General features: G+C 38.1%; 3 protein-coding genes across 7 annotated transcripts; all 3 read right to left on the bottom strand.

Moving 5' to 3' along the window:
* Positions 1 to 20,844: 20,844 nt before the first annotated feature.
* LOC311071462 (uncharacterized protein) lies at positions 20,845 to 25,121 on the bottom strand. The gene is made up of 3 exons (XM_084095871.1): positions 25,012 to 25,121; positions 23,772 to 23,984; positions 20,845 to 23,584 (listed from the first exon to the last, which is right to left on the bottom strand). The coding sequence occupies exons 2-3, from the start codon at positions 23,926 to 23,928 to the stop codon at positions 22,323 to 22,325; spliced, it is 1,419 nt and encodes a 472-aa protein (XP_083951997.1). The 5' UTR covers positions 23,929 to 23,984; positions 25,012 to 25,121; the 3' UTR covers positions 20,845 to 22,322.
* Positions 25,122 to 32,134: 7,013 nt separating this feature from the next.
* mogs (mannosyl-oligosaccharide glucosidase) lies at positions 32,135 to 40,269 on the bottom strand. 2 transcript variants are annotated; one of them, XM_084107054.1, is made up of 5 exons: positions 40,189 to 40,269; positions 39,398 to 39,802; positions 39,053 to 39,276; positions 35,016 to 35,209; positions 32,135 to 34,586 (listed from the first exon to the last, which is right to left on the bottom strand). In XM_084107054.1, the coding sequence occupies exons 2-5, from the start codon at positions 39,747 to 39,749 to the stop codon at positions 32,822 to 32,824; spliced, it is 2,535 nt and encodes an 844-aa protein (XP_083963180.1). In that variant the 5' UTR covers positions 39,750 to 39,802; positions 40,189 to 40,269; the 3' UTR covers positions 32,135 to 32,821. The 2 variants fall into 2 exon arrangements, with proteins under 2 accessions (XP_083963180.1, XP_083963181.1); XM_084107055.1 differs by having other exon boundaries at positions 32,141 to 34,586; positions 39,923 to 40,256.
* A 3,266-nt stretch (positions 40,270 to 43,535) lies between these two features.
* On the bottom strand, positions 43,536 to 52,410 carry LOC311078311 (uncharacterized protein). 4 transcript variants are annotated; one of them, XM_084107050.1, is made up of 8 exons: positions 52,029 to 52,410; positions 49,817 to 49,923; positions 48,133 to 48,235; positions 47,821 to 47,906; positions 47,622 to 47,733; positions 47,262 to 47,347; positions 45,475 to 45,559; positions 43,536 to 45,287 (listed from the first exon to the last, which is right to left on the bottom strand). In XM_084107050.1, the coding sequence occupies exons 1-8, from the start codon at positions 52,291 to 52,293 to the stop codon at positions 44,497 to 44,499; spliced, it is 1,635 nt and encodes a 544-aa protein (XP_083963176.1). In that variant the 5' UTR covers positions 52,294 to 52,410; the 3' UTR covers positions 43,536 to 44,496. The 4 variants fall into 4 exon arrangements, with proteins under 4 accessions (XP_083963176.1, XP_083963177.1, XP_083963178.1 ...); XM_084107051.1 differs by having other exon boundaries at positions 45,475 to 45,556; XM_084107052.1 differs by having other exon boundaries at positions 47,631 to 47,733.
* Positions 52,411 to 59,875: the final 7,465 nt, after the last annotated feature.

Raw genomic sequence — 59,875 nt, 5'->3', positions numbered from 1 at the left:
TAATAATCACTCTAATAATGATCCAATCATAGACTCTTAAGCATGTGTCTATTTATTTATTTTGGCTGGGCAGTGTAGTTTTGTGCTTTAAGACCTATTTATACTGTGTAAGGAAAATATTAAACGTGATATTAAAGACAAAAAATAAATATTGGCTTTTATATTGTCATTAAAGCCAAAGCAGATTATGAAAAAATATTATCAGGACAGTGTTATTGTAACATGCTGGAGAAAGCAGGCGAAGGCGAGGATCTATCTGCAGGGTTTTAATGAAATAACACATAGAACAAATAATAAAGAACTCCAGGGATAAAGAAACAAAACCACATGAATGACCGAACTAGAAGCAACCATACATGTCCAACAACTGACCCAGTAACAAGTGAAACACAAGGGCTATAAATACACAGGGGGAAACAAGCTTAACTAGGAAATGAGGAAACAAGATACACCTGAGGAGACTAATCAACATGAAAAACTACATAGGACTACAAGACTTAGCACAAGACAGGAAATGACAAAAGTACACACAAAACAAGTGGAACACAAGACAGGAATCATGACAGATCCCCCCCTTTAAGGAGTGGATTCCAGATATTCCACAAAAATAAAATAAAAATAAAAAGGTCAAGGAGGGTGGTGGAGCAGATGTGGAACGGGGGAGGGATGGAGGGCCAGGTCTGTGGAATGGAAGAGGACCTGGAGACTGCGGTGCAGTGCAGGCGACCGGGGCGGAGCAGGCAGTGCAGGCGACCAGGGCGGAGACGACCCTTCAGGCGGCCAGGGAGGGGACGACCCTTCAGGCGGCCAGGGTGGAGACGACCCTTCAGGCGGCCAGGGTGGAGACGACCCTTCAGGTGGCCAGGGAGGGGACGACCCTTCAGGCGGCCAGGGTGGAGACGACCCTTCAGGCGGCCAGGGTGGAGACGACCCTTCAGGCGGCCAGGGTGGAGACGACCCTTCAGGCGGCCAGGGAGGGGACGACCCTTCAGGTGGCCAGGGAGGGGACGACCCTTCAGGAGGCCAGGGAGGAGAGGACCCTTCAGGCGGCCAGGGCGGACCAGACGGTTCAGGAGACCATGGCGGCGCGGCGTCCATGGTCCTATCAAGGGACCTCCAAGGGACAGGAACAGACACCGGCTTTGCTGAGGGCTCAGGTTCAGGCGTGGTGGCGGCCATCTCTGCTGAGAGCTCAGGCGACGTGGCGGTGGCCATTTTTGCTGAGAGCTCAGGTTCAGGCGTGGCGGCGGCCATCTCTGCTGTGGGCTCAGGCGACGTGGCGTCGGCCATCTTGTCTGGAGACACTGGCTCGGCGGGGGCCATCTTGTCCGGAGACACTGGCTCGGCGGCGGCCATCTTGTCCGAAGACACTGGATCGGCAGACGTGACGTGAACAGTCTCTGTATCGGCAGATGGGACGTGAACAGTCTCTGGATCGCCAGACGGGACGTGAACAGTTTCTGGATCGCCAGACGGGACGTGGACAGTCTCTGGATCGCCAGACGGGACGTGAACAGTCTCTGGATCGCCAGACGGGACGTGGACAGTCTCTGGCTACATAGGACTACAAGACTTAGCACAAGACAGGAAATGACAAAAGTACACACAAAACAAGTGGAACACAAGACAGGAATCATGACAGTTATCTTATTTAAATATTATTTTATTTACTTTGTATTAAGTTGTCACTTGTCAGTGTATCTTTTTTTTACACACAACAGTAATGTTAGGCCTGCATGTAGGCTATAAACATAGCATTTTTTTTTTACAAAGAATAAATAGCATTACAATACACAGTGTGCCTATAGAAACTTTTTTAGCACAATACAGCATGGCGCTGGCAAATGCAATGATTCGTTTCCTGAAAAAAATAGGGAACAGATATGCTGATTAAAATAAAAAGTGATGCTAACTTCAAATGCACAGTAGAAGGTCGCTATGGACAAACCGTTTGCCAAATGTAACCATATGTGTAGTAGACAAGAAGACATTGCGGTAAATTTCAAGCTTTCTTTCTCGCCCAAGACATAAGGAAAAGGATAAAGTAAAGATTATCCTGAAATGAAGTCAAAAGGAGAGGAGAGATCTAATGTAAAGCAATACTTAGTTAAAGGGTTCCTATAATGCCCTTTTCACAAGATGTAAAATAAGTTGCTGATGTCCCCAGAGTGTGTATGTGAAGTTTAAGCTAAAAAAACGTATAGCATGTTAAAATTGTCACTTTTTGCGGGTGAGCAAAAACGGACTGGTTTTGTGTGTGTCCCTTTAAATACAAATGAGCTGCTGCTCCCGGCACAGAGGGCGGAGCTTTAAGAGCTTGTGTACTTTTACTTCACACAGACATGCACTGCCTCTCAATGTCCATACTATCCATCCTAAACAGTATGTGAGATTAGAATAAGTGTTTCCCAAAGCATGGGCCATTCTACAGAATTGGTTCAAAGCCAGAGTTGGAAACGTCTTGAAAAGAATTTGTATGTATGCAAATTCTATAATATCCAAGGTACACATTTCTAGTAATTGTGCACTTAATTATCATATTGTATTTTCAGAAAGTTTTGGAATATTTTTCCTCTCCCCAAATTTGTCACTGCCGAAACACAATAATAAATAATTTGATAAGGCGGCTTATATTGACCTATTAATATTTTGTTTTCATCTACCTTGTAAATATATTCTTTGCTATTTTTAAAAAATGTTTTCACAGTAAATAACAATTACAATTTTAACAATATTTCAAGTGTCATTTATAAGATTTGTAGTATTTTGAATCCAATCTTTCTTTGTAAAAGGCATTAAGTTAATCATACTGATTTCAAAGTTAAGGATTCATTAGTTTGAATATACATTGAACCAAACACTATAAATATAGCTGCGAGCAGCGATTACGGGCCCAAGCCGGTGGCACCGCAACCCCGGTGCCTTTAGTTACCTAAAGGCACCAGGGTGGCGGTGCCCCCGGCTTTGGCCCTTCATCGCTGCTCGCAGCTATATTTATATATATATATTTATATATATATATATATATATATATATATATATATATATATATATATCTTTAATGTATTTTTATCATGTTGAAAAAGTTTGGTGTGAATAAAATAAACCACTTAGGAGGAGTAGCTAAAAACTCAAGAGTCTGACATATCCAAAAAATCCACATTCAAACCAAAATATCTGACTTCCTGTTGCTCGGAGCTAATGACTGTAAATTAGAAAGTTGTCCGGCTCGATGAGACCAATATGCGTACTGATTTTTGTAACTGTGGGTAAAGGTAACCCCCCCACTTTTGTCAAAAGCATTTTGAAAGTGACACACTTCCTGCTACCAGTTGGTGGCGCTATAACTTTGACTCACAATAGTTACATCCATCTGACCGGCCTCTTACCACGAACACACTGCTGAAGTTTCATCAAGATCAGTTAATGTATGCAGAAGTTATAACACTTCGTGTTTCTCTTTTCTTGCCATAAATTCGTGTCCTCGCCATGGCCAAACCGTTTGAGATATCAAAAATCCGTCCGCAATTTAGAATCCTCAATGTCTTGACTTCATGCTGACCGAGCTTGGAGGCGAGTGGATGAATTCTGTAGGAGGAGTACATCAAATTCCACAGCATGCGTTTTTCAAACAACCCATAATAGCCGACTTCCTGTTGGGCGGAGCTAATAACTTAGAGTGCGGAAGTTGTTCAGCCCCATGAGATCTATATGTGTACCGAGTTTCATATTAATTCATGCAAGAGTTTTTGATATATGGACCAAGTTTTCAGACCGTGTTCAAGGGGGCGCTGTTGAGCCCCCCTGCCACGCCCGGGTACCAGCTTCAGCCCGGCCCTGATGACCGTGGGCTCTGACCTGTGTGCAAAGTTGCAAGAGTTTTTGAGCATGTTAAGGGCCCCAAAAGCCCCTGAAACCTTGAAAAATAAAGATTAAATGGAATAGACAAATCCCCCCCACCCCCTCCACACACACACACACACACACACAGAGACAGAGCGAGAGAGAGAAAATTCTCCAGAAAATCCACATTCAAACCAAAATATCTGACTTCCTGTGGGTCTGAGGTAATGACTGTAAATTAGAAAGGTGTCCTGCTTGATGAGAACAATACACCTACCAAGTTTTGTGATTCTAGGAAAAACTAAGCCCCCATTTTTGACTAAAGGTGGCGCTACTGAGCCATTCCACCACGCCCATTTCTGAAACTTTGCACATGTCTACTGTATAATAAATGTGATGTGTCTGTCGAGTTTCATGCATTTTCAAGCATGTGAAGAGTCTCAAAAGCATCCGAAAAGAATATTAAAGTTTGATGCGTTGCCACGGCAACAGTATCTAAGATATCAATAATCCTTTCACAGGTCTACATCTGCCGTGTGTCTACATTATACACATAAAGTTTTAAGCAAATCGGGTAAAAATAAGAAAGTGATTTCAAAGCATTTTGAAAGTGACACACTTCCTGTTGCCAGTTGGTGGCGCTATAACTTTGACTCACAAAGGTCACATCCATGTGATCGGCCTCTTACAACGAACACACTGCTGATGTTTCAGCAAGGTCAGATAATGTATGCAGAAGTTATAACACACTTCCTGTGTCCCATTATTCGCCATAAATTTGTTTCCTCGCCACGGCCAAACCGTTCGAGATATCAAGAATTCATCCTCAATGTCTTGACTTCATTCACACCGAGTTTGGCGGCGATCGGATGAATTCCCTAGGAGGAGTATTTCACATTCCATTGTATGCGTTTTCCAAACAACGTATAATAACCGACTTCCTGTTGGGCTTTTGTAAAACTTAGAGCACGAAAGTTGTGTGGCCCGATGAGATCTATATGTGTACTGAGTTTCATATTATTACATGCAAGCGTGTTTGATTTATGGACCAAGATTTCGGACCCCATTCCAGGGGGCGCTGTCGAGCCCCCCTGCCACGCCCGGGTACCAGCTTCAGTCCGGCCCTGATGGCCGTGGGTTCTGACCTGTGTGCAAAGTTTCAAGAGTTTTTGAGTATGTTAGGGGCCCCAAAAGTGGCAAAAAGGTGAAAAAAAAAAAATAATAATAATACATTACAGAATTTTAACTCACATACTAAAACACTGCTAAAACATACTAAGATACTAATGATTTCCATCACTATACTAAACTTTTGTTTATTTCCCCCAAATAGATGATTATGTATTCCCTTTTGTCACTACCAAAACAATGATGACATGTTTCGGTCATGACTGTTTCTGTAATGACAATTTTACATTTGAGCCTAGCTCAAAGATGCTAATCAGCACATGGTTAACTAGCACAGTTCTGAACAGTTGTACACAAACTAAATTTTATTGAATAACACTCAAAAAAACATGATGTCAAAACCGAAACTTCACCACATGTTTCAGTGGTGACAATTTTAAGATACATTTGAGTTCAAAGATGAAAACCCCCACATGGTAACCTTACCTAGCACAGTTCTGAACAGTTGTACACACATAAAAACTACATTTTATGGAATAACACCCAAAAAAGTTTGCTTAATTGCAGAAAAAAGGTGTTGTAAAGAGATTGTAAAACGAATCCATAATTGAGGGGTTTGGTCCAAATTTTCTGAAGAGACACGATCAATTTATACACTGAACAGATTGAATTTAAGCTTTTAACATTCATCAGTGCACACATCTGTCGTGGTAAACAGAAGCTTGAGCATGTTCGTTTGACGTGTGAGAACCAATGAGGTTCATTCTCATGTTACGCAGCACGTTTGAGCTTCGACAAGAACCAGTGAGATTTGTTCTCACGTGACAAGCAGGTTCGGTTGAGCTTCTGTTTATGTTAGCTGATCAATGTAAAGAATGTGATTAAAAGCCTATATTCAATCTGTTCAGAGTATAAAGTGATCGTGTCTCTTCAGAATATTTGGACTAAACCACTAAATTCTTATGGATTATTTTATGATCCCTTTATGAACTTTTTGAAGCGTCAAAGTGGTAGTTGCGTAGACTGGCAATGGAAGGACAGACATCTCTCAGATTTCATTAAATTATCTTCATTTGTGTTCCCGAAAATGAACGAAAGTCTTGATGGTTTGAAAAGACATGAAGGTGAGTAAATTATGACAGAATTTTCATTTTTGGGTCAACTAACCCTTTAACAACTGTTTTTTTTTTTGTCCAGCTGAATATAAAATCATGTTTCAAACATATCTAATCTTTGGTGTTCTAATCTTTTGCCTGTTGTCTCCCTAACAGAGTCCAGACTGAGACTGAGAAGCAACCTGACACTCTGAACCCTGAAACAAGAGCAGAGACATGGAGGACATCACTACAGTAAAACATTAGCGCCATCTTGTGGTTGCATTATAAATACGCACGAGGCACCCACTATCTATCTATCTATCTATCTATCTATCTATCTATCTATCTATCTATCTATCTATCTATCTATCTATCTATCTATCTATCTATCTATCTATCTGTCTGTCTGTCTGTCTGTCTGTCTGTCTGTCTGCACTGGTAGGCTACTTCAACCAAAGCCACTACAGTTTGATCCCATGAGCACTGTATGTAGACATGACCTACAGTAACATTTCATCAGACCTTCATCAGTTCCTTTAACCTCATCCATTCCTTGCAGATAACAATGTTCTATCTTGTTATCTGCAAGGGAATATTACATGGTTGTGTGCGTTCCGGTGTCCTTGAATAGCCTTTTTAATGAGACCAGTAATTCCTAAACACCTGCTGCAGATGAAACACTGTCATCTTCAGCACTGCTCAATTAAAGGAAGTGTTCTCCCCCTAACCTTACACACACACACACACACAGACACACACACACTCGCGAGTGCGCGCGTTCTCTCTACAGTCTTTTTAATTCAGACATTTCAAAAAGTGACAACCACACTATGGGCTAATTACTAGCCTGTCATCTACCTTTGTATTTTGATGGATTCCATTCATGATGTGCTGTGCTTTTCCTATAGCTTTTTAGCAATAAATGCTTACTGAGGATATTATTAGCTACTGTTTGCTTAGCAACGATAGCATGTGTCTGAAATGTGTCGTTTTTTTCGCTGTAATTTAAACACTGAGACATTAGAGACATGCAGGATTGGAGCAAAGCAAGAAATTAGAATGAAATCTAGCCTAAACTGAACATGACTGTGTATAAAATGGTATGTTCTGCATGATAATAAAATGTGCATTGCTTTAAAAGCCATTTTGAAATCAATGCACCTGCTGCAAACAATATGCATTTCTCACATCCTGTATTACAAGGGTACTATCAACAGGGGACAGCAAAAGATTGAGCTTCTCAAAGGGGGGCAAACAACTGCATGTTCCACAACCACAAAACAGCTGTTGCGTTAAGTTAATGAGATCATGGCAAAAAGAAATATGAATCTACACACAGTACAACTACTTCGATATTGTGTGCTAGTTTATAAACAACATAATTGTATTAATTGTCATTACCATTATATTAATTGCAGGAAATCACTTTTTTTTTAATACCCAGTAAATATAATTAAACATAAATGCAAAGTGTAAATATATTGTCTATTTTATTCTTAAAACATTACTGAAAAGAACAGGGATTTTTAGAAAGATGATAACTGCAATATTCACATCAGTATTTGTCATAGACTTATTTTTATTTATAAAATAAAATAAAACATTAAAAAAAAAATATATATATATATATATATATATATATATATATATATATTAGTGCTGTAAAATCGATTAATCAAGATTAATTGCATCTAACAAAAGTTTGTAAGTGTGTGTGTGCGTGTGCGTGCGTGTGCGTGTGTGTGTGTGTGTGCGTGCGTGTGTGTGTGCGCTAGATTTTATGTTAAATTAATGGATTTGACACTAATCATTCTTCGACTGTTAGATTCTCATATACACACACACATATAATCATATTATTATGCTCTCATTCTACTATATGTATGTATATATATATATATATATAGAGAGAGAGAGAGAGAGAGAGAGAGAGAGAGAGAGAGAGAGAGAGAGAGAGAGATTCTGAATTCACTTAAGAAGCTGCATTGAAAACACAGCAAACACTTAAAGTTTGTTTTCTCTGTGAAAAAATTGTGATCCAAACAATGAAAAGGCAAGTGTGCTAATAATACAACTCAAATGGCCATTGAGCATAATGAGAGGATAAAATGAACAAGCAAGACTTAAGAGAAGGGCATGATTTTAACCGGCATACAATATGCATATCAACCTAGATTAGGCACTAAATACACAAAACCAGATTTCGAAGATTGTTGGCTTACTGAAGACTTTGCAGATTTCACAGGCAAAATTTCACAGGCGAGCTTGTGCACAAAAAAGTCTAATAATCTTTATCTGTTAATGACACTGTGCAGATAAATGTGTGAAAATCACGTTCAGCAATGACAATAGTACAGACCTCTGCATTCTTAGCTTGAGCCACAGATGTTGCCATAGTAACAGAGTATATCTTATCAAGTATGGCTCTTGTGTGTGTGTGTGTGTGTGTGTGTGTGTGTGTGTGTGTGTGTGTGTGTGTGTGTGTGTGTGTGTGTGTGTGTGTGTGTGTGTGTGCGTGTGTGTGTGTGTGTGTTTCTGGAACTTATTTGGGCTTTCAGTGTAGGTATGACAACAGGCTGTTGAGTTGTTACACTGATTTGCATGTTAATAGATTTAACAGCTATGGTGTGTTTGTTTAACCTCTAGCAAGGGTTTGCATCCATTGAAGTTACATAGCCTGAATTAGGATCAATATGGGCTTTTATGTAAATGGTATAAGATAGCCTACTTGCAAACTAAAAATAGTTGCTTCAGATGGGAGCGAATCAATGACAATTTCAACATTAGGGTGGATATGGTTGCAAGTGGTATCAACTGTACATTGAGCCAGTACTTTACCAATTTTTTACACCTCATACACATCCGGTTTTTTAATGATTAAAATAAAGTGCCCGTTTGCATCCTGAGGGAACTGACAATCCCAGGAAGGGATGATTGACAGGTGAAACTGTTCCAATCCATGGCTTTGACGCTCATGCAATACGCTGTGAGCTGTAAGGCAACGTTCACCAATTTCCCCTTCTTACCCCTTAATTCAACAATCTCTGCATAAAACAAGATGGGTGGCCCTTGCATGTCCATAAAGACTAAATTGTTTGAACCTGTTACACTTTATAGCCCCCGCTCAGCTCAGGGAATCGCCTGGCGCACATCCCATTGTCAAATATAATGAGGGTGTTTGATGCGAAAGTACATAATGAGGTGCGCTGCTCTGAACACATAAAAGTACATCTGGCCTATGCTGGAACGCTGCAGGAGCCCTGGTGGCCTGAACAGAAGATTTGGATCCATTTTAATGGAGATCTGATTTGTAAACTAACGGATGTAGTTACTTATGTTGTATTGCATTTAGAGGAAAGCAACAACAGGTTAAAAAACACATTTGCATCTTTTCATATGGTGGATTGCATATCTCAGTATTAATAACACTTTCAGATACATGAATGGAATGTTAAAGGAATAGTTGGATTCTCAAAAGAAGATATTAAAGAAGAAAAGCTTTCGTGTGTAAAATGAATGTTACTGGGGTCCAAAACAACATTGAAGAATTGACTTTTTTTTATAGGTGCAAAAAGCACATGAGGGCATTCTTCAAAATATCTTTAATCTTTTGTTTTACAGAAAAAAAGAAAGTCATACAGGTTTGACAAAACTAGCCCTTTAATGTCAGAAGCAGTGTGCAAACATTCACTGTGAAATGTTTTTGTAATTTTTACAGATAATTCTACAGTAGTTAAGTAACTGTAAGTTAGCTTACATGGTTTAACATCACATTATATACACGTTTACTGTAAAATGGTTATGGTTTTTGGAAAACAACAAATTATCATATAATTTACAGTAAAACTGTAAATAAACTGTAAGTAAAATACCATTAACAGAAGTCCCTGCTTGTCACATTACATACTGAATGATTTTTTTGTATATATAATTTTGCTACTTATTATTTTTGCCATCAGTAATGTACATTAGGGATTTTTGTCTTATGTTATGTTCGTATATTATATAAAAATTACTTAAGTTTTTTAATTCATATCTACATTGTAAAACAAATTGCCTTAAATTTGTAAGTACAATCAACTTGGATGTTTAAGTCATTTCAACTTAAATGACATTAAACTGACTTTAAAAAACTAGTTGAATCTTTGTTGAAAATTGCGTAACTTAATTTGATGAGTTAAAGCAATGTAAAAACATATGTTGTCATAACTTATTGATCATATAATTTTTTACAGTGTACAGACACCAATATGCCATCCCGCAATGCTGGAAACATTGTCACCATTTTTTTTTTATGGTAAATTTCAGGCAACCATAGCTGTAAGTTTAAAGGGATATTTTTACAGTGTTTCTAGCATTATATCTATCAAAGCTCGGACAATATAGTATGATGTAGGAGTATGTATAGATCCATCACAGGCTGAAATGCAGATATCTATCACTGTAGAAATAAAGATGGACGACAGACATCATGCCTATGGAGATCTTTGACACAGTCAATTGTTAGACCGAGCCAACAGGATGCCCAAAAGTTTTACTACAGGCATCCTAATACAGTGTATTTGGTTAATATTTAACCTGTACATCCTGCCACCAGCCTGTTAGGCACAAAGAAGCAAACCGAGTAGATTAAGACTCTTAAGATGGTTTCCCTCACTCAAGTGATCGCTAATGACAGTAGGCTGACACTTCATGAATGCATTGAGCCATCAATCTAATCCGCTGTCAGCGCTCACTTAGAGAAGGACGAGGGAAACAGGATTGAGATCTGTCTCCCACTGACTTCTAAAAGATCTGAATAGCCAGCTAACTCTCAGAGGATGTAAACGGTGTCTAAACAAGCGGTGAACATCAAGAGATCAAAGGTGCTCCTGCTGGTTGATGTATGGCACCCTTGGAATATTTCAAGAATAGAAATAATGTCCAAAACTCTTTGATTTGTCAGCAAAACGAACTAGATTAAAATCAAAGTCGTGAAAAAATACCTTGAGTGTCCTTACTGTGAGAAAATATCACATTTACCTAGGTGAAGATTGTGTTGTGTCCGGGGAGTGACATTGTCTTAGCTGGGTATATATATATCCTAATGTAATTTTATACAGAGAATGAAAAAGCGAAATCTCTATCGGAAACACTTCCTCTCAGTAGTAAATGCTGATAATTACTGTAGAGAAAAGACCACATGTGTCTTCCCAGTGGTTCACAGGCATCTCACCTTATGTGGCCTCGTGAGGATAAGAAAACTAGGTTTTTAAAATAAAAAAAGCAGAGCAACTATTGTTTCCTGCTCTGCTATAAAAAGGTAATGTCCTATTTAATTTGCACATACACCAAACATCCAACCCATCTCATCTCAGTAATCAACATGCTTTTGATGAAGTCAAATAATTACACAATTTCTAATGGCCTGGTAATTAAGGGTATAATTGAAGGGTTTTTCTAAGTGCTCAAGCACTGTAGGATACCAGTGGAGGTCAGTTTCGTCTTCCTCCATGGTCTTGCCTAATGATCAAGTAAAGTCCTTAAAGAGCTACTGTATTTTCACAGCAAGGTCTCCAAAAAGACAGACCACCTCCCACATTTCATGGTCCCCCTTCACTCTCAGTGACAATCCATTTTCAGTAAAAAGCCACAGTGGGAGGGAGTGTACCACAATGTGAAGGAGAGGGGGTGGGGAGATGACAAGGCTTTTACAGTTTCTGCTCAAACAGAAGAAAAAAAAAATCTTAGTTTGTTTCACAATGCCTTGCATATATTCCCCAAAGACCAATAACAAACAACACAGCTTGAAAACAAGCCGAAAATGAAACAGATTAAACAAATAATTTAATATTCTAGGTCATCAGTGTGCACCAGAGACGGTTAATGAGGTTATAATGCTTAAACATCTCCCATATAATGTGTAACACAGATAATATTACTTTTGAAATATTTTACAGGTTTTCTTTTTAATTGCTTACACACTAAACGTGATACTTGAGGCCGACTCCATGCACTCATTTACTTAATTATCTGTTTATCTGCATTATCTGCTTTACATTCAGTTTGCAAAACACTAAACACACTTCTCTGCATTAGACACATCATTCAAAACTAACAGCTCTTGTGTTTCATTTGGAAAACACTGCCATTTAAATGCCACACTCATTTACAGATTACCTTCACAAAGACGGATCTGCCGTATTCCAGCCTCATCACCCCCAGATCATCATCAATCCTTCACCAAATTTAATAGTGAGTGCGAGGGTCTCTCCAGGTCTGGACCAGGTGTACTGGACTCATCGGAGAAGATCAGAATCAGGCAGATCCATCTTTGTGAAGGATGCATGACTCAAGGTTATCCTAGAAGAAAACTTGCTTTTTTCCACAGGACAATGCTCCATGCTACACAGCCAGGCCAATAAAGGTGGATGGAGGACAACAAGATCAAGACCTTGTCATGGCCACTTGGCCAGCCCAAACTCCTGACCTGAACCCCACTGAAAACCTCTGGAATGTGATCAAGAGGACACAAGGTCACAAGCTGTCAAACAAAGCCAAGCTGCTTGAATTTTTGTGCCAGGAGTGGCATAAAGTCACCCAACAGAAATGCGACTGACTGAAAGAGAGCATGTCAAGACACATATTGAAAAATCGAAAGCTGATTGGAAATCAGGGTTATTCCACCAAATATTGATTTCTGAACTCTTCTTATGTTAAAACATTAGCATATTGTTTAAAAATGTATATAAACTTTATTTTATTGTTTTGCATTATTCAAGGTCTGAAAACATGCATCTTTTTGTTATTCTGACCAGTTGTCATTTTGTGCATTTGATTAGACATTCAAAACGAACAGCTGTTGTGTTTCATTCGGAAAACACTGCCATTCAAATGTCACACTCATTTACCAAATACTTACACCCAATGATCATGTGTGAAAACCCTTAATTTGTTCACTTATAGAAATTAAAATATTTACCCCCTTGCATTTCCGTTTAAAGTGTAAATATATCTAATTTGATCACTTAGAAATGTTTCTCAATGTTTTGAGAATGAAATGCATTTTAAATGCATTTTAAATGCATTTCTGTTTATTTTGTAAAAATATTGAACATACAAGTCAAGTAACCTTTATTCCACAGTGCTTTATGCAATACAAACTGATTTAAAACAGCTTCACAATAGTAACAAATTCATATTCTTCTGTAACAAGCCAACAGTGTCATTACAGCTCAAGTCAGTTCAGTGTTGATTCAGTTCAGTTCAATAACTGTAAAGTTCATCAATTCTGCATACGTGTGAGTGCTATGTCAAACTCCTGTGCACTCCACTGCATACCAAACAAGCAAAAGATACAAAATAGTAGTGTTTTACTTTTTCACATGTAGTTTGGCATGTATATGGCTATTGATGATTTGTGTGTAGAGTTACTATGCAAAAACAAATTAATATGGCTTATGAATGAATGAACGAACGAACGAACGAACGAACGAACGAACGAACGAACGAACGAACGAACGAACGAATGAAGTTAACTGAAAACAGGTCCTTTTTTCTGAATATATTTTCACAATAATTAGAAACCAAGAAGTAAAGGAAAATCAACTAAATCAAACTAAACAAAGAAAAGCAAATTGACACTATTAAGAGCAAAGCTGTGGACTCAACAGCAGACAGGTGTCAATTTTATAATGTGACTTGTCAGAGAATGGTATTACAGCTTCTTGTTTTACACAGTAGACATTGTCAGGTAAACAGACCATCAACATTTTTTCTTTCCAAGTCAAACACAATGACTAACACAGTATAAAACTAAAACTATCCATTTTTTTAGATTGCCCAAACTATTTTAGAGATTGCATCCATATAAACATACACTACCATTCAAAAGTTTGGGGTTGATAAGATTTTTAATGTATTTTATGTTCAACATTTAAAATAATCGTTTTCTATTTTAATATATTTTAATGAATATAAAATATTTCAAATGAAATTTATTCCTGTAAAGGAATAAAGGATATCTCATCATCATTACTCCAGTCTTCAGTGTCACATGATCCTTCAGAAATCATTCAGTGTTGAAAACAGCTGTGTATTTATTCATATTTTCTTATTTGAAATAGAAATCTTTTGTAACATTGTACATTTACTGCACTTTACTGTCACTAACACTCTCGAGAAGGTTCTACCTGACCATAACATAACCCTTAAATAACCTGTTAAGAGCACACTGTCCTACATTCTTTTATCTTTGTGGTATTTTATGTGCAGGTCACTTTGCAGTGTTTTTAACACAAACTTGTCAATTCTCAGGCATCTACCTGTGTAAAAATGGCAACATAAAAAGCATGTCTGTTCAGACACAAATTATATATATGTGCATATACAGCTCATGCACATATAATGGCACCATGATTCACAGGCAGTGTTGAGGTATAGTACAGCAAGTGTACGTATAGACTACTCCTGCTGAGACCTGACAGTGTGAGTTAAGCACAGCCAACCCACTCATTTGCTAATGCCCTTTTGGAATAGGATTTCAACTATTACATTCTGATAGTGTGGGGGTGGTGGGGGTTGGGGGGTGGTATAAAAAAATGGATAAACATGCAGGAATATATGCCATATAGAAATCTAATCTACAAACAATATTAAGCAAAAAAAAAAAAAAAAAAAAAATTATATTAACTCAAAACACAGAGGCTGAAATAATAGGTTAAAAAATACCAAATATGTTGGAAATGATTGTAACGGCGCAACACTGGAGTCTGGTTCTGATAGTATTCCAGATGTGGTAAACTTCATTTGAGGTAACTGTTGCCTCACTGTGGCACTCAATCGTCTGACATGGCATGTGAAACCATTGGCAGCGGTTTGACTGTGACTGACCATATTGTTTTCTCTCTCTCTCTCTCTCTCTCGCTTAACAATCTCAATATCTCTCCATATCCCAAATACATGTCATGCTGTTTCTTTCTTTTTATCTTAGCCGATTTCATCCTCTCTTTTTCTTTCTTTACCTCTTTCTCTCTTTCTGACACACGCTGACATGGGTGGCCTAAAGTGACATAGCCGTTGCTGGCCAAGCCTCATTACCGCGGCACAAATGTCAGCCACACCACAATCACTGTCCTGCTGAGGACAGGGTAACGGCCTCTACTCAAGGCTTTTTTTGACTACAGAATTTGTGCAATGAATGGATGGGTATTTTTGCATTTTGGCTTAATGTGTTGAGTAACCTGGATGATTATCTTAATATTGGGTTTATTGCATATTATAACAAACTGGAGCAAATGTCAGGAAATTGATGCAGCCTATTTGGATTTGGACTAAAATGTTAATTGAAAGATGTTGATTGCAGAGGTTTCCCTCTCACACATTTATGTGTAATCTGAACTTCTTTTGAAATTAAATTTATTATTAATATGGATTACATGTCTGTCATCAGGAGGAACTTTTTTATATTTCCTACAACTATTGGCGGAAGTAACTGCTTTTTGATTTGTTCGCATCTCAGGAACTGGAAACGATTTTAGTTATAGGAACGCCTTTTGGGGGGGACTAAATTAACTCCTATACTTCAGAGTAGGGTCTTACCCAGCACAATAGGAACTATCAGTGATGCAAGTGTACATTGATTGGCCAAACGCATGCCATACACAACACAGGCAACCGCCATTTTTAAAAGCTGTGTAAATATACATTTTACATATACTTACTCCACAAACATAGATGGACCCAGGCTGAATCCAGGCACTTCTCAACCTTTATGCTACAGAGTTGTTGGTGTTGTTGAATGCCGCACTTAAATGACGTCGCTGTTGACTGGCTTACGTCACTTCAGAGTTCCTGCAACCAGGAAAATTGCCCTAGGGGAACATTTAGTTCTTAGAGAACCATCCTGGTGGCTAGTTCCTATAGGCTAACTGAGTTCCTATAGGCTAAATGAGTTCCTATAACTACCCATTGTGAAAGCCCCTAATGTAACAATGTGAGGAGATGACTCTCCAACTCCTGCAAGGACTTCAGATGATGCAAACTCTGAATCTACACGCACCAATGCTAGATTTTCTATATCATTATGTTCACAACTTGTAATAATTACTTCAATGAGCTCATTGTTGATGTTAGCTAACTGCGTCATTTGTACTTTTCTTAAATCCATTACTCGGACACAGTCACCTCTGATAACAGATCACTCTAAATTGCAATGTAGAGACGTGCATTTTCTGTAAAGCTGTTTTTAAACGATATTGTGAAAAGTGCTGTATTGAATTGAATTGAATTGAATTGAATTGAATTGAATTGAATTGAATTGAACAATGGAAGCCATTTGTCCTCACATCAGATGTAGGTCCAAAATTAAGGCTGAAATTTTGTTTAGTTCACTATTAGAAAGCTACACCTTCTAGATAACAAAAGCAAAGTCCTACCTCAAATTCAGTAGGTGGATTGCAGATTTCAAAAGTACTTTTTTTATTTTCCCTAAACTTTGTCATTGCTGACTGCAAACCTTACATTTGTGCATGTGCAGAGTGTCAGTACGCACTTAGCTTTTTACTTTGTTGACATCTAAAATTATGCTGGAAAACCGTGTCTTAGATTTTTTTCAGTCTTCTCCACCAAATATTTCTTTCCACTTGACGCCATGTATAATGTAAATAAACGTGGTTGTGCACAAGGTATTTTTGAATCAAGCATTGGTGATATATTTTCCTATCTTTACTGTTACACATTCCAGTTTTATAAAATATGAGATCTTTATAATAGTCATCATTTATAATGTAAAGAAAGAATCCAAGCTGTGGCCTTCCAGAGCATAAAAAATCAACAAAGTTCCGTTCCTTGGTGCTCGACACACTATCAAAACGAACACAAAACTCACACACCGACAAAAAGACATGCTTTAGTATTTGTTTGTATAAAAGCACCATTCTCCTGCTTCAAAGCTCACATTATTATACTGACAGCATTGCATTAACTCCAAACAGTTTTAAATGAACTGTTCTGGGGTCTAAAGGCTCTTTGCCTCCACCGCACCATCAAGGACAACTCTGGACTGTTCTACCATGTGATTGAATTGCTTTCAGGCAATTCATCTCACTCAAAATGTTCACCTCTCCATTCCGTTTTGGCGCACCGTGACGCTTAACCCTTGTTGCCATAGTGATGTTTCACCGTGGATAACAGCAGTAGCCCGGACAAGACTCCTTGACCCCTTGGATTAACTTGCCATTTAGTGCGGGATAAAAACACCTCGGCAAGTTCTCGAAATCCATCCACTAGTGTCTACCCTGACCAGTAATACTAATGAAGAAATTCGCTTTCGGAACAATGGTGAGAATCAAACACTTAAATGTTTGCATAACGAGCTCTTTTACCTCGCCACTTCTCCATCTTAATCATTCGCACTCTCCAAAACACCCACACCCTTCTTCAGGATCAGAGACAGGACCGTCGGGCCGGGGAGCCATCCGACGAATTAATCCGCTAAGGCTGATTGCCATCAGTAGCTTATGATTATGCACCCTGATTACGAAGCCCACCCGAGGACCATGCTACGCCGGTTACACTTCGTCAAGGTGGATATAAAATCACGCAATGATTGCACTGGGACGGATCAATCTAGCGGCCGCATCGTCTTTTAGCTTAGTCTGAAGTGCAACTATGATTAATAAGGTGTACTTGAGACCTATATAGCTAGTAACACTCAACGAGACCTCCGGCTTTTAAAAGTCGGGCCTTTACGCGTCATAAAACAAACACTTAATTTGACGGACATGGAGGATTTCACTGGCAGTGCACTGGAGGAGTTCGACGGACTTGGAACAGAATACATGTAGGCTCGGACTGCCTGTTAATAAGTCATTCATGGACTGAATTTAAGTACAAGAGACCACTTCACTGACATTTTGTTTTGCTGTAAATAAAGGAAAATGTAGCCTACATGGTGAAAAATAACAAGTAATTCTGCTCCTACAATGTAATGGCCCACATTACTTCTAATTTACAACCAGCTAGCAATGTAGGTATAGGCTAGATAGCCTATGCATATGATGATTTATTTCATCAGACTGGTTCCCTTGACAAAAACCCAATAGTTTTTTCATTGGTTTTTGGATTATTGCAGAAAATAAGCTCTGTGACCAACAAAAGTTTACGATTATATTTTGTTCACTATGATAGTCTTCACAAATGATCTAAATACAAATGCCAGAAGTAAAAAGCTACACATAGACTATAAATTGTCAGTTTAATGTCGCCATCACTAGTTTTTCAGTCTTTATTTAAAAAACGTATGAAGCTTTTATTTATAATGGTATTCTTAATGCTTTATAATACATGCATAATGCCTTATAAACAACTTTATAATGTGTATCATCTGATAAATAATCATAACAATAGTTACAATAAACTATAATACTTAACTATTTGTGGTTATAATTTCTAAGAGTACAATGCATTATAACACCAGATGAACCCTGCATTTATAATGCATCACAATGGTATTCTTAATGCATGCATAATGTCTTATAAACAACTTCATAATGTGTTGTATTATCTCATGTATAATCATAAAAACAGTAATAATACTTACCTACATATTAGATTTGGTAAAGCCTTATTATTTTACAGTTTTTATGAATAAAACATGATTTGCATTGTGAATGTATTGTTCCTTTGTACTTTTCCACACAACATTGATTTTACCTTTGGGGAAATGTCTTATAACCACTTCATGTTATTATATGGCTGTTCAAAATGACTTTTGTCTGTTCAAAGCAGACAAAGACCACTTATAAAATATTATGATCACATTATAGATATTTAAAAGAAGACTTTGTTTTTGTCACTTTACTGTAAGCAGTAAAAGACCACTCATAAGATGTAGTATGATACTGTGCAGATCTTAAGTAAACAATGTCATGATATGAGACTTGGAAAAGTAAAATATATGACACTATGGGATTTATGGAATGCATCATACTCTTAAAAGTTATAACCACAAATAGGTAAGTATTATAATGTATTGTAACTGTTATGATTATTGAGCAGATGATACACATTATAAGGTTGTTTGTAAGGCATTATGCATGTATTATAATGCATTTAAGAATACCCTTATAATGCATAATAAATACAAGCTTCATAAAAAGTGTTACCACGTGGTTATAAAAACACAATGCAGCTGCAAAAGCGGACTATATTGAGTAGATGAGTTTTCCTGCTTGGTGTGATGACATTTGTTGTCCCTGACAACCTCTTTAGTCTAATTTAGACACTTCTTAGCAACTGTCTTTTTCAAGGCAAGTAAATGCATAAAAAAAAATGGTTACACTTCATTTTAAAGTGATGTAGTTACATGTTACTACATGTACTTACTATAGTGATAACAGTTAATTGTGCATAATTACAAGTAACTAACCGTAAACCAAAACCTAGCCGTAACTCTATAGTACGTGTAGTTAAAATTACTCATTGCTTATTTGACGTCACATTAAAATAAAGTATAACCAAAAAAATCAGAAGGGGAATGTCACAGAATAAAATGTGAAAATACCTTGAGCTCTCATTGATCACAGACATTATTTCAAGAATTTAACCAAAAACCCATTGATTCAGGACGATGGAACCGGAACTGCTGAAATGCTAACACATTTCTAGTTTTTGGCCAACAAAAATACGTTATCCCTGCAGCACTCTATTACAATGAAGACTCTGAATTATTCTGAGACACCAATTATGTGGCTGTTGATATCTGTATAAGACATATGGCTGCCTAACGTAGGCTGTTGCTTTTTTAGTAACATGGAGCCACATCAACCCAAAGAGAAACTTTCAGCAAAGTTTGAGTTTTAATAGATTTTTTTTTCTACTAGTGAGGGGAGTAGAATGAGTTGAGCTAATGGAACGAGGGTTTCATTTTGATTTAAGCTTAACTCCTATTCTCAGATGTGGAAAATTGACACTATAGTGAGACTTGGTTCTATTTATAAAATATGACACTCTTAAAATAAGGTTCTTTATTGGTAACCATGAAGAACCTTTGCATGCATGGAATGTTTCTATTCCACAAAAGGTTCTTTATAGAAGAATAGGGTTCTTTAGAGTTTTAATACTCACTGAATGTTTTTTTTTTTTTTGATTGGGGAAAAAAAAATGTTTTTTCTATGGCATTGACTCCCCCCTATTTTGCAACCTACATGTTTAAGAGTGTATGTGTGGTTTCTGGTTTGAATATAGGCTTCCATCATTTCTCTTCCTTGTTGAAAATGGGAATGTCATTCATAGATGAAGTGCTGCACTATAACTATAGCCAGTACAGTACAAAAGCAGCACTTCAACACTCATCATCCAAGACACACCCTGTTCCAAAGAGGACAGTGATGGCATCAAATGCTACTTTCATTGAGATCTATGCCACAGTTTGATCAAATACATTATGGTGTAATGTACCGCTGTGCAGTCCATCGCATGCTGATCACTGACAGTAGATTAGTGTCAGGGAAGCAGCACAGGCTCTTACGCATTGGAGTGGGAGCCAGTGATGTACTGCCAGCGGGACGCGTCATGTGTACAGGGCAGCCTACATGCTGAGGAGTCCCTATCGCTGCTGCTTAGCACTTTGGCGACAGATTGCAAGATCTCAGAGCCAGTGTAGATGTCTCCATGAGACGGACTGGACAGATGGGAGGAGTGTATACAAAATAACATTTATAGCAAATGTTGCTTATACCCGTATCATCTGAATGACCATTCTCAGTGAAAAGCTTTCTTTTTAAACACCTCAAGAAAGTTTTATTCATAAATATTTGTCATAAAAATAACAAACATCAACGTTCATCCAAATTATTGCGTATAAACGTTCTTGATATGTACAAAATCATTTCTCCAGTATGATTATTATAACTTAAGGCAAGTTCACATTTTCTACATTTTCCCCATTACCTCTATTAATTAATTCAGCTAGTACAATACAAAAAGCTTTCAGACTGAAAGGCATGTCGAAACTGGTCTAGAATCATGTGAAAGAACTACTGAAAACCGTAGCAACGTATGCTTTTCTAATCACTCAACAGCACTGTCGAAACCTGTGCTATTCTAATTTTTTTTTTCTCATCACATCACAAAATAAAGGAGCCATGTGAACTAGATAATTCATAATTCATGAATTAGGGTCACAAGGTCACACAATAACACAAGTATCTGGTTAAAAAAAAAAAAAAAAAACTGTTATTGAAGATACCTAGGGTAGACAATGGTATTAAAACTGGCTTAATACATTCAAATATTCTATTATAATTATGGACTGAAGAAATTCAAGACATGTTTTGTGGAACTTGTGCTTTCCATAACACAAGGGACACATCAAAAATAAGGATATAAATAGTCTTTCAGTTCAAAATAAAATGTAAAAAGTAGCACTTGTTAGAAAAATACAAATGATCATTGGCATATAAATGTATTTATTTCTTCCCATTCGCTGTGTAAATTTGACAACATTAGAACTGGATTCTTTAATTGTACAACACAATTACTATTTGCTAGCATAGCAACAAAATGAAACAAATATATATATATTTATATAAAGGGGAAAATACGCTGTAAAAACCTTGGCACGAATGAATCAATAATGCCACCATGTTGTAAAACGAGGTAAATCTGACTTGTGCTGCGAAGCATCTCTCGGTGATTATTAATATCACGTAAACATATACATGCATTTTTTTAAGAATTCTTAAACAGGTGACAGCGTTAAAATAGAAAAGACCAAAAAGCACGAATTAAAACAATTTTAAGTTCGAAAGTGGAGATAAGTGCAATACATTCCAGCTGTGCGTTTTACTGCCGCATTACAATGCAAGGTCGAGGTTGGAGCTGTTCCATAGTAAAAGTGCTGAACTGCAGTTCATGTGTTCTGCAAAACACGCTCCTCGATTAAGAAATATAATGGTCGAGGAGTTTATAAATAATAAAAAAACACTTGATTTAGGTTTATGCACTTGCTGCACACACCTCAAGCTGCACGCAAGGTTCATTGTGGAAGGTCCAGTATTAAAATTCTATCCCCTATTTCACGAAAAGGGGATCCGTCACCTCAGTGGACCTTTACACTCATGCGGGTCGCTTGATTCAGTTGCCACGACGTTCACTTGAGCTTTGGAGTTGTATTCTGTAGTAGCCTAAGCAACTGTTTTAGTAAGCTTGAATCTTCCAAGACGGAAAGATTTGACATCACGCACAACGAGCGCTCATTATCACAACTGTCGCTTAAATGGCCTCGGGCAAAGTAAACGGCCACGCGTTAACTACTTGTGGCTTCAGCTCCATCTTTTCTTTCTGTTTAAGATGCACCCGACCGTGCCGTTTCCTTTCGTCGCTCCTGGCAAAGCGTTTGCCGCACACATCACAAGAAAAGGGTTTCTCACCGGTGTGAGTGCGGGTGTGTGTGGTGAGATGGTCGCTTCTGCTGAAGCTCCGCAAACAGATGCGGCACTGGAAAGGTTTGTGTCCCGTGTGGATGCGGATGTGCCTGTTGAGCTCATCCGACCGAGAGAAGCGCCGGTCGCAGGTCTCCATCGGACACGTGAAGGGTTTCTCTTTGGCCGGCCCGGTAGACGAGGCAGGGCTCTTTCTTACGCGATTAGGCTTCTGAGCCCGTGTGTAAGTTTGACTGAAAGACTCGGGCAATAAAGATGAATACAGAACCGAGTCTATTGTGGAAGTCGAGTAGGTTGTGTCGCAACTGGACTGGAGTTCAATATTTGGATAAATGGACGGTTTTAATAGACTGGTGGGTGGGATATCCATAACTGGGGTGGAGTAGTTAAACATGGGAGCGTTGAAGCCCTGTGTGCAAGAATCTCCAAAGCACTGCTCCTGTTTTAAAGTGCTCTCCACTTTGAATTCAGTCTCTGGGTTTGAGCAAATGGGAGAATAAGAGTCTAAAAGTTCTTTCACGTCCACCTGTTGATCAGCTTGAAAACTATTCGACATGGAGAATGCCTCTGACTGGAAGCCAGCATCCAAGTATGACTTATTGAAGGTCCCCCACTCGTAACAACTGCTCTCGAATTCATTTTTGATGACCACTGGGAATGTCGCGCTCTCGGACAGCGGCTCTGCGTCTTGCGCAGAGGAGCGAAAGTTTAAATGCGATGCAGCGGAGTCTTGGGCCTGCGTGGCGGTCTGGGAGTCCGGGTAACTGTGGCTTGTCTGTCCCGGAGAATACAGCGGCGGGGTGGTGCACGTGGAGGCCTGCGTTTGGACCCCCTCGTCGCCAAAACTGCTACGGCTTGCGTTCATCGTACCGTCAGCACACTGTTGCGCATCCGACACAGGGGTTGTTGAGATGCCAACGATTTCGGTGATCATGTTAAGCAGTGTTTCCGTGCTGCAAGGTGTTCCTTGAGATGTTTCCACATAGAAACTGCCTGAGTAAGCTAAGGAGGTTGCGTAGCTTTCTTTCGGCCCCTGACAAGAGTTATACTGATCTGTACTCGTGGGCTCCGTTTTGGGGGTAATAGGCGCACCTGATATGGAGAGAAAAAAAGCAGACATGCGTCAGTGCCTTCAGTGAAATGTGCAATCAGTTATACCTATACAGTTTCGTGAGTGCCTTGAATTAACTAGCACTATATATTATATTTCATGCAGCAGTACTCAAATCTGGTCTATAATTAACAGAGCTAGAATTTTTACAATCTGCCAGAAACTCACCGTGTGCAAACTGGGCAGGTGCTGTCCTTCCAGAATCCATGAAAACATCCTGGCTGTCTTTGGAGCCGTGAGTTTCCATCCCTATCGCAGAACTGTTACAGTTCTCAAACTGCGAGTAGAAAGAATCTTGAGAGTTCAAATCCATGTTGTTAAGCATCTTTCCGTAAATGGCTTTCCAATGGCTGTCAGTCCGAACAGGTTATTGATAAGGGGCTATTGCAAACACAAGAAATAGCAAAAAACGGATCCGATAGTTAAGTCCGTGAAGGCGTTCGTCCAAAAAAGAAATGTAAATACTTTGGAATTCCCCCTTTTTGAGATCTGCGTCAAAGTAATATAGCTCTCCAGCTATCTGTAGTGTAGATCTGTTGATTCTCACACCAACGGCTTCCCTTCGCTCGGCTTTTATACACTCCGTCTCACCGATCAGCCCTCCTCCCCATTCATTGTCTCCAGTGAGAGGATTCCCCGCTGCGTGTCATCTTCGTGACCATATATGGACAGAGGATATGACGGGCTTCCCCAAAAAAGGAGAGTTACGGTTCTGACGCTTCAACAAGTCTTTCGTTAAGTGTAAGGGAACGAGGGAGAGCCATGGCTTCAGCTATGCATATTTCTTTGCTAATTCAAAATTAAGCCCTATATGCATTAGAATGCGTTTTTAAATAGCCAACATCTGCACGCGTTCATGACGAAAATAAACGCAAAGTGTTTAAGTCACAGAATATACAACTGTCAATTTCAGTCAATTTCCTTTGATTTCGTTTTATAACGTCTTGTAAAACTAATTTACTACTAGACATTTCACAAACTGTACAAACTTTCAAGCATAACGAAAAATTAACTTCAGCAATTAACTGACTGTTAACGTATATCATTCAGTTTGTCATGCAAATGAATTATGAGGTAAAAAGGCATGCGGATACAATATGTAGCATAACGCGAGGAAAGAAACACTCATTCATATCCCCGCTTTTATAAGCAAAATAGTTGGCCTATCACCTTATTAACTAGCTAATGCTTTGTCATTCCGTTGACCAAGCTGTCAGCACCGCAGTTCCAAAATTCCTGTTTTCCAATACTCGAGCAGGATATATTGTATATCTGCTCGTAGACTAGATATAATTTGACACAGAAAAGGCATACACTTGCTGGATCATAATAAAATGAACAGAAATGAAAACTAATTATAGTGTACAAAATGAAGTAAAATGGCCCTGAGTCGAAGGTAAATATTTACCCCAAACAAGTATAGGTTGTGGAGACGCTCTGGCATCCGTCGCACAGAGCTGGCGGTAAGAAAAGTGCACTGATGTCCAGCACCATGGAGAGCGCCACTTGAAATAGCAGGCTACTCCATTCTACAATTATAGTTCACGGCCTGCAGTCTGTGTACGAAGCCATAGTGGTGACATTCTTGCTATGGGTTTAATATAACAGTCGAACGGAAAACGGTTTCTTTTTCCCCCTGCCTATTTTTTTTTTGTTGTTGTTGTTGCCCTCAAGAGTTAAACAAAATGTAAAAGAAATGCATACAAATATACTTACAAATTCCTATTCTGTGATTAACATGGTTTCAATTTCTGAATGAAAAGTCATGTAGATGTTTTAGGTAACTGTACACCAAATATACACACTACTCTGCAAAAGTCTTAGGCACATTGGTATATTGGTACTCCAAGACGCTTGAAGAAACCAACCTGCAAAGCTAAAGTTCTGTGAAAAGTTTTAGGCACTTGTGTAAAAATGCTGTAAAGTGAGGATGCTTTCAAAAATAATGTCATAAATAGATATTATTTATCAATTAACGTAATCAAATCAATATTTGGTGTGACCACCCTTTGCATATTAAACCGCTTTTATCCTAGGTATGCTTGCACATAGACTAGTTTTTCAGGTAGCTTTGCAAGCAGGTTTCTTCAAGCATTTTGGAGATGTTGCCGCAGTTCTCCTGGAATGTTTGGAAATGTAAACTGATATTTCCTACTGACACACTACAGCAAAAGATAGAAATAACTGGCTTAAAAGCATTTTTTTGTGAAATACTGACGTGCCTAAGACCTTTGCAAAGTACTGTACATATATATATATATATATATATATATATATATATACATACATAAACACAAGAAATATTGTGGGAACGACGTTAAAATGAACACCAGAGGATACTGCAACATCAGTGAGTACTACTATACAAAAAGTACACAACAACTGTAATGGATGGCTCAAATGCTCCAGAAGTAACAGGAACTGCCATTTCATCTGCAAATCTGCCAGCCACATCAGGAACAGGAGTTATTTTTGAAAGCTTAAAAACTACAATTGCAGTAGGTACAAGTGCTGAAAGAACATTGAGAACTGCAGCACCAGATTCCACTTCAACTTTATAGTCTACAGCGGCACCTGGAACAACAAGGGCAGCAACAACAACTCTAATACCTAAAATAGGTTTGACTAAATATGTTATGACTATACACTTCTGAGCAAAAGTTTGGGGTTGGTAAGATTTTTAAAATGTTTTTGAAAGAAGTCTCTGAAAGAAGTCTCAATGGCTGCATTTTTGAAAAAATATTTGATAAAAAAAAAAAGAAAGAAAAAAAAGCAATATTATGAAATATTATTACAATTTAAAACATTTTATTTTATTTTAATATAGGCTACTTTAAAATGTAATTTATTTCTGTGATGCAAAGCTGGATTTTCAGCATCATTACTCCAGTCTTCAGTGTTACATGATCCTTCAGAAATCATAATATGCTGATTTGATACTTATCATCAATGTTGGAAACAGTTGTGCTGTTTTATATAGAACCTGTGATACTTTTTCCAGGATTCATTGATGAATAAAAAGTTAAATAAAATGGCATTTATTCAAAATAGAAATCTTCTCTAACAATATAAATCACTTCACTTTTTATCAATTTAACACATCCTTGTTCTTTAAAAAAAAAGAAAAAAAAAGAAAGAAAAAAAAGAAAGAAATTATTGACCCCAAACTTTTGAAAGGGTATATTCAAAAGCATTTATATATAGTATATGAATATTGTTACAAAAGATTTCTATTTTAAATAAATCCTGTTCTTTTTTAAACTTTTGTTTTTATTCATCAAAGATTCCTGAAAAATGTATCACAGGTTATAAAAAAAATATTAAACAGCACAACTGTTTCCAACACTGATAATAAATCAGCATATTAGAATGATTTCTGAAGGATCATGTGAAACTGAAGACTGGAGTAATGTCTGATGAAAATTCAGCTTTGCATCACAGAAATAAATTACATTTACAATTTGTATTTTAAATTGTAAATTTAAAAGGTGCAAGAAAAGTGTTCTCTGCTTTCAGTCTTAGAGTTATTAAAACGTTTGTTTGTTTTTTGTAGAAAATTATTGTGGATTATTGTTGTTGTTTTTTTTCCACTTTGGACATCCTAATTTATCATCAACCCATGTACTGTTGTCATATCCAAAAGTGTCGAATCAGGCTAATTTCTAGAATTTTGCCTCTTCATGCAAGACATTAAAGCAATATTGAAAGTTAATGAAAAATATAGCTTTTCTAAGGAGGCATTTAAACGAAAATGTAGCCTAGATTTTAGAATAATAAAATAAAAAATCCAATTTATGTTTTGAAGCTTCTTAGCCAAATTCTTTTTTACCTGGATTACAGTTGCACATGCAGGGAACTCCTACAATGGTGGCTTTACTCTCTACAACTACAATTCCCTGTTGCAAAAATCCAGTTTAACCTAGAAGCTGTGTTGCTGAATGTGGAAGCTGGCTGACCAGCCACTATGTTCAAAAAACAGCTTGCACTGCTGGTTCAAGATGGTCTACCAGCTTGAAGCCGCTAATGACCAGCTAAACCCCTGTGCAAAACACCTGTGAAGGAACCACAGAAGGGGTACGGTGATGTCCACTTGTCCTGTAGCAGGTAGGCGGAAACTTTATGCGAGGTTCAGGTGCCTTCAAATCACCAGAGAACTCTAGTTTGCCCCATCCAGCTGTGATTGCCACTCTTGTACACTATTACTTTGCACAGCCCACTGGAGCACCAATGAAAGAAAAAAATAAGATATGAGGAAGAATATCTTGCGCAGTGGGCTGCAAAAAGCGAGGCACTCATTATAGCACAAGCCTACTCAAGTATCCTTAGCTCAACCAAATCTATTTATGATTTTTTTTATGGCTTATTTTATTTTTTATTTTTTTATCAGCATGTGCATTAAGTATTGGCAGTTGGAGTATTTTTCATTTATTTTGGAACAGGCCTGAGTAAATAGATTGGCATGTAGATGTAACCCATTTAGGAGTACAATAGGTTTCCATAAATACATATGCACGATGACAAAGAAGCATCCGCATGCATGATGGAACTGGGTTTGGCGGTGCACGAAATATCCCTCTTATTATGATGATACAAAATCGTACTTAACAACAAGTTTGACATTTTCTGGAGGTAACTGTTCACATCACGCTACTTTCCCCTATTCGAGGCCCTAATATACCCCTCTCCAGTGGTCTCTCCCAGTTGACCTAAACCTATTAAAAAGCTCTTCTCTTAAAGAGTTCACAACACTGAGACGCTGTTGTGATAACTGCCGAGTAGCGCTCACCTCTCGCCTCTGCAAAATGCCACGGAGCTCAGTAATGGGTTTATGTAATTCCTGCACTTACCAAGATTATTACACCAAAGAAATGCAATGAAGGTAAAAGTGTAATGAGACCATCGATGTGTCGGTATTTTCAGATCGGATGATCTGAGCTGGCACTGCAATATCTACATATATCTCGAGTCCATTCAGTCATTGATTTGAGAGCTTTAAACAATCGAATTGCAAAATATATGATGTCTATAGATCATATTGGTTGGTCAAAACAACCTCCTGACAGTGCAAAGCATGTGAAAATAAAATGAATGCTGCATCTCTACTAAGTCTTCACTCATTTTCTTTTCTGCTTGTGATCCATCTGTTCATAGCAGCATTTTTGTAGAACGCTCAACAACACCATTAACAAATGGTATAATCGTATCCACACATAATTTGACAAATTCCCAAGGCAATGATTGAGCTGAGGGAAGAAGCAGCACTGCAAAAAAGAAAGTTTATTGCATCTATAAAAAGAAATAAGAAGAATTCATCTAAAATATTAAGATAAGATAACTGATTTAACAATTGTAAAAAGATCTAGCTTATGGGCTTGCCATGCATGAAGTACGTATTGAAAAGAGGGGCTTTGGAGTACTTTCAAAAACGTCTGGTATAGGGTTTCAAGAGGCAGAGGAATCATACGCCCTCCACATCACATTTCTGCAGTATATTTCCCATATTACAAACCCCCAACGGCACCGGATGAAGGCTCATCTTCCTCAAACCATAGCAACAATGAGAAACCGAAAAAAGGGATTGGGAGCGCCAACATCAGAGATTCCACGACCGGAAACACGACTCAATGCAAGCTTGCATCACTCTGCCAAATCATTTTTGCTTTCTTTTTCCCTTTTCACTCGCAATCCCATGCATGACTTCGCTTTAGCGCCTGAACCCCTTTCAGAAAGCATGGCTCTTTTCAACCAGAGACTTATCGCTCTCCTCCGTCTACGGAGTGTGGGAGTGGGGTTAGGGAAGCCCGATTGCACAACCAAAACCCCACTCAGCGAGCTGCAGGTTTCCCTTGCAGTTCCAGAAATACACCCTTGTGCTCGCCCACCCTTGTCCCCGGACATCCATCCTCGCCTTTCAGGCTGGGAGGGGCCGGAGCTTCGGCTTTCTTCCTGATCGTGACTGCGGAGGGTTCCAGCAGTTCCCCGCCCGCTCTAACTGACTCCCCCACATTCCCAGCAACCTCTTCTCTACTCTGAGCCGCAGCTCCAGAAGCACACCAGCAGGCCAATCTGGCTCTCCTCCAGCTACCTAGAGTTATCTAATCACAATAAATGAGGATAAATTAGCGTAGCACCACAGCGACAGGGCTCACTTCATGTTACGCAGCAGGGTGCTAAATGTTTCAGCACCCTTGCTTGTTTTGGGGATGAGGCCCATTACTTTTTCCTCAACTCCCAAGCTGCAACCTAAACCATTTGGAGAAATCAACAAACTCCTCATGCACTCGCATGGCAGCTCTCCCTACTGTGTAATTCAAGCAGTTAGCACAGCGTATTTCTTCAACAGGCAGGCTTCATAATGACTGACCCCCATCAAGGTGATTCAATAAAAGCCTATAAAAGAATTCATCACCTTTTCTGAGGGACAACTACAGACTGAAAAGGGATGAGTCTATTCAAACAGATTGCACTGCTGCTGCTATGAGGAAACAAAATAAGAATGTGGCGTCTCTCTCTCTCCCTTTCCTCGCTAACATAAGTAACTATGGTAACAGGCGCACTGCATGGCACTGCTTCCACAAGCTCTCCAGAAATAAAACTGTTGGGCTAAGAGCGAGCAGGTAAAGACAAAAGATCCCGGGTGCCACTATTTATAGAGGCAGGCTTACATAATCTCCACACAGACCAGCGCTGGCTGAGGGAGGTTGGGTTTTGGGGTGAGTGGCACCGGGGCCCCGGCCCTAGAATCGAGTGTGCGAGAGTGGTGTCTGGAGGTTACACTGTCGATTATGAGCAAGCTCCAAAGGCTACAGGAGGGGGAGGAAGTAGGAAAGAAAGAATCTGTACAGAGAGGGGGAAAAGATGATGGCGGATTGGATTTGATGGTTGCATTGCTAAAGGGTGAAAGCTTTACGTGCGCTTGTTGATCAGCAACTCAAGCTCCCATGGGATGCATATCAGCCTGTGGTGGTGGGAGATGTTCGCCATTGAACGTCACTGTATCAGCGATTACATCACCAACCCGACTCACTGAGGTAACAAGTGCTTATGACAGATGGAAAGAACGCTGTCAGGGATAACAAACACACGACTTTACCCACTGGCACTGTGAGCCACACTCAGCTGAAGGCCTAAGACAATGTCACAGTCTGTTAGGCTAATGGTAGTGGAAGGATTGAAAGACAGTATAAATCTAAAGAGGTTTAACTGACAAGTCTTCTATAGTTGATAGCTTGTTTAAAGGCAGAACTGTCAGACCTGGCGTCACAAAATAAATTCTTTTGACGCACAGAGCATGACTAAATGGCTCCCCCTAGCAGTCATGTGCCATTATTACACTCTCCACAGTGTAATATTGGTTCTTTTGAGCTTGACTGAACGAGGTGTGAATGAACAGCTCCGTTCTTATCCGTCAGTTGATATAATCAGCAAATGAAACCTTCACGCTTCATAAAACTGTAAGCTTTGAGAATTTAATGCAGTAATTGTCCCATTACGGGACAAAAGAAAGTGTGACTCACGTAAATATGCCCCAACTACTCAAACCAATGGATGCAAATAGAGGCTCATCTCAGGATCTCATCAATGCGCAAATGGAGGAACTCTGACTCATCTATTTATGCCTGTGCGTTAGATCTCGCTAATGCTGTTTTGGCTATTATCCCATTGTACCGTGGGTCTGAGGAGAGGGAGGGGGATTGCGCATTGAATGTTTTAGTCACACTGAACAACCAAAAACTATGAGATGCATTTCAAATGGCAACACATGCTATGATGCCCAAGGGGAATGCGAATATAGAGGAAGATGTGTTTGTTTCCTCTCTGATCATTCGTCAGAATGCTGACGTTGCCACATGGTTCTGAAAAGTTGAAATGAAAAAAATAAAATAAAATAAAAAACACCAAATACAGCATGACTCATCAACAGGCTTAAGTCTCCCAAACACTGTTGACGCAACCAAGACTGTGTAAACAGAGAGATGTCAACACTTTTAAACTTTTATCATTAACAATACACTTAAACAACGATCCATCTACAAGCTTGCCTACCTTTCCTCTTGGATGCCCTGAAACAGTATTGCTTCATTGTAAACATACATACTACATACTGAATGACAATAATATATTATGAGGTAGACTCCTCAAATAAGTAACAGCAATTGAATATACTAATATACTGTATATAAAACTGTTCAGAAAGGAAAACAAGTGATATATCAACTGGCCTTAAAACGCTCTCACACTGAAACCGGCTCATCAGCTCATCCTTATTAAGCCCCTTTTAATATGGCACCATTAAGTACTCTGTAGCCTAAATACAGATTGTATTGACTTTTAGCTTCAGTGTACATGAAGCAATTCAGTGAACCTCACTCTTTATGTAAAGGTGTAAACACTCGTCTTCATTTGGCATGAAATTCTGACTGGACTTCTGGACACACACACTTACCTTATGTTCACTAATCTCTATGATTCAATGAAAACTGAGATGGTCTACCTGAAACAGAATAAAAAATACATGTAGAGACAGACTACTTGGCAAATTAACAGACTAAAATTGTAAATTTAATTTAATTAATTGTAATTGTAAAGACACTTTGAATGTTGGCTTGACAGAGCCTCGTTTAAAAGTTCTAAATAAACAAAATACTTGAAGTTTAAATGTCTGTAGACCTAACAAACAGAAAGAATGATATATAGATTGCAATTCAGTATATTCCTGTTATTTCAATTCAACTTCCTGTGAGGCATGGCCAGTTCAATTTATATTCCAACACATTAATTACATACAGTACAAGGAAGCAAATCCTGGCTATAATCAGTAAAAATCACACAATGCTTTTAAAGAAACACCATTCATAAAAAGATATGATTTGAATATTTAATTATGAGATTCAATTAAACTGAAGAAAGATTTTATAAGAAGATTTCAATTTATTATGTCAAATGAAGCCAAACAGCAATGGACCAAAAAAAAAAAAAAAGTGCACTGTCTTACGGCTCTTTAAACCTGAGGATATAGCCTAATCACATTAAACCAGACGTAAAATTGAAATATTCAAACAAGGCTCTTAATTATTATATTAAAGGAGAAAATAAAAATAAAAAAATCCACCAATTATCTAAATTACGTAAAAATGAAATACACTTTGTAGTAGCAAACATATGGCACCAATTGATCATCATGATTTATCATTCTGTTTCTGGCTTGCTACTGATTTTCAATACTCTTCAGCCATTATCAGTACAGTCAGAGCCGACCAGCCAGTAAAGGGGTGGCTACCCTGCCCTCTTCCAGTGCTATCACTGTACTGCTCCCAGATGTATCCTGTTTCCAGATACTGCTTGTAAACATTATTGATAAGGTTAGTCCTGAGCTCTTGGTAGAGGGTAGCTGCCTTCTCTTTGAATGGCCCTTCTATGCTGCCATAGTGATGCAGTGCTCTAACAGCCAGATAGTTGATGTTGATCCAGATCGGTCCTCGCCAGTAGGGGGCGTCATGTTCCGTGTTCCTCTTCATGTAGAGGGGATCTGCGCGTGAGAGTGAGCGCAGGCCATAGGGCGTCCAAAGGCGTTCAGGGTCTCGAATGTCTCTCAAAATATGCTCTATTTTTGGCGAGTCTGGTGTCAAAATATGAAGCAAGAATGGAAAAAGGCTAACGTAGCCTAATGCATTCACATACTGCAGCTTAGGGGCTCTGCGAACGGAGCGAACCAACCGTGAGACTGGGAACTGGTGCCGTGGTTGTCCGGGAGGCACAAACACTTTCTCCTGCTGAAGTGAGACCGCCTGGGTGTGATTACCGTAATCACTGAAGGTGTGCAGATTCTCAGACCAGTGCAGTTCGTTTAACAGATCGTTATTGTTGAGGGTACGATGGGTGTTTTCATACACCTGGTGGGGTTCCCCGAGTATTCGTGCCACATTCGCCATGATGCCAGAGGCAAGGGTCATCCAGCAATACAAGTCTACATGCCTCTCATCAGCAGATGGGTGGGAAGCCCGTGGGTAGTCGTCCAGGCCAGAGGTCAGGGTCTTGGGGTTTAAGAAAAGGTTGGTGTCTTTGTCCCTGCCTCGCCAACGGTAGGAGTTGGCAATGGGTCCGGCTTGTGTGGTGTTAAACCACTCAAACCAAATCTGCAGTCTTGGGTACAACCTTCTCAAGAAAGGAAGCATGGTCTGAGAGGACAACGACTCTGGTTGAGCATCCCACTTCTCCAGCAACTCCTGTAGGGCCAGGAAGAGCGTGGGAGGGTTTGCGTTTTCGTTGTGCTGCACTATAAACTCGGACGGTACTTTGCTGCGTGCTTCATCATCCAAGATTTGTTCACGTGGTATCCAGCCCTCTACGTTGATGAGATCGAGCCAGTGCGCAATGACCCCCTGAGTTAACTGACTGTCCCATTTGTTGAGGAGAAGTTGATGAAATCCTTCATCCCAAAGAAAGCCCCTAGGAAAGAAAGATCGCGATGGAACCGCCGTAAACAGCGGCCCCTCAGGGTAAAGCACAGGGTGCTCATTATAAACCGACTGTACAACAGACTGTCCAAAGAAATATCCCATGCCCCCAAGCATGTTGCTTAAAGCTGCCTTGGCAAATTCGATCTGCGACGATGTGAATCCTTTTGCTTGGAGGCCAAATATACCCTCAAACTTCTCATCAAAAGCCATCTTTCGCTTCTCCAGCTCGTCCGTAAGCACCGAGCCCACAAGTTGATTCGGTCGTTCACGGAAGCTTCCAGATTCAAACAAAACTTCAATCTGGAAAGGGGTTTGAACGGTCACCTGATGCACCACAAAATCACTCTCCATCTTGGGATCTTTCTGTTGATTCTGGTGGTTAGTGACTTTGTAAGAATCCACGGCAAAATAAGATCTTTTTTCACCTTTGGGGGGACTGAAAACAAATTTGTGATTTAGGCTGTTTTTCACTATATCCGTCAACTTATCAAGGCCAGGGCTCCTAGTTTGCAGGAAATTATATCTGAAAAGAAAAAGAGTAAAACAATATAGTAACCTGCTGAAATAACATCAGCAAACTTAAAATGTCTTTCATTTTCTTCACACCCCTCCACTCTGTTCATCTGAGCATCATATGCTACTGTAATCCTTTGTGTTTGAGAAGCAATTGAAGATTTCCTATTTGTTGAAGTGCACTAAATTTCAAAATTAAAAATGTTTTCCATGTTTTATAACTTTGTAAAAAAACAAAAGCTGTAATTTATCAGTAAATAGTAAATATTATTAACTTACTAATATAATACTATAATACATATTGTTTTAATTTAATATTTAATTTGTTTTTTATTCTGAATAATTATTGATGAAAACCTACATTCCTCCCTATTTCTATTGTTCACAATTATTACTCATTTATTAAATAAGCTTCTAGTGTATAATCAACATAAAATACCTGGCATATTTGCCACCAGCACCTTCCCCTGCAGTGGGTTTGCCAAATGTGATCTTGAAGTTGCCAAGCTCCTCAGAAGTTCCTGTCACAGAACTCAAGCGATTTTTCTCCTCTACATGAGCCTGCAATGAACCTTGAATATCCGTGGCAGTGTAGAACATCAGCGAGATCACAGGAGCTGAGGAAGCAATGCTCTGCCAATCAGAAACAAAGACAGATTTGATCTTATGAATTTCGATAGTGTAATATAATTCGAAAAATTATAAAAAATTATTTAAAAAAATTGTATATGTATATATATATATATATATATATATATATATATATATCAGAATTAACCACTTTAACTTCATATCATATTAAAGGAAAGCTGTGATGTTATGCAGAGTTGAGATACTGTCTAGCATACTCTACAGTATCTGACCTTCTGAAAATCATGTAGATTGTACATTTCCACTCAAATTTCATCCAAATAATTTTAGATTGGTAAGAAAAACATAGTTTAGCCTTCAATCAGTGACTGATTTAAATACCTAAACCTGTACAAGTATCAAAGTCCCCACAACTTTTTACTTAATACATTTTCAGAAATGTCCAATTACTGGAAAAAATATTTTATAGAGACTACCCTCATAAGGAGCAATGTCTTGCCAATAAAAAATGTCAGAGGTTAAACATTTAGTAAGTTCCATTACCTTTTTTGTGAATAATTAAGATATTTTTAATTTTCATGACTTCCTTGAAAGCCACAATTCAATATTTATCTTGATATTACCAGGATTTCCATGACTGTGAGAATTGTGACCTTAAAGGGTTAGGCTAGTTCACCCAAAAATGAAAATTACCCCATGATTTACTCACCCTCAAAGGTGTTACTCATCCTAGGTGTAGGCCTATATGACATTCTTCTTTCAGACGAATACAATCAGAGTTATATTAAAAAATGTCCTGGCTCCAACCATCCATGATAAAAGTAATCCACATGGATCTGTGGGGGTTAATAAAGGCCTTATGAAGTGAATCGATGTGTTCGTGTAAGAAAAATATCCATATTTAAAACTTTATCGACTAAAATAACTAGCTTCCGGCAGACGGCCGTACACATACTATGCAAGTCGACTTAAAGCTACACTGTGTAATTTTTTAAGTTGATTCTTAGCAAAAAACACTTTGTTCTTTCAAAATGATATGTGCTCATTAATGTGTAATTACTTCTACCAACTAATCAAGTATTCTCGTAAGCATAGAATCTGCCATTTAGAATACATACGAGCGAGTCGCTCGAATGGCAGCAGCCATGTTGCACCTCCATCTTGAAAATACATGTGTCAAAGAGGGACATACCTGGAAATTCAAGCTTCGCCTTTCGCGTTTTTACACTCAGTGGCACCGTGACGGATGCGAGGGGGAGATTACTCGCGACTGCCGGCAGAGATTAAATAATACGGCCACCGTAGGAGTTAAAACGCCCTTGGAATGGGAGGGGCTAGAAAGTAATATTCAGTTGGTAGTCATAAACAATTTCACCACTAGATGGGAGAAAATCCAACACAGTGTAGATTTAAGCCACAAGAGTAACCAGTGACGCATGTATGACGTAGGATGTAGGAGCATCGTAAAGCCCAATTTATACTTCTGCGTCAAACTTACGCCGTAGCTACGTCGTAGGCTGTGTGTAGTACCCTTCGGCGTACCCTGACGTGCACCTCTCCAAAAATGTAACAACGCGTCAACTCTACGCGGACGCAAGTGCTGTGATTGGTCTGCTAGGACCACTCCCTCGGGTTTCACATGCTCCCTCTGCGCGCGTGAACGCGGACAACGACGCAGAAGTATAAATGAAAACCAACGCGTTGCCTACAGTGTAGAGGCTCCGGCGTAGGTCCGACGCAGTAGTATAAATTGGCCTTAAGTAGTGTTGCACGGTGTACCGTTACTTCAAAAGTATCGCGATACTCGGAAATTAAAAACGTCACGATACCTAAATTTATCAGTATCGATACTTAAAAAAATAAAATAAATAAAAACACCTCCCTATGGACATCTGTGTTTTTTTCCTGACGCACGCAGCAAAGAACCTGCCGCTGTCAGTGTCATGTGACAAAACACTACAGCGAGATGGCTGCATGTGCGAGCACAAGTGGTCCACGACTCGTAGAAAAAGATGACGCGAGGAGTGACATATGGAAGTACGTTGCCTACCTTGCTCTGTTGCACGGTGCACCGATACTTCAAAAGTAAATCGGAAATTAAAAACGTCACGATTCCTTAATTTATTAGTATCGATACTTCTAAGAATGACCGCGTTCCAGATTTGTAAGGCCGGCGAGACACTGGCTGCATGTCGTGTCCGTTTTTATTTCGGCTCCCATGTTAACTGCCTGCGTGACACACGCGTCTGGGCGCAGCTCGAGACGCGCGGAAAACGCGTGCATGCTAGAAATAGAACCGACGCCTATTTTTCACGCGACACGCAAGCGTGTTGGAAGCGTTTCCAGGCAAAATAGAATAGGAAAAGATGTTTCTATGTCATTTGGACACGAATACATATTAATAAATGACATTTTGATGTTTGAAAGTTTTGACATAAATACAATATAAATGTAATTTAAAAAAATATTATCGATTTTCAAATATTGCACCTCTCAATACAGAACGAATTATTCTGTAGCCTATTTTGCCGTCAACACTGCCGACGTTGTCTTTGCTGCTATATATTTATGTTTAACATGAAGTATAGGCCTTCCACAACTCTCTCCCCACATGCCAAATATATCACCAATGAGGCTTATCATATGTTACCAATATTAAACATTGTTTAATATAATCGCTGTTCATATTTTTATTCAAAGTTCAGAATCAAGATAAAGCTCTTATGTTTCTTATGATAAATGAGATAATGCTGCTAAATTTATAAAAAATTTTACCTTGAATGTCATTGCTCTAATTTATTTTTTATATTTTGATATTTCATATTTTGTTCAAATGTTTAATATATCTGCTGTTCATATGTTCATTTATTAGTGTGTTATATGATTAGAATGTTGTCCCGGTTTTAAAATAAAGCACAGCAATGATATTTGAGAGTGTTTCTCCCTTTTCAGGAAAAGTATCGAAAAAGTATCGAAATCGCAATACTTGACTTGGTATCGGTATCGAAACAATAATTTTGGTATCGTGACAACACTAGCCTTAAGTTTAGACACCTCTCGCGGTTCAAACAAACAGGGCTGGGCAACAAACTCAAGCTCCTCCAAAATTTCTCTTTAAAAATTTCCGTTTTAGACATCAAATTCGTGACTGGTGTTTTGTTTTGCTCTATCCTCTGCGCTTCCACGTTCATCATTACGTTGTGCATCGGGTCAGGGGTTATACTCTTCCACCGTAAATCGATGCGTACGGCCGTCTGCCAGAAGCTAGTTATTTTAGTCGGATATTTTTCTTACACAAACACATCGATTCACTTAAGAAGGCCTTTATTAACCCCTGCAGAGCCGTGTGGATTACTTTTATTATGGATGGATGCACTTTGATGGACTTCAAAACATAAACTGCCATTCACTGTCATTATAAAGCTTGGAAGAGCCAGGACATTTTTTAGTTTTAACTCTGATTGTATTCGTCTGAAAGAAGAATGTCATATAGCCTATACCTAGGATGACTTGAGGGTGAGTAAATCATGTGGTAATTTTCATTTTTGGTTGAACTAACCCTTTAATGTATATTGATTTTTTTTATTTTTTTTATTAATTTCATATATATGTATTTGAAATCAAGCAATATTATTATGATTATACTAAATAAAAGTGTGCTTCATGAAACCAAGAAGTGCATTTTCCCAAAAAGTGGGGAAAAAGTACACTTTAATTATCAAAACTCCCCAGACTATGAGCACTGAAAACAATTCATATTTGTATTGTACATTACTACCATTATATCACAATAAAATATCCTTATATTTAACAATTTTATAATAATAAATCAGATAATGCTGGCTTTTAAACACATAAAATGTAAGAGCATTACTCTTTACGTACATGTTGTTTTGCAGTAATCCTCCACGTCCAGTCTCCACCATGATCTCCACCCATACGCTTCACAAACTCTGTGGTCAGTGTAAAATCACGGTCATGGATCTCCTGGACTCCAAAAGATACTCCATCATGCATTATCCATCCGTAGCCCTGCAAATGGTCGCCTTGCTCACAAGTGTGCCTAAGATTTGCATCCATATCAGTGAACTGACGCATCCACATTAAGCCTAAATAAATCAATAGAAAAGGCAAAATCGTAATAGCCTAACAACATCAAAAAGACACATAAAAATTTAGACAGAAAGCAACTGGTGCATAAAGACAGAGTGTGAATTTAAAGCACCCCACCTGTCACAACAGATCTAGGACTTCTTGTTTTCATCCCGAAGTACACCTGAGGCCGGTAGGAGCCCCAATATCTTTCAGGAGACACAGCAGGACTTGAACTATTAGCATCCAAGACCCGTGGAGAAGGGTGCAAGGTCACGACCCTCCTGGCCAAGGATGAGCGCATATAAAGGGCATAGAAGAACCAGATGAGACTGAAGATACACAAACCGATGGATATATTGATAAACACCTTCCCAATGTCAGTTTTCTTTTTCTTCTCCTTGCGTGGTGGAGCAGGTGCTTTTTCCTCCTTTCTTGGGCTAGGTAACACACCATCACCACTTGCAACCCTCTTCCTCCGCCGACCCATCTTTCTTTTGACCTGACCAAGCCGGTCCGAGGATCACAATCATTCAAATGCGCCTGAAAATCACCAAAAGTCAAGAGGTTTTGACTTCAGGTTTAAACTGTTGACACAGTGATTGCAGCATAAGCTCATAAACTATATCAGTCTTATAGTAATGCATTTACGGGAATACATACCCCTAAAATATGATTATAATGTTAGACCACCTGTCTATGACAAGATTCTGCTAATTTAATTGGCTAACTGAAAAAAGGAATGAGGAAATGAATGAACGAACGAACGAACGAATGAACTGATGAATGAATGAATGAGATTCAGCTCGTCAGTGTCTACTTAACGCGTCTGCAATGATCATTCTCTCTGCACTAAATGTGGACGAAGCAATGAAAAAATCGACTACAGCAAGGCACACGTACGCAAATTATACTAATAATGACGTTACCTTATGTACGTGTCAGTACTCTACTGAACATTGTAATCAGCAGCACGGTCACTTCCGCCTTTCTTTTCGAAACTGTCAAGCTGACAACAAACATAGATGCATATTCAAAATAAAAGTCCTCCAGTGATTTACTATTGCTCGCTAAAGACAGAACTTTAGACAGAAAAGAAAATTATGTCGTAGTTTACACCTCACGCGTTAGTCGTCAGCATCATTTCGTTAAAATCATATGTGGCTTTCTTTCTTTTTAGAGAACAACATATTCTGAAAAATGTCTCGATGTTTTTGTCCATACATAGGCTATATAAAGTCAAGGGAGACCAATGTTGTTTGGACCTCAATGACATCCAAAATATTAAGCGAGTCTCTCTCAATCAGCTCTCTAACGTTAGCTCCCCAGGTTGTGAATCAGTATATCATGTGCAGAATTTTCCTGCACTGGTAAGGTAACTTTTTCATATAAAAAAATAATAATCCCAAGAGAATTTACACAAACTGAGAAAGTCAAAAAAGTGTTAGGTTGTGCCCCGCTCTCCCCGACCCCTACAACTAATTATATGTGCAAAGTCTAGAAACATGAACTTATGATCTGATAACTGACCATTTTACATTCCCAAAGACTTTGGACCACTAATAAGAACAACAGACCCTGATGAATTCAAGTAAATTAATGCCCTTCAACCGCATGATGGAGGGGACACACCAGAGCTCTGCCTGTTGGGACTCCGGGTATGGAAACACCAATTTGAATGTACTAAAATGCTATTTCAGAAGCATTTGTTTACACTATGCATTTGAATGATCTTTTATGGTATATTCGTGCACATTTACACAAAACATAAGTTGATCAACTTCTGCTGGATTATTTTTGATTCCTAGTTCCTACACAACAGACTATATATTTTTTTCCAGCTGGCTCTGACTGGCTCATCTCCCAGACTAAGATATTTGTTTTCACGGATGCTGATGCAAAGGACAAAGAGTTAAAAAGTACTGTGTTTTGGCATTGATTGAAAGCACAAAGTCCTGTAGTATGTATTAAAAGTTTCTTTTAATATTCTGGTAACAAGTTGAATGCCTGCATCTCAAAATACTATTACCTGGCAGCATCACCTGTCCATGATATTATATGCATGTTGAGTAAAAAAAAAAAAATTGTGCTTACAGCACCAACAACTACAGCAACTTTCTCTCCCTCTATTAATGCCACAAACAACAGTTCTGGGCACCCTAACCCTTTTGCATTGGTTTATGTCTTTTCATCCATCACCACAACACTAATTATGTGGTTTTACTTTGCCTATTGCAGATGATTCATGCATTGATTAATTAAATTTTATAAATACTTGTATGATTTAACATATAGCCAAGATAATTGTAATTATAGTTTTTTTTTTTTTTTACAAATGGTAATGGTATTACATATTAGTCTGACAAAAGATAAGATCATAAAAACAAGTCTGGACTATGGTGTGATACAAACTTGTAAGATTATTTGAAAAAATGTTATGTTTTATAACCCTATACAAATCCTCATGACTGTTTTTTATCAAAATGGGCAATTTTGGATGATTTATAGATGCATCTATTTTTCTGTATAAACTTTACCATGTATGGCAATTATATTAAATATACCAATTTTGCATTTTGCATCATGCAAAAATAATCTTGCATCATTGGTGAAAATAAACATCTCAATGTAACTACTACTGTTAAATAAGATAACCTTTCTCATTAAATCATTAAAATTTCTCACACTGACATCTGGGTTGAATATTTACTAGAACTTATACTATAACCAGCCTTAAACAGTCATAGCTTCTGTAATATTTTGCAATTCAAAGACCATTATTTACTATAATGGACAACTTTACATTACACAGCAGTTTAAGTGTAGACCAAGTAACCTTTACACAAATAATTTTTTGGAGAACCAGGTGTTGTTTTCTATGCAATGAAGGTGCATGAATTTATTAGTATTAAAGTTGCTGACGTTACATAACAGCTATTAACAGTCTTTTTAAAGTAAAATATATACAATACTCTTTCACATTTTTTCCAATTAATGTAGAGATATTTCAAACATTTTGAAAGGGAAATCTACTGCACACTGCATGCATACAAACATACATACACTCACCTAAAGGGTTATTAGGAACACCATACTAATACTGTGTTTGACCCCCTTTCGCCTTCAGAACTGCCTTAATTCTACGTGGCATTGATTCAACAAGGTGCTGAAAGCATTCTTTAGAAATGTTGGCCCATATTGATAGGATAGCATCTTGCAGTTGATGGAGATTTGTGGGATGCACATCCAGGGCACGAAGCTCCCGTTCCACCACATCCCAAAGATGCTCTATTGGGTTGAGATCTGGTGACTGTGGGGGCCATTTTAGTACAGTGAACTCATTGTCATGTTCAAGAAACCAATTTGAAATGATTCGAGCTTTGTGACATGATGCATTATCCTGCTGGAAGTAGCCATCAGAGGATGGGTACATGGTGGTCATAAAGGGATGGACATGGTCAGAAACAATGCTCAGGTAGGCCGTGGCATTTAAACAATGCCCAATTGGCACTAAGGGGCCTAAAGTGTGCCAAGAAAACATCCCCCACACCATTACACCACCACCACCAGCCTGCACAGTGGTAACAAGGCATGCTGGATCCATGTTCTCATTCTGTTTACGGCAAATTCTGACTCTACCATCTGAATGTCTCAACAGAAATCGAGACTCATCACACCAGGCAACATTTTTCCAGTCTTCAACTGTCCAATTTTGGTGAGCTCGTGCAAATTGTAGCCTCTTTTTCCTATTTGTAGTGGAGATGAGTGGTACCCGGTGGGGTCTTCTGCTGTTGTAGCCCATCCGCCTCAAGGTTGTGCATGTTGTGGCTTCACAAATGCTTTGCTGCATACCTCGGTTGTAACGAGTGGTTATTTCAGTCAAAGTTGCTCTTCTATCAGCTTGAATCAGTCGGCCCATTCTCCTCTGACCTCTAGCATCAACAAGGCATTTTCGCCCACAGGACTGCCGCATACTGGATGTTTTTCCCTTTTCACACCATTCTTTGTAAACCCTAGAAATGGTTGTGCGTGAAAATCCCAGTAACTGAGCAGATTGTGAAATACTCAGACCGGCCCGTCTGGCACCAACAACCATGCCACGCTCAAAATTGCTTAAATCACCTTTCTTTCCCATTCTGACATTCAGTTTGGAGTTCAGGAGATTGTCTTGACCAGGACCACACCCCTAAATGCATTGAAGCAACTGCCATGTGATTGGTTGATTAGATAATTGCATTAATGAGAAATTGAAAAGGTGTTCCTAATAATCCTTTAGGTGAGTGTACATGAAGTCAACATGAAACTGAAAGTAACCCAGTTTACTTCAGAAATCTGATGTATTTCTCAGTGAAACAGGATATTCAATGAGAAAACAAAATGTAGGTACTTGATTTTATCCAAAGGGAATTGTTTGGCTAATCAAAATTGGCAGTTTCAGAATGTAACCAGGTGGTTAGTGGAAAGCGGTTGAAGGGGATTTGTGATGTTAACTAGTGAAAAGGAAATGTTTTCAGAAAGCATCCAAAATCGAATACTCTCGAGTAAGTAATTATTTTGAATAAATAATTACTTCACGACCGCTAAAAAAGCATGATCTGTATAGTATGAATGTGTGTAGTATGAATGTAATCCGAATGTATTTGCCAACTTGTCATTATCGCGTGACCTACCAGCGTCAGTTACGTCGCTTCACTGCAATTCATAAATCCTCTACCGTGGCCTCATGGGATAGGGTAAAGTGTCCATTATATGCACATTTCAGAATCTCAGTGGGAGTAGTAGGTCATCCGGGTACATTTTGCCTACATGTGAATTCAGACATACTTCATTGTCACAAACTGTTTTTCGCCTACTATATAGTAGGAAAGTATGCGATTTCGGATGCAGCCAACAAAAATTCATCTATTGTGAGAGAGATACCATATTCTATTCACCTTATTTTTCAGCGCTGCAGCCATTTGTAAATTGAATGCATCTGGCTTTCGGTATCAACCGCTTCCAGGTATTTTAGTTGTACAAAACAGTTTGTTATGCTGCTTGACAATGCAAACTGGTATTTCTTACTATACTGTTTTAATTCATTATCATAATGATAAATACATTGGTCTGTAGTGCAAATTGTTTTTCCTGTATTTGTGTTAATATTCTCGCTATTTCTGGATAGAGGCCAACGAGTCGGATGTCTCAGAAAGAAAATAGCTTACTTCCGCATTGAAAAATAAGGTGGAAGACTAAGTCTACATTTGTCCAGTAGACACACAGATTCTCTGTTGGTGTTTCACCAGAATGTATTTGTGTGCAAACATCCGCCCACATCGATCGCAACCGAAAGGCTTCTCACGTGTGTGGATCTTCATATGCGTTTTGAGGTTCGACGACTGGTTGAACATTTTTCCACAGAGGTTACAACCATAAGGCTTTTCACCTGTGTGAACAGTCACATGCTTTTTGAGGTTGCTTTGATCTGAGAACTGCTTGCCACAGTGCAGGCATCTGAATGGTTTTTCTCCTCTATGGATGCTGTGGTGTCTTTTGAGACTAGACGCCTGACTGAATCTTTTACCGCAGAGTGTGCAGTTGTGGAGCCTCTCCCTGGTATGAAGTTTTTGATGCAAGAGGAGAGTGCTGGGTTGAGAGAATGCTTTTCCACAATGTTTACACATAAACTTGTCTTTCCTTTGCATATGAGGAGAATTTGACTGTTTGAAAGAAAAACACGATGTGAAAGGGGGCTGCTCGGATTGAGAAATGCTGTTACCGCCATTGCGTTGTGTTAAATGGCCTTCAATATCAGGCAGAGATAAGCCATTAGAGTCTATTGGAGTTGCATAGGAACACATAGGATCTGCACTCCCTCTGTACATCAAGAACTGATTCACAGAAGGTCCTCCGTTGCATTCAGATTCAGTGAAGGATGAATGATTTGTGGTTACGTCTAATCTTCTGGAAACCCATGGGGCATAGGAAGGGATAGGCTGTGGGTTAGTCTCTGCTTCTCCATCACAACCTCTCTCCATTACGGTTTCACCTATTATGAAATACAACATGCTTAAATGGAAATTACATAAAAAAGTGAGCAAATGTCTACTACTAATTACGTCCCTTAAATACAGGCTCACAACAAGAATGTGATGGATTCATTTGTAAAACAGACACTTCACATCAGGTGATCTCTAAAATAAGCCATTGAATAAATAAAACAAATTTCTAATTACCATTGAGTAAATGTGCACCTTCACCTCTGTCATACATTTCAGGGTTTTCATCCTCAAGAAGATCAGGTTGCATTCCATTGGGCTGCTAGAGGAACAAATCATTGACAGTGAATTTTGTCAAATTTAGCAGAAAATTTTGTTGTTTGTATTTTTGACATACTATCGCTATACTGTGAAATCTGAAATTTGATTTGTTTTTAACACTTTACAATAAGGTCCCATTAGTTAACGTTAGTTAAAACACTACAACTAACTAACTAATTAACTAACTAACTAAGAGCAATACATTTGTTACAGCATTTTCTAATCTTTGTTAATGGTAGTTATTGAAATACAACTGTTCATTGTTAGTTCATGTTTCTTAGGTCCAATCCAATTGTTGAGAATTTATTTGTTAGAAGACTATTTAAAAGAATAGTTACGAAAGTTAAGATTAATAAGTTAAAATGAATAAGTTAACATTAATACCGACAGTTAATACACAACACTAAGATTAACAGTTCATGTGTCAGATACATATGTGGTTAAAAACAAACTATGTGTCATTATGATTTGTGAATTGACTTCATTACCCAAGATGCATTGAGCAATGGTGAAAGTCACGTGATTCACGTGAAGGTTTGTTGATGGTTCGGGGGATTTGGCAACAGCCATCTTGTTAATGATTTGCTGAACAAGCCCACGCTGTATTTACTCTTGTTTTATTTTTCATTAAACGTCTAAATCGAAGCAACGTCTCGCTTCGTTATTCTTAGTTGCTAAGACGATAAATGTACAACACCAATAAACCAGTCGAACCACGAACGCGGTGCTACGTGAGCTGAACTGTGACTTGAACCTATCGACCAGCTCACTTAGCACGGCGTTCGTGGTTCAACTGGTCGAGACTGTTTTCCAAAGATGGCTCCTGCCTGTATACGCGAAGTATACTGTCTTTATAAAGTATCTTCTTATTAAACTGTCTGTACACTTACAAAGTTCTCAATGCTTCGGTTGGCATGTAGGGACCCTCATTATGCTACCGTGTTAATGTGGGGCTATTTTGAGCCTTGTTAGTGATATTAACTAGCGATTTCTTTTTACTTACTATATGCCCTATATACTAGCGTTATAAGCTAATCTGTTTTTAGAGATAAAACTGGGTACATTCAATTATCATGAAAACACATCCCAGAGAACGGTCGACTCGGTACCCATGTGTTATTAACCCCTAGGTTCATTTTGCGCCGGAAATGTCCTTTAAATGTTGAAATGAAGTCTTTCAGAGTATTTTTCATTGTTAGTTTGTTAAATGACAGTTATCTTATGTCAATAAAGGGAAACCTTATTGTAAAGTGGTTTTTACCACTTTATTTGTCTTTTAATCTGAATATACTACTATACTAAAACATAAAAAAAGCTTACTATGAAGGGAAACATTTGATCTGTTCCTGGGAGCAAACACTCTTTCAGATCCCTATATCAAACAAAAAAGCTGTACTCATTTTTCCAAAAAATCATGACCCTAACCTACATCTCCTTTATCAACTCTGTAGTGTAGCTTCAATGTATCCTATAATTAAATAGTGTGCTTATAAATGGCTGTTGAGATTCTCAGTTGAAACGGACTGGAGGCTTGGACCTGGAAACAGTATTTGTCACGACTTAACAAGCGAGAACAAAAATTATGAAAACAAAAAAGGGCAGCAGTTTGGAAATTGTCACAGCTGTAGAAAAGCAGTTTGTGTGTCATGAACCTGATTTGTAAACAAAGACAGGTATATTCAAAAGTTTACTCTCACACTAACCTCTTGATGGCAGTGTTGGACTGTGTCCTGGTCTATGAAGTTTTCTCTGTGAACTGCTACAAAGCTTCCTGCACTCCTGTACCCATCTAAACAGAAAAGAAAATAATTCAGGGTACACAAAGATTAATTTCCATTTTAAACCTGAATTTCCATTCACAAGTTTGTTGCATTTTAATTGTGTTTATTTTTTTTTTAAATAAATAAACACAATAAACAACAGATAAAACAACACTATTATTAATAGTGACATTTCTTTGCATAATTGACATTTTATAAATCTAATCCACCATACATATGTGCAATAACTCACTGGGTTATACACATTATCCCTTAAATAAGTTACAAATAAAAAAACCCCACCATACTCACGATTTCCGGCAGTCTTTGTTTCTCCCAGTGATTGTTCACACCTGATATTGTCAGGTCTCTCCTCTTTAATAATGAGAACATCTGGCTCATCATCCCCTACAGACTGATAAAAATGCACAATGCCACCATGATTCCTGACACATTATTAGTGGTCACCTGAGCTCACTGATGGAGACATGCAGTTTCCTACCTCTTGATGGCAGTGCTGGATTGTGTTCTGGTCAATGATGTTTTCTCTGTGGACTGTTACAAAGACTTCTGCACTCTCATCTTCAACTGCAAGGTGGATGTACCAGTAATGCAAGCTTTTTCATTTATTGGTGAATTTTATAACATTATTATATGATTTGATCATTTCTTCTTGCAATCTTACAAGCCATATTTTGTCTTTTTGTTGACTTGAATGACATGTCAACTGATCTCAGATCCGAGCTATACACCCCTACAATAAGTTACAAAGGACAAAACAATTACACAAATACATGAAAGGCCCTGTACTCACGATTTTCAGTAGTCTCTGTTTCTCTTTCTGACTGTTCACACCTCATGTTGTCAGGTCTCTCCTCTTTAATAATGAAAACATCTGGCTCATCACTCCCTACAGACTGATAAAAATGTTGCAATGAATACTGAGAGGAAATGTGTATGGAATAGAAAATCTGAACAGAATTAGTGGTGATACTATCAAGTGATATTGGCTAAATATACTATCTTGATATTTAGAGATATGGGTGGCCAAGGGCTTATTAGTGTTCAAAAGTTTGGGGTCAGTAAAATTCAAATTAATACTGAGCAAGGATGCATTACACTGACCAAAAGTGACAGTAATGAGATTTATAATATTACAAATGATTTCCATTTCAAATAAGTGCTTGGAACTTTGTATTCTTAAAATAATGGGGAAAAGTGTATCAGATTATTACACAAAAATATATATTACACATAAATAAATAATAATAAGACATTTTCTTGGGCAGCAAACCTGCATATTAGAATGATTTCTGAGGAATCATGTGACTGCCATTACATGAAATAATTACATTTTAAAATATATTAAAGTAGACAACATTAAAATAAGAGACTAAATTCAAACATATTTAAAAACCTTTCTGACTCCAAACTTTTGAACAGAATATATTTTTTTTATATAAACAAACACAATTTAATTATAGCAAGCAACATACAAACAAAACTGCTGAAAAGAAATGCACACTTACAAAATATGTATGCTACATCACTTTTAAAAATGTTAATCATCCTAAAGGGATCAAGTGTAGGTTTTTTTTTTTTTTACTATTAGTTTTATAGGTAATTTCAGAGAATTGTTGAGATGCTTGCATAACACAAAAGATGAAATCTGTGATAAATGGGAAAATATAAGAATTGTTTGGAAAACTTTTTGAGTGCTTTGAGATAAAGATATTGAACACAGAGAAAGAGTCAGTGCAACTGATTGAATGAACAGTTAATAGAGGTTTGCAGTTAAAGGGTTTGTTCACCCAAAAATGAAAATTGTCCCATCATTTACTCACTCTCAAGCCATCCTAAGTGTATATGACTTTCTTCTTTCAGCCAAACACACAATATGAGTTATATTAAAAAATATTCTGGCTCTTCCATTCTTTATAATGGGAGTGAATGGTACATTTTGAAGCCCAAAAAGCGCATCCATCCATCATAAAAGTAATCAATATGGCTCCAGTGTGTTAATAAAGGCATTCATTATATTATATTCAGCCATATTTATAACTTTAGAAACTATAATCAGTGGCTTCAGGTAACGGCCGTACGCGAGTCTAGTTCCAGCGGAAAAGTGACCTCTGACCCGACATATGAAATAGGATGTAAAAGTAGTGTAATCTTGGGTGAGAGTAGATATAAAAAAATTAAAGAATTTTTTTTTAAAAAAAAGGTGAGAGTAGACGCCTCTACTCTCACCTAAGCTCTACTTGGGCTTCAAAAAACAAGGTACCATTCACTCCCATTATAAAGCTTGGAAGAGCCAGGATAATTTTTTATATAACTCGGATTGTGTGACGTAGAATATGGGTTAATTTTCATTTTTGGGTGAACTAACCCTTTAACTGACGATTATCAGACAGTGTACGAGGACAAAAAAATAATACAATGTTTCTTGATAAGATTAAGGCAATGAGATACACACTCCATTCATTGTTTATGCAGACCTGGTCAAGTCTTTCGGGCTGAAGATGTGAGTCACCGCGGTGAACTGATCCCTCTTCATCACTACCAACATTATTACACACCGAAGCGACTTTCACGCTGATTCGCCCTGGAAATAAGTAGTAGCTTCACCATGAACAATGAAGTTACAATAGTGGCGTTCAAAATAATGGAATTATCCAAAACCGCTGTCACCATGATGTATTGATACTTTGCAGTCACGTGACTACCACGGATACCTGGCGGTAGAGGTGGGCGGATCGATCCTAAAATATCGATACTTCGATACTGACGTGGTATCGAAAAGGATCGATCCTCACATAAAAATATCGATCCAAATGTGTGTGTTTTTTACCAGTAATTTTTATTAATTTAGCACGCAATTCAGTGCGTAAAATAAGCTTCTAAGTGGAAAAATAAGCGAATGTTAGCGGATAATTGTGTAGGATAGAACTTTTTCTCCTAGTCATCTGGATACAAGACGAAACCAATCAATCACAGAGAGCATTCGATGCTGGTGCTTCACTGAGCTCACAGGCACGTTTGGGAAACGAAGCCTTGCTTAGATGACAGAGAAACAATCGGGAGTTATTTTGCAATAAACAAAGCAAAAGTGTATATAACGGTTCAAAATGTTGAGGACAGTAAGATTTTTTTTAATGAAATTAATATTTTTATTCAACAAGGATTGATGCATTAAATTGATCAAAAGTGACAGTCAAGGGTTTTTCACTGTTAAAAAAATCTACTTCATATAAATGCTGTTCTTTCAACTTGGTTCATCAAATAATTCTGCATCATGGTTTCCACAAAAAAATATGAAACTGTTTTCAACATTGATAATAATAAGAAATGTTTTCTGAGCTGTAAATCAGCATATTAAAATGAATTATTATCATAACTGGAGTAATGATGCCGAAAATTACGCTTTGATCAATTGAATAAATTACAGTTTAGTATGACATAGAAAACAGATAGCCTATGTTAAATTGTAATATTACAGTTTTTACTGTATTTTTGATCAAATAAATGCAGAAGAGAATTAAAAATCTTACACACCCCAAACTTTTGAACAGTAGGCTAGTGTACAATAGTACTTTTACTATAATTAGGGTAGTTTTGTCACTGACTAATAATTACAGGCGAGTTGAGAGCACAAATCACAAAATATTTAGTAGTAATGAAAACGTTGTCAGATTTAACATATTAATGATGCATTCACCTCATAAATCATGACACACTGCTCTAGCACAGGAAAGTGCATACAAGTTCAAGTGCATGCTTTTAAAATAAAAAAGTATTGGTATCGATATCGGCGATACTGGCCCTGTATTTACTTGGTATCGGATCGATACCAAAATTTGGAGTATCGCCCACCTCTACCTGGCGGACAACAAACGGGTATTTTCAACGTAGAGTCCTGTAGTTCCAGGACTTTCTAGTAGCTATCAAGTCTGTTAGCGAGTTAGCTGCATAACTATGGACTAGGATTAACTCCAAGGTAGCTAAATTTTGTAAAGCAGACAAGTTTTTTTTAAGATAATCGAGCAGTAATAATTCCTCCGTAAATAATCTAGCTCTACTGTTGGGTCATATCTGGTTCTCATTGAAAACCATAGATATCGCAAACCTCAAAACAACCTATCACAAACTTCTGTTATTGTTAGCAAAAGACGACAGCTGTTACTGTGCGTTCACACCGCCACCGGCGAGAGCGTCAAAGTGCCTGGAAATCATTCATTTTCAATGAATTTTGCCGCTCTCGCCGGCGGCGGTGTGAACGTACAGTTAGTCTAGCCATTCTCTGGTCTAGCTTAGACTCATAACACAAACAGCTGACTCGCCGAACCAGCTGGTGAATACTGGTGGTGTTGATTGACAAAACTACAGTAACTTAAAGACACGATTGATCATACACCCATTGTATTCAAACAAATGTTGAAATTACCTTTGATGGTAATGCACAGACGTGTGTATACTGTGAAGGTTGCTTATCTCATCTGCGGTTAGTGCATCCAATTGCACAACAACTATCTGGCATGTCGTTTACACCTCAAAACACCAACTTTTGTATAGTAAAACTGGCGACCCTTGATTAGTTTACTAGGTTTCGTTGCTGGAGAACGACGTTCTTGCCCGCCAGCCAGTACTTATGACGTCACGTGCAAAGTATCAATAGCCTAACTGAATGATTCCCATTCCAATCACCCTTACCTGACACTTTTTCGTGAACACTAGTTCTGGTCATAGCAGTTGATTCGTTCATCAGTTTTTGCGCTCTTCGATAAAATGAATCCCGGATTTCTATCGTTTTCAATTTCTTTTTAAGGAGGTTATTCTCCTTTTTTGTTTGTGATATTTCAAGATGTAATTCGGCATAGCTGTCCTCAACAAGTTTGCAGATTTCTGCCACAGCGGCGTTTGCTAGAACTTCCATAACTGAAGCGATTTGCGTTTGAAACGTTAATATATTTGCCATTGTGTTGAAATCTATTTTTATGAAGCTAACATTAGTGAGCCAGATCAAATTAGTGTTTGTGCACTGGTCTGGAGCTCTTCCTCAAAACGCGAAGCTGGCCATGAGTCGACAACATCCGCTTAGGATTTTTAAAATAAAAGCTCATAGACAGTATATAAACTGGACACAGCGACCCCATAGGTTTCAACGGAGAGAAGTTGAAGCACATTAGAAGTATGATTAGAAGCAGTCACTTCCTGATTGCCGAGCGTACTGCGCAGACTCGCGCTGAGTCCCAATTCGCCTACTTATACTACGACCTAAAAGTATGTACTTTTTTTGTGAGGAAAAAGTACATACTTTTGAGTGTGTAGCAAAAGAGTATGCACGTTCTGGGACATACTTCGATGACGTCATGCAACGTGAACTTGAACGTGGTTGCCTAGTTACGCACACCTCGACTGTTAACAAAACATTTTACATTTCATTCATTCTTATATGTCCAATATCATTTTATTTACTATTCCCATCTTTTTTTTCCACATACATTTACAATGTGTTTTACCAAATTGAGGAGTGAAGCAGGGCGTCGTCGTAGATCAACCAGACGCAGGTCGTTTGTGAGGCGGCTGGTTCTGACGTTCATGTGCAAATGTGTAACGAAAGCTATTTTCTGAGTTAAAATATTTAAAGTTTAAAGTGTAACTATTGTTTAACGTATTTTATACTTAATCTTATACTTATGTATAATACTTAAAAATACCCCGATGAAAATGAACCATGCTTTTACTATAGTAAAAGTGTATGTGTGTAACCATGTTTCTTTGGTTGGACTGATAAAGTTAACATTTGTACAGCCACAGTATTACTACAAATAAGTCAGACAGAAACATCAAAATAAATACATAAAAAAGACACTTGAATGACACTGTAGAGCCTTTTTATTTATTGTTTTGTAGCCTGCAATGAGGCGCTCAATATCTTCATCGGACCCTACAAGATAAACACGGTACTTTTTTGGCACAACATAAACCCATTAATATTACGAGACAATAAAATATAACTTTTATTAGGGTTAAACATTTGAATTCTTACACTTAAAAACTGAGGGCGCATCTCCGCTGCTGCATCCGACTGCCAGGTTTACATCACCACACAATCACCGCAAAGCTCTTCCCTCCCGCACGCAATGGGTTGTGGGCAATATTAGCCGTAAGAGTCTAGGCTTGTTCGACTTCATGCAGCTCTGCGCAGACCGATCGGCGGCTGACTTAAAGCAGTGCATGCCGGTTAAAAATTTTGTCCGACTTGATACAGCGCCGACGCCACGTGACTGTGACATATGCCATCAAAGTACCGCGAGAGCGATTCGAGAGTAGCCGGAGAACTCAGCCAGCGCAGCTTCTCAAGAGCGGCTGCACTGGGCTGCAGGAGGGCTGATGACGACACAGCTGTTCCACGATTGGCCGGATTCACCGCATGACAACGATCACGTGTGTTTCGTGTTTATTCGAACACCTTTAGTTCCTCTAAAGCTCTCAAATCAGTTTATTATAACAGTGAACACTCTTTTCATGTCGTTGCAATGTTATATTGTGTCATGTTTATCCAATTAAAACTGATTAAAAAACGTAGACTCCACTGCATTGATAGTATCTTATGTTGAACTTTATTCTTGTTCAAACAGACTCCGTATGAAGCAATACATAAAGTATTGAATGAAAATGTCTCTGAAACATCTGTGTATTATTTGGCAAATATTGCATTGATTTATTTCACTTAAGCTGTGGTAAAGTATGCGAACACCACGTGAGTGGTCACTACGGGAACCAGAAAGTGTCCGACTTCACGTCTCCGTTTGCAGCTCCTCCCCGCCTGCACGCGGCTACTCTCGCCGATCGGTTGCATCCAGCCGCAGCCGATGTCGAACACACCTTGTGCATTGATCTGCACTTCGAATTCTAACCGGAAATAGGTGAATATCGCGGGATTCACGCTCGTGCACAGTGTTGCTAATAAACTGGATGTAATTCAAGTTCTGTTGCTTTTATATGAAAATAAATAAAATGAACAAGACACCCAAAGTACTTGTTATTTAATTCCATACCAAATACGTTTATCAATATTTTTCTTTCTTTACAGACATATGTGTTTTTATTTATTTTATTTATTTTATAAAAATTAAATTGCATAACCCAAAGAGATCGCACTGTCAGATAGTTTGGGAATATACACACATAACATATACACATAAAACATGATATTAGAGTTTTAAAATCAAAACATTTTAAAAGAGAACAATACATCACAGTTGTTTAAACCAATGAGCATTAAGCTGTGTCGTCAGCAAGTCGTTTCCCAGTGGGTGGAGAGCAACTGCGCTCGACTGCAGAATCCGACACGTGCGCCTTGCGCTCGCGAGAGATTTTTGACATACGTCAGCATGACATCAGAGCAAGGCGGACGCACTCGGACACATTTCTAACCGGCATGCATCTCGCGCTGATCACCGGTGATCGATTCTGCGCAGATTTTGCTCATCTCAAACAAGCCTAAAAACTGCTTCTACGGGGCCATAACGTAAGATACAAGGTAATGGAGCCTTTTATACATTGTCGTGTTTCTTTAGAAATAAACAATGGACAAATGGAGTCTTTAAACGCCTCAGATGTAAAGTTATTCGCTGTCAAAGTGACGCGAAAATGAATGGGAGTCAATGGGATGCTAACAGCAGGTGAAGGCTTGTTAGCCAATGGCGGCTCCCGGGGGTACCTTCAAAATAATAACCTGACCGCCTGTAAAAGCTCATATCCTACTAAGAAATGTTCATGTACGCATACGTCAGATATATGGACTATGGACGGAATATTAAAGATTGAACCGAAAAGATTCTGTTGAAAATGAATATATGAATGTGTGGAAAGTATTAGATAAATGTCAAATTAAACTTAACTGCCCAGGTAGCAAACAGACGTTGGGCCAACGTCAATATTGGTTGGTTACGTTGGCCCAATAATCTGACAGAAATACAACGTTGGGCCAACGTTGGTATGGTCAGCTGCAATTTGCGCATTGAAAGAGCAAATGAGTGACTTATAAGGAATTATATACAAAAAATTATATAAATTTAACTATATCTTATAATGCATAGGTCTTAATGAGTCTTTATAAATACATTTATAGAGTAATATTGCTCATAAATGGAGCTATAATTCATTATGAGCATGGTCTGCATAGAAAGTGTTACCATATTTATTAAATAAAATTAACCTATTTGTCACAATAAAACAATGCAAATGGTTGACTGATTTGTTTTGGTATTCATCGGTGATGTATTTATTATTATATAATTATATATATTTTTTATACTAATAAATACATCACTGATAAATTATATGCTCGTATATAATATTATATTTCTTAAAACTGCAAAAGAAAAATTATAAGTAATACAGTAGATGGTGTCATCACGTGATTAATTCTAACCAATGAGACTGCTGGAACTTTGCATCGTTAAAGGCACAATATGTATTTTTTTTTGCTTTAAAAATATAAAAAAATCACTATATCTATGTTATATATTTTTTAAAGTTGTGTATTTACATTATCCCGACAGTTCCAATTAACTTCTAAATCCAGAGAAATTAATATTTTAATTTGAAGACACGGCCCTCTGATAGTAACCAAGACGACAGACGTGGACCACTGTAGTTCGCAATGTCTATCTGCACGCTGTTGTTGTTTCGTTCAAACATTATGGACCATGGCAAGCAGACTTTGGATAAAAAAGGAGAACTAAAACGAGAATCAATATCAGCGCGGTGTTTTCGAGATGCCGAGAGCTCCCATAGACAGTATATAAACGAGAGCTCCACGTCCGAGACTTCGACCGCTCCTACATGTACTTTATTAAACAGGTGAGCACATTTACATAAAACTAATCAATGTTTTATAGTTCAACAATGATAAAATGTCAGAATATGATCTGTATGTTATTCTAATGTTGATCTAGCTTAACGTTACTGCTAACGTTAGTCTCATACAGACAAACTAACACATAAGTTACATTTCAACACATTCAAATGCAGTTTAGTGTGCTAGTGTAATGTTAGACCAAGTGAAACAGCGCTGCATTACCTCACAAGTTTAATTTGTCTAATAAACTGACCTGTGAGTAGTAATTCTGTGTGTAGTTCGGTAGAATGAAATGTCCATATTCCTTTTATATCCGCGGGACTCGCGTCGCGTTTGGAGCTGATAGCTGTCTCTTAGCAATCCCGACCTGCTTCATATTACAGTCATGACAAAAACATCGATGTATTCAGTCATCCATAAACATTATTAGATCGGTCGGCTTGACGTTGACGACAAGATCCATAATTCTTAGCAAATGTTGCGTCATCAAACTACGCCTTTGTTATTGTAAATAGGTTAGCGACCCCTAGTGGAGAAAAAATCCCATACTGTACGTTTAAGGAGCTGTCATTCTGGATTCGACTGGTACCGCCCAGCTTTGCACCAAAACAGGTAAGCTTTTTAAATGTCCTTAGTAATTTGAGTTTTCTATTAAAATGAGTGAAACGGGTCAAAATGGTAATTAATTAATTGGTATTAAATTACACTCATTTTATTGTTATCTGATTATAGGCTATACATGATCATTTAGGACCTTCAGGACCACATACGTGGACAGCACCATGAACATAGTCAAGTAAAAAAATAAATAAATAAAGTTGCCAACCAGGGTAGAAATAGTTTCAGGTTTGATATTTGCTGCATATTTTTACTTTTGTGTAGGCTACTGTATACAGTACGCAAATATGTTTTATGTAAAAGTTACAGTAATTCACCAAAGGGATTTTTTTTCATGTTCCAAAGGTTGTAGTATGGTCCTACTGACCAGACTGACTTACTACATGTGAAATTTTGACAATACCTCCCTTACTGTATGTTCAGTATACAAATATTAATTAAAAAAAATTACAGTAATTCACCTAAAGTATTTTTTCCTGTTCCAAAGGCTGTAGTGCTTTCCTAGTGATCAGACTGACTTACTACAGGTGGAATTTTGACAATAACTCCTTTACTGTACGTACAATAAACAAATATGTTGAAGAAAAAAATACAGTAATTCCCCTAAAGTATTTTTTCCTGTTCCAAAGGCTGTAGTGCTTTCCTAGTGACCACACTGACTTACTACAGGTGAAATTTTGACAATACCTCCCTTACTGTAAGTATAGTACAAACATATTATTATTAAAAAGTTACTGTAATTTCTCCTTTTTTTCATGTTCCAAAGGTTATAGTATGTTCCCAGTGATCACTCTACTCAATTAACTTGGATAAATGTATTAGGTAAAAGTATGTATTAGAACTGCTGTTCCTTGTACAACACAATTCTTTCATTGATTAAAAAAAGCAGATATTTTAGGTTAATAATATTTTCAATGTTATAAATAAGCAACACCCTTATTGTAATTATTCAAGTTAAGTTTTTGTTATGAAGTCCTGAAGAAGTGGATTCTGGAACACACTGCTGCTTCAATGTATATCTAATGAGTGATTATAATCAAGGTATTAATCAATAGTTTTCCTTCTATATATCAAATGAGTTGAATGAATTCTCTAGGCTTATGAGATTTTACTTTGTTATAGAAATTATCAGTGTGATTATCGAAAATGTTATTTCATGTATCCTTTAAATGTCTGTATGATATCTGAGGTGTAACGTATGGGTCTGGCCCATGCCAGGAATGCAGTAACAGTGCTTGGTCATTTAGCCTGGCTTCCAGAGATGAAATATGGATTTCTTTAACAGGTGTCACTACATCCATCTGCTTTTCTAGGCTACCCTGATAGCAATGGTCTCAGGAGTCATTGAAACCTATAGTTGAGAGACCATTTCTTAGTTAAAGTCTTTACTTTACAGTTAGATTTAAAGTATCCTCTCCTTGAGATAAATAACATGTTATATTAATGTTTTGAGAAGACTCTCCTCCTCACCAAATCCAATCTTGAAGAAACTGTGTCTGTGTGTGTTAGTATTTTGGTTACATGTTAAGGAACAAGTGGAAATATAGCTGCAAGCAGCGATACGGGGCCAAGCCCCTGAAGCAGCAGCAAGAGCAGTAATAGTAAAAACAGCAGAAATTGAAGAAAAAAGAGCTGGTTTAGAAGTATAGGTGAAAATGAACTCAAAATGAACAGAAGTTCAGATGAGAATGAACATATAATGAACAAGACATACATTAATCCAAGAGGAAGAAAGATTAGTACAACGTTGAATAATAAAGGAATCGACATGACACAACATTACACACAATTTTTTTTAAATCATCCCACACGGGGCTCAAACCCATTATCTCTGGGTCAGATACCTGTCACTCATATCATTGTGCCACTGGGAAGTTGCGTTTTTAGCAAGATGAAGAAGGTCCAGTAGTTCAAGTGAGAAGCAATTCAAAATGAATAATTTTTGTATAAATTCGCTGCATGTTGTATTTATCGAGTTCGCTCACATATAGACACCATGTCTGTTCCAGCAACTTTTACACCACAATACCTTTTGCGGTCTGGGAATGTGCCACACAGGATTCAAACCCACAACCGGAATGGTTCAGGGCTCGTGGCACGTGGTTTAGCAGCTTGCGCCACTCAGTTGACGCTGTCTTACCAAGCTGCCGAGGAGAGGCTTAAGTGTAAGAATGAGCACACAAAGGCATGTTAACCAGATTAGTCAAGTTAGCAAGTTAAGTTAGCTTAATGCTAATGTAGTTTATGGTTAGCCTTATAGCTGAAGAGCCACATTAGAAAGAATGGCATCAGGTTAGCATGTTAACCAATTAGCATGCTAAGCTAACTACCATAAGGCAACAAATACAGGTCAAATTTGGAGAAAAGTATATCAGGAACGATAGCAAAAAAAAAAAAATCTGTTCAGTCACTTTTGTGTGGCTTGGTCCAAAGATCATCTGAGCCAATTTTTGTAAAAATTGAACAAAATTTGAATGAGGAGTAGCACAAAATATTGAACACTGTACTTTTCAAAATGGCCACTACTGTAATGGGCAGAGTCTTAATGTAAGATATTGATTGTGACCACCATAATGAGTGGAATCAGGTGTACTAAGTGTCATTTTACATCTATTTACATTCACATCTAGATCAAAGGGTTCAAAAGCTATAATCCTTTTAATGTTGAATTTTTGAACTGGTGGTGGCGCTATAGAGTTGGTCCTAGACTGGAGACTCAAAAATTGGTCCAATTACTATTCATTACAATCACTACAAGTGTGGAAGGTCACGACGTGCCTAAATTCAGGGTCCGAATGTCAGCCGCATAATTGATGGAGATATGCTTCAGTCTATCTATGTGTAGAAAATGTGTGATTATTTATTAGCCAATCAGAACCTACTTTTGATCACTGGTTCTGATTCTTGACTTCTGCCTGATAATAAACTGCAAACATTCTTCAGTAAAATTTCCTTGAATTTATTATAATTCTGACTCTTGTCTTAAATTGAGTGCACTTCTAACTCCTGGTCTTAATAAATCATATCTGGTCCATGGGTCTTTAACTGTAAGTCCCAAAATACAGATATA

Source organism: Abramis brama (assembly GCF_963993115.1).
Source record: "Abramis brama genome assembly, chromosome: 2".
Taxonomy (NCBI): domain Eukaryota; kingdom Metazoa; phylum Chordata; class Actinopteri; order Cypriniformes; family Leuciscidae; genus Abramis; species Abramis brama.
Note: the sequence above shows the minus strand (reverse complement) of the source record. Positions and strands in the feature narration are given on the sequence as shown.

Bases quoted from the DNA above. Each gene is read 5' to 3' on its own strand.
- LOC311071462 (XM_084095871.1), bottom strand. From the start codon at position 23,928: ATGCTTAACAACATGGATTTGAACTCTCAAGATTCTTTCTACTCGCAG. The intron at 23,585-23,771 runs GTGAGTTTCTGG...TCTCCATATCAG, and splicing joins ACCTGCCCAGTTTGCACACG to GTGCGCCTATTACCCCCAAA.
- LOC311078311 (XM_084107050.1), bottom strand. From the start codon at position 52,293: ATGGCAAATATATTAACGTTTCAAACGCAAATCGCTTCAGTTATGGAA. The intron at 48,236-49,816 runs GTCTGCATAAAC...CATTTTTATCAG, and splicing joins AGCCCGAAAGACTTGACCAG to TCTGTAGGGAGTGATGAGCC. The intron at 45,288-45,474 runs GTAATTAGAAAT...ATTTCATAATAG, and splicing joins AGGTGCACATTTACTCAATG to GTGAAACCGTAATGGAGAGA.
- mogs (XM_084107054.1), bottom strand. From the start codon at position 39,749: ATGGGTCGGCGGAGGAAGAGGGTTGCAAGTGGTGATGGTGTGTTACCT. The intron at 39,277-39,397 runs GTGGGGTGCTTT...TGATTTATTTAG, and splicing joins TCCTAGATCTGTTGTGACAG to GCTTAATGTGGATGCGTCAG. The intron at 34,587-35,015 runs GTATTTTATGTT...TTTTCTTTTCAG, and splicing joins GCTGGTGGCAAATATGCCAG to ATATAATTTCCTGCAAACTA.